Source organism: Protopterus annectens, chromosome 11.part0 (genome assembly GCF_019279795.1).
Source record: "Protopterus annectens isolate FY-2018-M chromosome 11.part0, PAN1.0, whole genome shotgun sequence".
Lineage (NCBI taxonomy): Eukaryota > Metazoa > Chordata > Ceratodontiformes > Protopteridae > Protopterus > Protopterus annectens.
This window is the reverse complement of record NC_056745.1, coordinates 1,533,381,224-1,533,453,312: the sequence shown is the minus strand read 5'-3', so window position 1 is coordinate 1,533,453,312 and position 72,089 is coordinate 1,533,381,224.

Sequence of the window (72,089 nt, the reverse complement as noted above, 5' to 3'; positions counted from 1 at the left end):
TAGTCCACTGAACACAGAAGGCGTTATAAGAGATCTGGGAACACAGTTGACAGCAACCTCTCTTTTGACCACCACACATCCACCGTGGTCAGAAAGTCCTTCACATGAGCACATCCCATTACTAAGGGTTTTGAGGAAGAAAGAGGTCATTGTCTCCCTCTACTTTTCCCTCATTAGGCCAATCATCAAGTACGATGCCCCATTTGGCATGTACCTCACTAGAAACCTGCAACAACTGGAGAGGCCATAAAAGTACCTCACAAAGAAGATCCTAGGCTTTAAGCACTTGTTCTATGTGGACAGACTCAAAAAACTCCAACTATTCTCTGCCTCATATTGCCTACTTAGAGGTGATTTCTGACTGACTTACAAAGCCATGTGTGACCCAGCTCTTTTAGAAATGTTACATCTAAAGAAATCCCAATCCCTCCACACCACATGCTCCAGAGACCTCAACCTCATTACCACAATCAGCAAAACATGCTGGAAGGACAGGTTCATAACTCAAAGACTGCCCATGCTATGGAATAGACTTCCTATACATGTCAAACAGAGCACCTCACTGGCCCTCTACAAGAGAAATCTTGATGAGTGGATGGGAAATAGAAATTTCACCCTGGGGATAACTCCAGTGGTTCTACTCGACAGAGACACTGGAATAAGGTCTGGTGACATGATGCCAGGGTAATCCTATGGGCTAGGCTTGTAAAGGCTCCAGGGCCATTAGCCTGCTACATACCTATGAACTTATATGTGATTTGTAAAAAGTATGTCCTAAAGCATGTACAAGCTGTGCTACCTAAAAGGGTTATATGTTCCTTACTAACAGTCAGAGATGCCTTGTGGATGTAATCATTTGTACCAATATGGATAAAAACAGATCCATACTTCTAACATTAAGACCTTCTAAGACATTTCTCCCATCCTCTGTTTTTGCTCCTGGCACACAACACTATTCAGTCTTCATTGTCTTCTCTGCAAATATGCATAACACTGAATCTAATACCTGAATCTTCAATTACAAGAATATCTTTTCTGACCAGATCTGAAGAATCTCCAACTTCTAATTCAGTAATATCTGCTGTATCAGTTGTTACAAAGGAAACATCATCATCACATTATTAATCCCACTGTTTTTATTGCTTGTTATATTTGCAAGCATCCAATTCCATCTTGTTGGCTTTGGACATCCACAAATTGAGCCATGTTGTCTACTTCAGCCTTTCTCCACTTTTCTTAGAATAATTTTCTTCAGTCCCTCCATGTTCAGTTTTGATTACTTCCTTTTCACCTGCCCCTTGTCCCTTTTTTCAACATTCTCTTTTGGAAAATGATGTTTTTTTATCTGGAAGACTGAAGGTTTACTGGTTGGAAAATGTTTAATTCCCTGTACTCCGTGTATTATATAATAAAGCTGTGCCCTTTTTAGTATGTATTCCCTTTACTTCATAGACATTAGTCACTTTCATTCACCTTCTTATCTGTTGTGAACTTCATCTTTTTCTTCTTCTATGTGCTCTGAATCCTCAAACTGATAAATGCTTGTATCCAGAGTTCCAAATTTGTCTGTAATGTTACCTTGTTCAGTAGGTGATGAGTGATCTTACTCATGATAGACACTGTGTGTCCTAATTGTGTTTTATTTGCTCTTTACAAAACATTATTTATCTTTTCAGCCCAGTCATTAGTATGTGTAACAACACTTCTCCAAGCTGTGCCAATTGAGCAGGTGCAATAGCTGTCAGTAAGTTTAGGTTTTACTACTAATAACGGTAAGCAAACCATCCAAGTTTGACCCGAGGAACACAGATCACTGGTGCTATCAGACACTACCTTTAAATATACATTGCATTTAGCACACTGTACAAGATACTTGTACTTTACCAAATCATTGATGGCATACTCATTTAAGGAATCCATTTCCATCTGGAAATGAATATGGAATTCCAAAAGAAAAGTACAATCAAAACCAGATATCCCAAAATTCAAAGAGATATTAAATCAACTTCTATGAGAAAAATCACTCACAATATGCAACTAAATATTAAATTAAGTAAATAATGTAATAGCCCACAGTTATAAAACCCAGGTTAAGTGAGAAATTGAAAATTACTGACACATTTATAGGATGTTGATAAGGAGAGGTGATGAAAAGTTGGGAAAAAGAGGAAAGAACAATGAGACTGGTGAATAGATAAGGGCTTGCTGTGTAGTATGGCTACACAGATTCATTATTGCAAAATACAGTGTATGTTTGATAGCCACCCAGCTGCCTAAAAACAAAAATATATTGTGAAGTCATTAAATTCTTTTGTCATTATTTCCTGAAAATGTTCCTTGTTATAATTTCCACACGTCTGAATCTGTGAAATTGTGTTTATATTCAATACTTTAAAAAATAATAAACTAACTGTGTGTGTGTGTGTGTGAGTGTGTGTGTGTGTGTGTGTGTGTGTGTGTGTGTGTGTGTGTGTGTGCGTGTGTGTGCGTGTGTGTGTGAGTGTAAATGTGTGTATGTATGCGTGTGCAAGAGCTTGCATTGCTGCCTATATCTAACTGTTAAAAAACCCATACATGACTGAAATTACAATAGTAAATGCTTGGGATCAGCAATATTCCAATAGCACTATTGTCTGATACAATGACTAGGTAATGAGTCAACAAGGTGGTCTTTCTCTTTGTAGCCATAGCTCTCTGTGAATCACATCTTCTCACCATTTAGCTATTTGATGAACCAGCATTAGGAAATGAGTATGACTGGTGAGGACTGTGATGCCTCTGCAATGGCCCAGTAATCAAGGAGCCTCAATCCTCACCACTAGCACCAGTGAAGGACGTGCACATTGGGAGGATGACAAGTACACACACAGTAAAGTACAATTTCCCTTATGAGCAGACAGAGATCACAGTCAATCTAGGGCTGGTTTCTCCCTCTTTCTCTAGCTCCCCAGTAAAACTCCCCACTGGCACAGATACAGGATTAAGACCTCAGCTAAGCTGTCAAGCCAAAACCTCCACCATCCTCTCTGTTCAACCAGTGCTTTGTATCCCTGCCCAAGTAGCTGATACACACAGACACACTTTGAGATTTGATCTATACACAAACATATACCTGGGAAAGGCTGGCACAGGTTTACCAGCTATGCCCCCTTCTGCCCAGATCATAAGTTAGTTAGCACTGTCACCAGTACCCCTTATCAGCTACTTTAAGGCCCTTCCCAAAGGGTGGACAATCATACTGTGTAATGTTACTATTATCCAAATGGTAAGTGTGACCAGGACTTGAAGGCTATTTAGGAGTGGCCTGTACAATGTCACCAAATAAATATGCAAGTACTCTAAGAGCTTAAATATCTCTAAACAAACCAGCCACAATTAAAATATATTTAATAATAAATAATAAAAGAACAAGACAATATCCAATAACTCAGCACAGTGACTACAGAGTTCAGAATTGCAGGAAATATTTTAAAATAACATTGCAGGACAGTCTCAAATCAATACAGAAAACATCTAAACTAAACTTTACTATATTTCTATCTATATCCAAAAGATACTCTGTCCTAAATAACGTACTTACAGAGCAAGGCAAATGCAGATGCGAAATGCTGAATGGATGTTTCTAGATCCAAGACAAGATACAAAATGCACAGACACTCTCTGATATAGTTCTTAAATTAATAATATACATTACTGCTGGGTTAGCTGGGATGACATCACGCTTTGTCACCTGCCTTCAGTTCCCAGGCTTACAGAAACTTAGAATTTAGCACCTCTGTGTCAGAGGTGCATTTTTCTCAGAAGCTTGCCTAGAACTGGAAGTCGTAAAACTGTTAAGCACTTTTACATTTGAAACCTAGTAATTATGTCTGTTTCCAGACAATAGGAAAACCTCCAACTATATAAATAGATAGATAGATAGATAGATAGATAGATAGATAGATAGATAGATAGATAGATAGATATATGAAGATTGATTCAGATAGAGAGACAGATATATAGACAGATGGGCAGATCTGTATATGTGACACATAGCATACACAACACCCACCGTGAGACTTAAATCCATGAGTCACATTTCCACAAGTTAAAAGCCCATAAAACTAACCTCCACACAATCCATTATTCTAGTTATAGATGATGTCATAATGAAACTCATCAATAAACCATTCATCACGCTATCGAAGGAGAGGGTCATGGCCAGTTGCCTACCATGTGCCATCATTTGCCACATTGACCATGCACTTGAGTCCTTGCACCACAAGTACACATGTGACCCTGTTGTAGTTCATGTGGGTATAAATAACTTTAGATACAACTTCCAGCACTATATGATGGGAGACATGATAGAGCAGATATGTACCTAGCCTTGAAAAGCATTCTACCATCACCAGGAATGATTCAGCAACACAATGAAAAGACTATTGATTTCAACAATTGGCTTAGTTTCTGGTGTAATTTAAAGGGGATACAATGTACACACATACACACACACACACACACACACACACACACACACACACACACACACACACACACACACACACACACACACACACACACACACATATATATATATATATGTATACATATATAAATATATATGTATACATATATAAATATATATGTATACATATATAAATATATATGTATACATATATAAATATATATATATATATATATATATATATATATATATATATATATATATATATATATATATATATATATGTTAGGAGGATATGGCAAATAGCCCCAACTGCTTTGCCAGTGATGGCCTGTACCTATACCCCCATGGCTTTTATATATTAGCAAAATCCTTGTCTACCCCATTGTGCCTTTTTAAGCAACATCAGTTTCCTAAAGATTCCAACTTAACAAAATAGAATCTGTGTAACATAAAGATATTACTGCTTAATGCTAGGAGGCTTAAAAAACTCCACTCCCTTCAAGCATTCCTTACCCTTGAAAAATTGATATATGCATTGGCATGGAGACCTGTTTCAAGACTGATGAGAATATTTCGTCAGTGCAGGGTTTCAATGCCTAACACTTATCCACTGCACTAGATGAAGGCACTAAATGTTTTTGTGTTTCCATATTCTTAAACAATCATCCCCAGGCTAATCAGATAAGATAATGACCTAGAAACCCTCCATATCCAACCTACTATCAACAAAACCCTTTATTATATCACAGTTAGCTATGATACCCCCATAACCCCTACATAAATGTACATTACATTAAGTTAAACACAACTCTTCAAGGTGACTTCAACTACCCACTAAATCAACTGGGAAACCTATATATCTTCAAATGTATGCCCAGAATGTTTTGTACTTTATCGTTACTTACTCTCTTGACCAATTATCCTAAACCTCAGCCATGGGTGATAAAATCCTGAACATAGTCATTATCAATATGGAGCAGCTTTGCTCTACACTATTTCTAGCTTCCTCCTTGGTTAAATTGGACAGCAAATTAGACACACTCACCATAAAACTGAAGCTGTAAGTATCCTCAAATACCTCAATATTCAGCAAGTATGCTAAGGTTAATCTGATAAAACTGACTGATTGCCTGGCTAATTTCAAAATGCTCTTTCAACTTGACTCCACGGCTTATGCAATTCAATTATTTACTGCCAAATTCTGGTCATATGCAAATAAGTGCATTGCTACAGCTGTCTTTCTTCAAAATAAATACAATGCAAATTTAAAATAAAAAATAAAACCCTATGGTAAAGGGTCCCTATTGGATTACTGAAGTTTCAAAACTTCGAGCATCATACGGCTAAGACCATAAGATCGAAGTTTTGAAACTTTGAACGTTTTGAATGGAGATCATCGTACAGCGTGGAACTGGGAATTTATCATTTTCCTCACTGTAGTGTGATCTTGGAATTGGTATGTTTAATTAGCAGGGAGATTGGGGGGTTCAGGGGTGCTTCCCCCTGCAAAAGCATAAAAAATTTGTTTTTATTTTTTTTTTTATTTTAGTTTTGAAGTTTCAAAACTTTGATCATATGTCTTGGCTGTATGATGTTTGAAGTTTTGAGACTTCAGTAATCTAAAGGAGACCCATGGTAAAACCCAAATATGAACAGTCTTTCTAATAAAAGAAAAAAAATCATTACATGCAAAAGTTTAAGTATCGTGATACCAAAATTGATCTTGCTAAACTTAACAGGGGACCTCCAAATCTGGATTAAATCAACTAAAGCCAAATAAGAACTAAAAATAGTGACACAGGCAAAGGATAACTACAAAGCCTGTTTCAACTATGTTAGAAATTATAGTAAAAATGTCCAGAACTGCTCATGCACATACTTGGAGCCAGAGACTATAGTTAAGTTACTAGTGGTCAAGTTTAGCTCAAACATTACCCCCCCCCCCATGTTCCAGGATTACATACCTTTATCTACACACACACACACACACACACACACACACACACACACACACACACACACACACACACACACACACACACATACACAAATCTCCCAAGACCAAGTTCTTAGGTCACCATCAAAAGCCAACAACATTACTTCTGTGGGATCAGATAACATACCAGGCTACCTACTAGCCATCCAGAGACAGGACTTGTTAGACCCCTTACAAAAGCTTTTAGTATCAGCCCCCAGACTTCATGCCAAATGAATGGAGGGCAGTTGCAATCATCCCCCTTGCACAATGGTGGGGTGTCAATAGGACCGGGTAATTATAGTTTATAGTTAAGGGAATCATCTGATAAAAATGTGAAAATAAGTATTATTTTATACTTCTAGTAATAACTTTGATCACATTTTATTAGTTTTCTGTGATATTTGTTGTACTTTAAATAAAAAAAAAACTTTACTGTTCTACTGCTGCTGAAGTGCTCTGATCTAAACCTGAGTATTTGATTGACGGTGGAAGGCTTATTGTGTTCTTTTCTGAATGGTAATTGGTTTAAAACCTGTTTCTTTCTGCCTGTGTATAAGCCTCAAGTTTGTACAGGTTTTGGCTTAATTGCTCAGAGCTACTTGTTGTTTGGTGACTACACCAGAGAGTTCCAGTGAATCTGCTTACAAGTTAAGGCAATCCTCTGTGAAAAAGCTGAAAATAAGTATTATTTGGCACTTCTGTTGATAACTGTGATTGCATTTGTATTGGTTTCCTGTAATATTTGCTGCACTTTAAATAAAAATGTACAGTTCTACTTCTGCTTTAAGTACTTATTACATTGTATTAGATAGTCAGGGCTGTTGTATCTAGATTGTGTGGTCTTCTTAAACATTGGCTCCAAACAGCTATATTACATTAAGAAGAGTTTTTTTTTTCTGCACTCGTATGGCAGAAATGTGCTCATCTAAACCTAACTGAGTTGGGGATCAGAGGTGGAAGGATTACTGTGTGCTCTCCTGATTGGTAATTAGCTTAAAACGTGTTCATTTTTGAATGTATATAAGCCTCTCATTTGTGCCAAGCTGCTCTCCACTCACCAGTGGTTAGCACTTCCCTATACAGACGCAAATGCCTTGAATATAAAGTTTTCCTAGAATAATGATGACTGAAATCATGCCCAGCCCCCTGCTGCTCTAGGAGCAACTAAGTTGTGTGCTGAGTAGCATTGCTCTGTTGGTTAACCTTAGGCTACACCAAGTATAGCTTCCACTCATAGTCTCTGTGCTGCCACACAGTTGAGTATAATTAACCCATTCCTTTCCCTGATAAAACCCACAGTAAGAACCTGAAATCATGACTGGCAGTTTTCTGCCATCTCTGTTGCCATCCTGATGGGCATTGGCATCCTGAGGCAGTGTAGCAATTGTCTCATGTATACTGACAACCACTTAAACCTGAAACAAATACTATATGTGAAAGGCGTAGTTATACTATGAAAATGGAGGCAAGACTCTCACATACAGCCAAATCGAATGCCAAACAGGTTATTAGCATACACACATAACTTCCAATACTAAATAAGCATTTAACTCATAAATCCACTTATGTGGATGGACTCACTAGCAAATTACCAAAAACTCAGAGGCCTCCCAAATGCGTTTATATCACATTATCGAAAGATGAAAATAGCTAATGCTATTTCATCATACCTAAAATATCTAAACCACATAATATCGAACATTCAGAACAGTAAATTTTTTCCTTAGGAAAAAATTTGCTATTCCGAAACACATACACACAACACAAGCACACCTAAAAAACATCAATACACACACATACACTTATAATCCTACAACTAACCCTACACTAAACTATACATACATTATCTATCCTCTTACTTTAACCGAAACCCTAACCCAAAGGTCCGTCACTATCGCACACTCACCAAACCCACGCCCTAACCCTAACTCACTTAACCCCGCCCCCTAAACCTAATTCACCTAACCCATGCCCTAATCCTAACAACCACACAATCGCACACTTACCTGAATCTGACTGGTAAATCACCATAGCGCTGAAAATAGTGAAGCCACAGAACCGGCCAACTGAATTCTTTCCCTAGGAAAGAATTCGGTGTTCTGCAGCTTTGCTATTTTTAGCATTCGATTAAAATGGGTCAATATTAGAACATTCAAAGTTGTAAAACTTCGATGTGTGTTAATACTAGAGAATTGTTAGAAAGTGATGTGAAGATAAGAGAAACTAGAGAGGAGATTGAGGGTAGTACTGCATGAGTGTTTAAAAGAAAAAAAGAGCCTAATGGAATGAAGTGGGAAGGTAGCAGAGTGAAAAGAGAGAAGCTTAGGTTAAGGTCTGGTTGATTGGAGTATTAGAGATGTGAGGAAAACATGACTGGGAAATGTCTATATTAATGTGTAAGCTTTTACCAGGAGTGGGAGATAGGTGGGGTTTTGGGTGGTGACCAGGTCCTATAAATGCAATGGATTGAGGGGGTGGCTAGGGAATTAGGAAAGGAAGGGAGCTTAGCGGGTAAAACAGAAACTGTGAGTTATCACACAGGTAACTGCTATACAGGTTTCTTCTGCCTTTAAGATGGGGTCTTTTTTCACACAACGGAGAAAAACTTAATTGACCGGCTATTCCACAAACAATAATCCGCAAACATCACTTTCAATGAAGAGTGAAACATTCATAAAAAAAATCATCAAAACATAATAGCTGGCCAACAAGGAAGTACTGTACTGTATAAGGTAAACTAAACAAAACCTTTTCAAAATTTGCCCTTTTCCCCACTGTAGTGCAATCTCAGACTTGGTATATATAGTTGGGGGATTGGAGTGCAGCCCCCCATATTGGGGGTGTTGGGGGCACAGCCCCCCACGTTTGTCGGTTGCTTCCTTGTTGTTAACCATCTATTACCTTTCAATGTTTTTTTTTACAATTATTTCAGATTTCAGTGAAAGAGACATTCTTGGATTACTGCTCGTGGAATACATGTTCAATTAAGTTTTTCTTTGATGTGTGAACATAGTTCCTTTAAGATGTATTTAAAATAAAAAGACATTGCTTATAAAAACAGTGTTTAGGAAAAAGTAGATTTGTATGTCTGAAACTGAAGAAATTATAAATCTATGTTATTATCTCAGTTTACTTGTGGGGGCATGGATGGCACTAGGGGATATGGAAAGAATTGCAAGTTTAGAAATTCTGGAAGTAAACATGCAGGACTCTGTGCCTTTACTTGACACTACAGAGCAGGCATTTATACTTGATGTTTTGCAATTATTTATTGTAAGACACTTATTCCAAGAATAAGTTTACCTACAGAAATATTTATTTGCACATATGATATTCACATTTGCTGCCTCTGTTGAAGTTCCTGGTCAGCCTGGATATGGAAGGTGTGTGGGGTTAAATTATTCCACTTCCTTTCAGCTGCGCAAGACTGGTATCACTTATAGTAAGATAGACCTAATGTGGGCAAGCCAATAATAAGAACCACACCTGTGCATTTTCTAAATTCACTTATGCATAGTTTCTGCAGGTTGTATGGAACTGTGTAGGACAGAATACTTCATGCTTTGCCTAATGCCACTGTGATAGCAAAATGTTTTTAAACTAAAAGAAGAATGTGTCTTGTCCATTTTGCAAGTTCGTTTTTTTATTATTATTTTTATCAGCTGTATTTAAAGTTTATTTTTTTAGCAACTGTATAAACGCAAAGAGCATGGATGTAGGTAATGGCAGGGACGAGGTGCACCAAAAAATAGAGAACAACCATTTAAGCGCTTTCATTTAGTACATTCACCAAACTTCATCATTCACTCTTAATTAAGGAATTAATTGTTTTATATCACATCCCCAACAATAAAATCCAGCAACCAATGAAAAAAACAACAATTACTAAAACTCAGTTAACCCTTTAGTTACCAATAACTGTGATACATATATTTGTATATACATTATTATAGAAAATTAGTACATATAAAAATATATAAAACACACACACACACACACACACACACACACACACACGCACGCACACACACACACACACACACACACATATATATATATATATATATATATATATATATATATATATTTATATATATATATATATATATTTACAATGACTAAAACTACGTATCAAAAACTTTTAATTTTAAAAGAATAGAAATTGAAATCATGTCATTAATACCAGGTGGGAAACTAACATTTAAAAATATTTGCCACCAATTTTCCTTTTGTTCTAGATATATTTTCCATTGCCCAGCCTGAGGATCCCTCTTGACTTGATGTATAACTGCAAACATAAATGTAGGCTCAGGATATATTTTTAAATGTCTATATAATGCATTAGTTTCTTTCTTCTGTGAAATCTTATAACAATGCTCATAAATTCTTTGAGCTAGTTTACGTTGGGTCTTTCTATATAAAATGCTGGACACTGCCAACAGACAGCAATATAAGCTACAGCTTGGGAATAGAAACTAAACCTACCCCTAATATGTACTTTTTTATTCCTAACCTCAAAACTGGTAGCAGTTAATATATGGCAACATTAATGGCACATCCCACATGGTGTCATCTTACCTATATTCACTACTGGGCCCTGCCCTTCTAAAATGTTTTTTTAAATTAAGGCCTCTTCTATGCACAATATTAGGGAGTACTCCCAGTCTGTCAGCTATGTCCTGATCCCCCATTATTATATTCCATTTTTTTGATATTTTAACGAAAAAGTGGAATATAATAATGGGGGATCAGGACATAGCTGACAGACTGGGAGTACACCCTAATATTGTGTATAGAAGAGGCCCTAATTTAAAAAAAACATTTTAGAAAGGCAGGGCCCAGTAGTAAATATAGGTCAGACGATGCCTTGTGGGATGTGCCATCAATGTTGCCATGTATTAACTGGTTTTAGTTTTGAGATTAGGAATAATAAAATATATATTAGGGGTAGGTTTAGTTGCTATTTCAAGCTATAGTTTATATTGCTACCTGTTTGCAGTGTCCAGCATTTTATATAGGAAAGTCCCAGGATAAACTAGCTCAAAGAATTTCGAGCATTATTATGAGATTTCACAGAAAAAACAAAACTAATGCATTATACAGACATTTAAAAGTATATCCTGAGCATACATTTAAGTTTGCAGTTATACATCAAGTCAAGATGGATCCCCGGGGTGGGCCATGGAAAGTATATCTAGAACAAAAGGAAACATGGTGGCAAATATTTTTAAATGCTGTTTTCCCACCTGGTCTTAATGACATGATTTCAATTTCTAGTATTTTAAAATTAAAAGTTTTTGATACGTAGTTTTAGTAATTTTATATATGCATTTATATATATGTATATATATATATATATATATATATGTTTTATATATTTTTATATGTACTTATTTTCTATAGTAATGTATATACAGAAATATGTATCAAAGCTATTGGTAACTAAAGGGATAGATGAGTTTTAGTAATAGTTGCTTTTTCATTGGCTGCTGGATTTTATTGTTGGGGGTGTGATATAAAAGAGTTAATTCCTTAATTAAGTGTGTCCAATGAAGTTTGGTGAATGTACTAAATGAAAGCGCTTACAATAAACGGTTCTTCTCTAGTTTTTGGTGCACCTTGTCCCTGCCATTACCTTCTGCTGTGCTATTTTTGTTTATACTGTGTTTTTCTTGGTTTGTGGCTTTTTTTAGAAACTGTCCTGTTCAAGTTGATTTATGAAATTTATTACATCTGATACGCTGCCATATGGTCATGTGTTATTTTATTTATTTATTTTGTTTGTGTCTGTTAATCTTATATCATTGTGAATAAACAGTAAATAGTCTTAACATTTGAGTTTAGGATGTTAATGATTTATTTTTTTTCTTTAGATTAACCATTGCATAAACAGGGATTTTCATATTGGGTTTCTGATTGGTTAGGGAACTAATGCCTGTATTAAATATGAATATGTGCATTGAAGATGTACATTATTTACAAATATGCAAATCAAGCACTAGCTAAATATTTTATTTCATGGTTATATGTGGGTATGTCATTAAGAATGCAAAGGTAGGTGGTATAAAATATGGGATGCATTTGACAATATCAAATGAAGAGCAAATATTTTCTGGTCAGATCCTTATAGCATAGCCTAGCATGTAATGCATACATAATAAGGCTGATCTGCAGAGAGTGTTTCTGAATTGTAGTTAAAGCTGAATGTAATAGAAAGCTTAAAAATGAGTGACTCCACACTGCTTCAAGTAAAGTTTTATTAAGTGTCTGTCACATGCAATCTGATGATGTATGTTATCCTGCATGTCATATATATCATTCAGGGCCATCATTGCTCTATGTGACCTTTTTCTACATGCATTGTCCAGTACTGGCTCCTCCTACTTATTGGTATATGCTTTGTCTTCAGAATGCTGCCCAGTTTATGATGGGTGGCATAAACCATGTCACAGATGGTTCTGCTTAATTCAGTCTTCATTCAGAACTTTGTTAATCTTCTTTCCCTGTACTAATGTATAAACTTAAATACCACAGATAGATACAGAGATAAACAGACAGAAAGACAGAGAGACAAGCAGTTAGATAGGTGGACAGATAGATAGATATGCAGACTGATATGTAGAAGTGCTTGCATACAAGCACACAACACACACACACACACACACACACACACACACACACACTCACACATGCACGCACACATACATGTACACACACACACACACACACACACACACACACACATGCACACACATACAAACACACACACACACACACACGCACACACACGCACACACACGCACACACTCTAACTTTATTTTATAACTAACACAACTAACACACACCGACACACACACACACACACACACACACACACACACACACACACACACACACACACACACACACACACGTTCTAACTTTATAACTAATTGTTATAGAAGTCAGTGTATTATAAACTATCTTTTGTAAGTCACGGTTCTCATAAGAATTGGCCCTCAAAGCCTCTTGGCTTCTATAGCTTTACATTCAAAACAAGAAAAATGTCTAATAAGTACGTTTCAGAACAGCTATTATCATGCAGAGCTTGCAGAGTAATGTAAGGTAAACTGATAAAGAACTGCAGCAAACCTTGATTACAACACAATGAAATTAGTGTGCGTGTAATGCTGCTGGGTCAGGAAATATTACAAACGGCGATGTTTTGCCTCACCACTGCCTCTCTGTCATATGTCTAATATACAACTTCATATTTGTGTTATCTGTTCAGAGTCTTGATAGCTTGAAGCAAAAAAAAAAACAGCATGTCTGCTCCTAATTTGATAGCTTGCATTAAAATGCATTAGGTGTGAAAAATGGAAAATGACAGTAATGAATTTATCCGTAAATAAAATGTTACATGGTATTTGTTGACTGTGCGGTGATTTAAATGTTGAAATAATTTAACAGATAGGAGTTAAAGCCACTGTTGGCAATTTTTGCTCTTGAGAAGTAAGATAAGCATTTTATGTTTTTGCATAGATGACAGTATATTGATGCTATCTCAGCTATCAGGATTAAAATATTATGCAGCCTGCAAGGAGAGAATACTTTTGGCTTCAATAAAAGTGTTTTTTGCCATAGCTTAATTTTATGATAGTTAAAGACAAAGTGGTACCAGTGACAGTAGTGCTGAACAGATACTTATAGCAGTAGTGGCATACACACCAACCCTTGAAAATCGTGCTTATTTATAACTTATTTAAACTGGATCATTTTATTACATAATTCCCAAATTAATGATGCTGTATGATTACCATATGTTAAAGAAGTGTTTCACTATGTGTGTACATGTGTGTGCATGCATGTGTGCGTGCATGCATGCATGCATGTGTGTGTATGTGTATGCAAATGTGAGCGCCTATGCGTATGTGTGTGCGTGTGTGTGTGTGTGTGTGTGTGTGTGTGTGTGTGTGTGTGTGTGTGTGTATTTGAGTGCATGTGTGTGCGTTATTGCGTGCATTTATATATTATATGTGTGGGTCTATATCACATAATCAAACTCTTAATTTATCGAATACCTAATCATTGAACCCTAATTGTTGAACTAGCTATTCAGCAAATGAATTAATCATCAAAGTGGAAGTCATCAAAAGATTTTACTAGGCCTTCCTGAAAAAATGTTGTGATTGCCATGCTGACTGGCCATTATTTACCCATTACCTCATTCTAGTGTGATATTGGAGACTGTATATTTAATTTGCAGGGGGTGTGGGAGGTGTAGGAGGGCACAGCCTCCCCTACAAAAACATAAAAAAGTCTACCTTTCACAGTGTTGGTCACGTAAAATATTTTGATGAATACTGCTTTAATGACTAGGTCATTCAATGACTAGGTAGTTAGACAATTAGGGATTGATGATTAGGTATCCTATAAATTAAAAGTTTGACAATGTGATATAGACCCATACATGTATACGTATATGTGATGCCCATGCACTAGCCCAGTAATCAAGGAGCCTCAATCCTCACCACTAGCACCAGTGAGGGGCATGCAGATTGGGGGATAACAAGTACACAACCAATAAAGTACAATTTCCCTTAACAGCACACAGCAATCATAGTCTGGGGCTGGTTTCTCCCTTTCTCTCCAGTTCCCCAATAAGACTCCCCACTGGCATAGCTATATGGTCCAGATCTGAGCCTAGTGGTCAAGCTAAAACATCCAGCACCCTCTCTGTCCAACCAGTGCTTTGTGTCCCTACCCAAGTAGCTGACACAAACACACTTTAAGATTTGATTTATATACAAATCCACAGACACTCCTGGGGAAGGCTGACATAGGTTCTCCAACTATGCCCCCTTTTTGACCAGACTATAAAGTAGTACTGACTGTCACCAACCACTATTATCAGCTAATATAAAGCCCTTCCCAAAGGGTGACCAATTTCACTGTGTAATATTACTGTTATCCAAATAGTAAGTGTGCCGAACAGCAAGACTATTGGAGTGACTTGGACAGCATCACCAAATACATGCAAGTACTCTTTAAGAGCAAAAATTATCTCTACACAAAACAGCCATAGTTGAAAGGTTTAAAAATATTTAATAATAAATAATAAAAACACAAGACAAATCTCCTCATTTCAACACAGTGCTAATCAAGAGTTCAGAAATCACAGGAACTTTAAAACAATATTGTAGGATAGTCTGATATAAATATAGAAAACAGCTAGGCTAATCTGGCTAAATTCCTATCTAACTCAAAGGGAAACTATGTCTTAAATAACTTTACTTACAATGCAAAGTGCTGGTGAGTTGTTACCAGATCCAGATCAACATACAAAATGCTCAAATCTTTCTCTCTGAGATAGTCTTAAATTGATAACACCCAGTACTGCTGAGTCATTTCACGTTACATCATTTTTATCAATTCGCCTTTAGTTCCCAGGCTAACTGAAACTCATAATCTACATTTCTTTTTTAGCTGCACCTGGCCAGAAAGCCACAGCAATAAAAGATACTTTTGCATGTAAAACCTTAGTAATTATCTCTTAAATTAAGACAATAGAAAGAATTTGCTAGCTCAGACATCCTGTATCTGAGCTTGAGATCAAACACAGTTGTAATTATTTACTTAACAGCTTTCTTCCAGCAGGGTGCACTATGGTTAATTTTTTGAAGTTCAGCATATAACAGTTTTTTTTACATTTAGTTTTCTTACATTTGTACAAACAAGCCTGTGGATTATATTAATATTTACAATGACATAAAATTACATAGATATATATATATATATATATATATATATATATATATATATATATATATATATATGTGTGTGTGTGTGTGTGTGTGTAACAATTTATAGCATACATGTCATAGGTACTTGCTAATCTATTGATCTGTGAGGATATTCTGAAGTGAAGCCTTGCATTCACATGGTATTTTTTACCTTGTATTTTATCTATGGCTTACTCTGTGGGGAGCAGAACAAGGATATGTTCAGACATTTACTTCTTGCCCTTGTCCATGAGGGACACGGGTGCTTAAATGGGGTAAATATGTGGTTACTCACTCATTCATCCATATTACATTTTAATGGAGTCAGAAAATTACTTTATTTTACGTGTAGTGGAGGATAATTCCATAAGTATTATTCTCTGTGATACATACCTACCCTCCAACATGGTATATTTATTCTGCAAAAGAGTTGAAATCCCCTGAGTGGGTATGCACATTAACATTGGCTCACAAGTGTTTATTAGGTCAGAAAAGATATGATCGGTTGAGCTTGTATATGCAAGGCAGAATTCATCTCTTAGCTATCTACATGATACTGAGAAGAGGGACAAGGCTTTGAGATTGTCTGCATAGATTTATGATTTAAAACATTGAACCTTTTTTAGGAGATGACTGGTGTGGATCTTTCCAGTTGTGATAAGTATAGGTTCATATACTGTGGTGGTGGTGCTGCAGTAGCATTGTCGCCTCACAGTAAGATGTTGTCCTGTTCCATTCTCAGCTAGTGCATCTTCTGTGTGGAGACATGTGTGAATGGGCGTACCTTCGTTGAAGGTTGTGCGTCAGGGCCGGCAACTCGGCATGTAAAAATCTACTGCCAATCATTAGTGAACCGGAGTTCTACTGTGGCGTACCCTAACCGGGAAAAGCCGAAAGACACAACAACATTCTATAGGTTCATAGGTTGGTACTAGGCTTTCTGCCTGAAGGCATTTATAAGCCTAGCCAGAATGTGTTGGCTTTCACTGCCCCCTTAGATTAGTTCCCTGTGCCTCTGTCCAACAGAACCACTGAATTGATCCCTGAGGTGAACTTTCTGTTTCCCATCCACTCATCAAAGTTTCTTTTGAAAAGTGTTAGTGAGGAGTTCTGCCTAATGTAGATTGGGATCTTGTTCTAAAGTATGGGAAATCTCTGGGACAAGAATCTATCCCTCCAGCACATCTTATTTATTGTTGTGGTGAGGTTTAGATCCCTAGAGTGTGTGGCTCGAGAGAATAAGGTTTTCTTTAGGTGGAGCATGTCCATCAAATCTGGGTTGGACATGGCCTTGTATGTCAGGCAGAGATCACCTCTGAGTAGGCGGTATGCAACCAAGTACAAATGGAGTTTCTTCAGTTGAGCTGCATAGGTCATCTGTTTGAGGCCAGTGATCCTCTTGGTGAGGTACTTCTGTGGTCTTTCCAGCTGTTGCAGGTGTCTTGTAAGGTACAACCCAAATGGGGCGTTGTACTCTATGATGAGTCTGAGGAGTGATGAGTAGAGGGGCACAATGACCTCTTTTGATCTGGATGCGAACCCTTTTGTGATTAGGTGGGCCATGTAGAAGGATTTTCTAGCCACTTTGGCAATGTGATTATCAAAGGTGAGATTACTATCTATTTGGGTCCCCAGATCCCTTATTATGTCTTCCATATTTAGGGGACTACCACCTATGTGGTAGTTTGTGGGTACTTTGTTTTTTTCAAAGGGGATGACTATGCACTTTTTGGCATTTAGCTTGAGGCTATGATTTTGACACCAGGTATCCGTCTCAGTGAGTCCCTTTTGGAGGATGTCTGTGTCAGCCAGAAAGTCAGTTATAGCCCCTAGTTTGCAGTCATCTGCAAATTTGGTCAGCCATAGTCCTCCCTGTGCTTGCCTGCACCTCTGATAGGTATATGCTGAACAGGAGGGGTCCTAGGACTGAGCCCTGGGGAACGCCACTTGTAATTGGTTTAGAGTCGGACCTAGCTCCCGCAATTCTCACCATGTGGGTTCTGCTTGTGAGCCAGTTGGCAACCCATCTTGTGACGCAGGGGTTTATGTTCAGGCTGGTGAGCTTGTCTATAATACCTGAATGGGGAATGGTGTTTAAGGCCTTAGCGAGGTCTAGGTAGGCTGTATGTACCACCGTTCCCTCATCTATAGCCTTGGTAACTGTCTGAAAGAAGTCCACCAGGTTTATTAGACATGATCTGCCCTTAGCAAAGCCAAACTGGGTAGAGTCCAGTGTTTGGAGGTTTCCAATGTCTCTGTTATTGAGTTCCATGATGATGCATTCCATAGCCTTGCAGACCAAGCTAGTCAGGCTTATAGGGTGATAGTTCCCGGGATCTGTTGTGGCTCCACCTTTGTGGAGCTGAATAACCATTGCTGTGCACCACTCTATCGGTATGTAGCCTGTGGAGAGGCTGAGTTTGAACAGTGTGCTTAGGTGAGGGGTTAGTTCATCTTTGAGCTCGTGTAGGACGCAGCCTGGGACACTGTTCAGTCCCATTGATGCTGTGTTTTTGGCTTTGGAGAGGGCTGTTTTAACCTGAGTGTCTGTGATTTCAGGGACTCTACATTCTTCTGGTATGGTTATGGGCCCTTTTGGGGGAGAGAGGTGGGGGAAGTTTGCGCTGAACCTGTCTGCCAGGATGTTGGCGACATCGGTCAGTTCAGTGTATTTTGTGCCATTCTGCACTAACTCCCAGCAGATCTGAGCATTGCCACTTAGATTCTTGACATAGCTAAAGAATGCCTTGTGATTATCTTTGGAGTCCTTGGCAATGTTTCTTTCAAAGCTCACCTTGTATGATTTTATGAGGGATCGTAGTTTCTTGTTGATACTGATCAGAGATGTCCTCTCTTCTTGGGATTTTACACTTTTCTGTACTAGTTTCCTCCTTCTATTGTATAGCTTGTTTATGGCAGGAGTCCACAAGACTGGTTTCCTTTTCTTGGAGGAGTGAGTCTTGGTTTTCCTTTGGATGGCATGATCCATGCATTCTTTTAGCTGCCTGTAGAATGCATTAGTAAAGGATTTTGCAGCTTGGCCAGTGTTATCCTTCAGCATGGGGGCTTTGAAACTTTCCACCTCAGTCTTAAGTAACGTAAAGTATGCTTTTGAAAAGTTTTCACTGTGGTTTTCTTGTCCTGGGGTGGGGGTGGAATATGGATATCCAAATTGATTTGTTTATGGTCAGATCTAACCAATGAGGGGTTGACCTCTGCTGTGGAACACCGGTCGCCCATGTTGGTGATGACCAGATCCAATATGTTGTCAACTCTGGTGGGAGTGTTGACCAGTTGAACCAGGGTGTTTGAGTTTATAAATTCTAGGAAAAGTTGGGCAAGACAGTTAGTACTTGAGTAGTTCTCCCAGTTAATGTTTGGGTAATTGAAATCACCCAATATTAGGGTGTTTGGTAGGACCTTTATGTTTCCCAGTGTTTCCAGAAATGTGGAATGTGGGTCCTGGGGCATGGTGGTTGATCTGTAGCAAGCTACAATTTGAATTACAGTTTTGCCCATTGTTAGTTGCATGTGGATGATCTCTGAAGCATCGTGCTGTGCCACTAACCTGGAGGTGTGGGTATCCTTGATGAATATGGATACACCCCTGCCTTTTGTATTTCGGTTTGAGTTCTGTGGCCGAAATGTATGGTATGAGTTGTAGCCTGGTAGTGCTGGGGTGATCTCTGGAGCCTTAAACCAGGTTTCTGTTACTGCACATATATTGATTTTCTCCATACTGAGGAGTGCCTCAAGTGCATGCATTTTGAGGTTTAGATTTCTGGCATTGAGTTGCATTACCCTAAGTTTTTTGTTACTTGTGCTATTTACGGTGGTGGTTTTGTCTTTTGAGCCTTGCCTAAAAAAGGCACTATGGGGGTAGCAAGAGCCTTGGCTATACTTAATGGTATGATGTGAGATTAGTACAATGGAATGATTGCATCCTTGGAGCTGGATCCCATACCTTTTCACATAAGATGTGTGATGAAAAAACTTCCTTACGACAGTGGCTATGTGGTGATCAAGGGATGGTTCATTGTCTACATAAATTTCCAGACCAATTACTACAGGAACAGCTTTCAGGGGAGTGTTGCCAATATGATATTTAAAAAGGAAATCATCCTTGCCCAAGGAGTAATTATATATGTTTCTTGGCATTTAGTTTTAGTTTATGGGTTTTACACCAGTTATTTGTTCGGGAAAGGCTATCTGGAAGATCTTGGTGTCCTCTAGGGAGTTAATGATGGCACTAGGTTTATAGTCATCTGCATACTTGGTGAGCTGTAAACCCTTAATGTTTGCTTTGACCTCTGACAAGTAAATGTCAAAGAGGAGTAGGGATGTAGAACCACCCACCCTAATTTCATGAGTTCACTTTGTGACCCCTTTAGTTATCCAGTGAGTTACCTGGTGATTAACATTGAGATTGGAAGATTTTACATGCAATATCTGAGTGTGGGATCATGATGAATGCCTTTACAAATTCCAGATATGTGATGTGTACTGATTTACTCTCATCCATTGGATTGGGTCTAGAGTTTGTAGGTTACTTATATCCTTATTTATTTTCTCTCTAATGATCCTTTCTCTAGCCTTTGCCTATAGGTAATTGTCACTGTTGAACTGACACACTGACCCCATGTAAAAATGGGAAAAAGAAGTTGTGGATGGATTAATCCTTTCTATGGCCTTACAGATTAGGCTGGTCAGACTTAGGAGTCTATAGGATCATAGATTCAAAGGACATTACTTGTTTAATGGCCTATGAGCCCTTACAAGCCTAGCCAAATTTAAACCAAGTTCCCAATTGTCAATTGTTTGGTTAATAAAGTTCAAAGAGGCAAATGCCTATGCTATGCTATCTAATACCGACGGCCTATGTCCATGAGGGGCAAGATTGCCACCCCAGGAGTAAATTAATGATTAACCATCCATTGATCTAGGTTGTGGTGAAGAGGATCAGGGAAGGGCTTTGCTTCTTGTGAATGGGACAGGATAGTCCCTGAGAGATGTATCTACCTCTCCAACATGATTTATTTATGTCATAGGCTTTGTTAAAATCCCTAGAACAAGTGACCCTCATGCAGTTTGATTAGCGAATGTGCAACATTTCCATCAGGGCTGGATCAGACACTGCCATGTTGGTCAGACACAATCACCCCTTCGTAGTCTGTAGGAGACAGAATATAGTAATAGGGCTTTCAATGTTTCTGTGCAGGATTTGTGTTTATATCATGTATCATAATGGTGAGAATCCTCTGAGTTCACCCCAGCTTTTGCAGATGTCTGGTGAGGTACATACAAAAGAGTGCATTGTACTGAATCATTGGTCTGATGAGGACCAAGTACAATGGAATTATAACATCCTTTGATCTGAATGCCATGCCCTTACTTATGACTTGTGCAATTTAGACGGATTTTCTCACCACTGTGGGCACACAGTGTTCGAAGTTTAGATTATTATCAAACGGAATACACATATCACTGGGTCTGGTCTTACTGGGGTGTTGTCTATATTGTAATCAGTCAGTACTATGTCCAGGATATTTGACCCCTAGTGGGTGTGCTGACCAGCTGCTCCAGAAAATTTTCATTGACAAAGTCCCACAAGCCTGCATGTTAGAGGTTGTGTGTGTTCCCCAGTCAATGGTAGGATAGTTACAATCACCCATGAGTATGGTATTGGGCTGCATGGCGAGTGACTTCAGCAGGTCCAGGTATACAATATGTTTTTTCCTGGTTCATGGTGGGGGACCTATAGCTAGCAATGATGTGGTAGAGGATTTTGCCTATGGTTAGTTGGACGTGGAGTAGCTTGAGAAAGTTGTACTGTTCGACCAGTCTTGAGGTGTACCTATCCTTTTGAAGATGGATACACCACCTCCGTTAGTTCTTTCTTGCTCAGTTAATGGTCTAAACATATGGAAGGAATTTTAGCCTTGCACAGCCAGGGTGCTTTCCATGGCTTTGAACAATGTCTCAGTGATTGCACAGATGTCAGCATTTTCCACGGTGAGGAGTGCTTCAAGGGAGTGCAGTTTCTTGTTTAGATTCCTAGCACTGAGCAGCAGTAGCTTGAGCTTATCAAAAGAAGATTTTGTTACATTTAGAGGTTGATTACTTTGACATTGTCTAAAAAAGTCACAACAGGGATGGCTAAAGCCTTTGCCAGTATCCAAAACCCTAGAGGAGACAGGTGCAGACCATCTTTGGCAAAACAGCCTGGCCTGTTGATCATGTCCTCCCAGGGTGACAAATACTGGATCTCCTTGGACTGGCACTAAAAGTTAAGCCAATCGTTAAAGTCAATCATTTTTTATTTGTATTATGGCATCATACTTGATGAAGGTAGAATGCTACTCAAGGCTAGGCTCATACCTACCTATGACACATAATCTATCTACATATATATATATATATATATATATATATATATATATATATATATGTATATATATAGCCCAGGGAGGTACATCTCAGGTCATTCACAACCATATGGACTATGACAGAGTCATACTGGTACTTGTGGTTGAGTGACCTGAGTGCTTGTGTGATCTGATGGATTCTGACACCTGAAAGGAAGCTAACCATTGCCTTCTCCTTTTCCAGCCCAGTGAGCAGGACATCTGTGTGTCTCACTATGGAGCCTCCTTGGCTAGTATGTTAGGTTTTGTGGTGTTTTGCCTTGTGGACTTACTTGTTGAGACACTGGTAGGTGTATTATTATGTGTTGTGGTTGTTGTTTGGTTTGTTGTGCATATATGTGGTTTCTGAAGGAGACGTTTGGGAGGGTCTGTATCAGAACATCGAAGTTTTAAAACTTTGAATGTTCTAATATCAACCCGTTTTAATCAAATGCTAAAAATAGTGAAGCTGCAGAACACCAAATTCTTTCCTAGGGAAAGAATTCAGGTAGCCGGTTCTGTGACTTTGCTATTTTCAGCACTGTGGTGGAGATTTACGGGTCGGGTTCAGGTAAGTGTGCGATTGTGTGGTTGTTAGGATTAGGGCACAGGTTAGGTGAATTAGGTTTAGGGCCGGGTTAAGTGAGTTAGGGTTAGGGCGCAGGTTAGGTGAGTGTGCGATAGTGACGGACCTTAGGGTTAGGGTTTGTGGATAAATAGTAGTGTATGTATAGTTTAGTGTAGGGTTAGTTGTAGGATTATAAGTGTATGTGGGTGTATTGATGTTGTTTAGGTGTGCTTGTGTTGTGTGTTTGTGTTTCGGAATAGCAAATTTTTTCCCAAGGAAAAAATTTGCTGTTCTGAATGTTTGATATTATGTGGTTTAGATATTTTAGGTTCAACGAAACAGCGTTCGCTATTGTCATCTTTCGATAACATGATATAAACGCTTAACACACACACGCACACACACACACACACACACACACACACACACACACACACACACACACACACACACACACACACACACACACACACGCACACATCTTGCTCTGCATATTGACTTCTCCTCCTCTCTTATTCCTTCAATTTCATTCTTAATTACTCGACATCTACAATGTTACTATTCTACACAATTGTATTATTATCCCTCACAACTGCTGCCTTCCGTGCATCTTACCAATAGATAATCCTCCGGACCCACACCAGTCATCTCCTAAATACTGCACATCTCCGGCTATTAAAAGCCTGTATTCTCTTTTTCTCTGCTACTGTCCACTTCTTTAATATAATGCATTACATAGCAAAATAATCAACAAGCATTCCCCTAGACCAAGGACAAAATTCAGACACCTTTATACATATTTTGCTGTCACTTTTCACTTGAAAACATTTGGTGACATCCATCTTAACCCAGGTCCTGCAGCCATTCAACAAAATAACAAGTCCCCCACATCATAAAATAGACATCCCTCAAAGCCATACCATCTCCACCTATGCACAGCTAACCATAGAAACAGAAAAAATAATCTTAATGGTGTACATGCCAGGGTAAACTGCCACTCCCCAGATATACTTGTAGCCACAGAAACTTGGCTAAAATAAGAAACAAAAGATGAAAAATGCTTACCGCAGGGATATAACACCTTAAGACTTTACAGAACCCATAAAAAGGTGGCAGGGTGACATCATCTGCAAGAATACTTTAAACCTCTTTAGGTCTCAAATAAATCCACCTCCATTCTTCAGTGTTAAAATAATTATGGCATCCTTGCAAATTAATGTTCACAAATGTCTTTGCATTATAAGAGGTTATTTTCTCCCAGGGAAGTATCAGTGTTACTGCTGAACTTCTGTCTCAGCAGGGCATCAACCAACATTTCACTTGAGGCAATCATTTTAGGTGACAATGTAGATTGGCAGACTATTGACAGTAACAGTCCTTTTAATGTCATTAATCTATACGGTGCTGATAACCTTATTTAACCTCCCACAAGGTACAAAACAAAGTTTGGTAGTGCTTGTACCATAGATTGGATTATCACTAATGTCCCCCTCCAAAATCTTCTCAACAGGTACCTTATTTGATACCTTAAGAGATTAACTACTCATCTTCACAATAAGGCATCCTAAACCTAACCAAAAATAGCATCGGTACAACCTTACTCGTAACCTCTCCTCCTTTTAGTAAGGACCAATTCATCACTGCTCTTAAACTGGACAGCTGGTGGTTTCTTCAAACCCTCCCACTTGTTTAAGCTGTATCTCTGATCAGCGTAATTTTCCATAACATACTAAATTAACTATCCCCAATAAGAACCAAAAGAATTAAATTAATCTAGCAGCATGGCTTTCAAAAACGACTAAATCTCTCATGAAAGAAAGAGGCATAGCATGGAAAAAATGGAAGCAAGTTAAAACCAGAGCTACCCATCAATACTATAAACATCTCATAAATTCCACTAAAAATCAAAACAAAAGTGCTAAAAAACTACTGTATTAATATACAGGCAGCAAGTTATAAAAAAAACAAAACTTTTTTGGACTACTATCAACCAGCTGTTAAAATGCTGTACACCAACACACCCTACAGCTATTTCATCTAGCCAGCAAATTCCATACCCACTTCATTCAATCAGTCATCTCTCTTATTAAACCCTTTGCACAGGCTGACTCAAGTTCTTCTCCTTCCTTGTTAGCCCCCAAAAACACTTGTACTCAAACCAGTCTCAATTTCTACAACCATAAAACTGTTACAAACCTTAAAACATACAATCCTTGCTCTTGATAACATACCATATGAGTACTTAAAAACTGCTGCAGATACCCTCGCTTTTCCTATCTCATTCTTAATAAATCACTCCATCACCAAAAGCTATGCCTTAACCATTTGGAAATGCAGTAAAACATCTCAGTCTTCCTCTCCATAAAGGTGGATGCTCAAATGAGCTCTCAGACTCAGGCCTATAGCCATACCATCTCCACTGTAGAAAATTCTGGAGAAGTGCATCCAGTGTCACTTTCTCAGCTTTCTCACTAACCACTGCCTCCTTTGCCCTACACAACACAGTTTCTGTCATTTTTATAGTACATGTATGGCTCTTCTAAGTTTTATAACATCTGTTATCCAATATTAAAACTCTGGGAACTTAGCCTCAGCAATTTTTTTAGATGTATCCAAAGCTTTTCACATGGTATCCAAACAGAGATGGCTTCAAAACCTAGCATGCTTAGGAGAACATGAAACTTTACTATCTCCTCTTTCCTTCCCATTACAGTGGGAGTCCCTTAGGCATCCATTTTAGGTCCCCTGCTGTTCAATATATTCATTAATGATCTCCACCTACCTTCTAAAAAAGCTACTATCATGCAGAACACATGCAATTCAACATAATTTCTTCTACTAAAAGCGTAGATAAATTTAAAAAAAATCTCACCCAAGAGTCTTTCTTCACCATTGAGGCCTGGCTGTCTGATACACAGCTTCCCCTTAACCCTAACAAAAACAAAAATGATCCTATTTACCACCAAGCAGTCAACTGACTGCAAAAACAATTTTAAAAATCACTTCTTCTAACAACACCAACATATAACTAATAATTCAAACTAAGCATCTAGGTGTCACTATTGGTGAAGTCTGAAATGTGATCATCATATAAAACAAGCAATAAAAGCAACCACCAGTATCTACATGCTCTCTATAGAGTCAAACAATACTTCACAGATAATGCCGGAAAACAGTACTGCTTAATCCTTCCTCATCCCTTCTCTACTTTAAGCTGTTTCCATCTTGATTGACCTACAATCCATTCAACTCTCACTCTTGCAACAGCACTGTAGTAAGGTGTCAACATTTGTTGCTAATCATCATTATAGGACTCATCATTGTCTGGCCTTTAAAAACTTCAGTGGGTAAAGCATTACCTTATACTTTCTCAACCAGTCACCTCCCATAAACTCATGTATTATCCAGACAAATGCCTTAGTTTGAAAAAATATTCTCTAACTTTATAACCCAAGTAGACAGTTGAGATCCACTGACAAAATATTATTAACTGTTACAAAATATAACAGCTCATTTGCTGATTCCTTGTAGCTTTTTTCCTGGCCAAACTTTGGAACTGCCTTCCACTCACTCTAGAAATACAGCAAACATCAATTATATTACCTCCTGCCTTTGCCTGCCTATGCAAAGACAGACCCCCCCAAAAAGAGGTGGTGGGGTAGCTGTAATCTACCTTAACACCTTCAATATGACCTCTTACAACTCACTGATACCCAGCTTCGCTACAGCAGAAATCTTAATAACCTTCTTAAAAATGAATGAGAACAACAATATGTATATCATTGCCCTATATATTCCCCCTGGTAATAATATCCACATACTAGAGGACATCCTAGCCTGGAGTTCCAATAACATAACTACAGAAACAATAAACCTGGGTGATGTTAATATAAACTGGCTTGACTTCTCACAGCATTACCTCCTCCCTACCAACATCAACCTATACAAATACAGCCAGCTAATTGCTGACATTACCAGACCCAACAAAGACAACTGACATGGAACAATCTTTGACTGGATCATGGTCTCTGACCCCAATAAAATTGCCATGGCAGGATCCCTCCCAAATAGCATCAGTGACCACTTACCAGCATTTGTAATATGCAAAACTAAACTGAAATACACAAACATCAATACAAATATACTAGGGACTTATCACTTTTCTCTCCTGCAGTTTTTAACAATGCCATTCAAAACATTAATTGGCAACCCCTAAAAACACTCTCTCTAGACAATGCAGTAAAACATTTCAGTTCCTCATTCCTTAATATTCTGAACAGCCTATCACCCCTCCTGCTAAAACACGTAAAATCCTTGCATGCCCCATGGCTCACTAGATCCACCAAACAGAACATGCTCACCAGGGACAAAGTCTGGAAGCTTTGGCAAAAGCACAAAAAAACCCTCTGACCTCTTAAACTACAGACACCTTCGTAACTTAGTAAAATGCCAAATCATTAAGGATAAAAAGAATACTATCATATTTTACAAAATCAACACAAACATAACCATAAACAATTTTGGAGCTCAATCAACAGACTTTTACACCCAGGTTCAAAAGCTAACCCCTTTCCAGGCCCAGGAAAAAATCCCGTAGAAATTGCCACACTTTTCAACACTTATTTTATTGATGTTATAACTAAATTCACTACCAACTTCCCTCAAAATCTCCCTAACCAACCCAACCCTCCTGCCACTAATACCTCCCCAGCCCTTTCCCCAACTTCTCTCTAGTCCCTATTCCCACAACCATAGTAAAGAAAATGCTTCTGAAATTAAAACCCTGCATGAATGCCCCAGACAGCCTGCCTCCAGAAGTCTTACAAACGGCAACAAATTCAGTTGCATAACCCATCAGCATACTTCTTAATAGTTCTTTCCAAGAGTCTTATGTGCTTTCTATTTGGAAAAAGGCATTTATTTTCCCACTCCACAAAGACAGAAACAAAATAGATGTCTCCAGCTTTTGGCCCATTGCATCCTTTCAATCCTCAAGAAATGTATCTACAGCAAGTTCGTTAGCTACCTACTTGACAACAACATACTATCTACAAGCCAGCATGGTATTAGACCAGGGAACAGTACCACAACAGCTGTTATGTCTTTCTGTAGCTATCAGTTGGGCCCGTGACATCAGAAAACTTGCCTCCTCTCTATTTTTTGATCTGTCCAATGCCTTTGATACTATTTCTTATCCACTCCTTCTTAGAAAACTTTCCAGCATGGGTATCTCTCCCTCTACTCTACACTGGTTTTTCAACTACCTCTCAGACAGGCAACAAGCTACAAAATGGCTAAATGCCTTCTACCCTTTCCTTAACACCTCCACAGGTGTTCCCCAAGGGTCCAGCTTAGGCCCACTACTTTTCAGCATTTTCATCAATGACTTCCACTCTAGTCTCATTCAAGGAACAGTCATCCAGTATGCAGATGACTTTGCTTTCATTTGCACTGCCAACTCCTCACACAAACTTCAAAGCTTACCCAAGCAGCCCTCAGCTCCACCGAAAAATGAATGGCATAAATCCTAAAAAAAAAAAAAAAAACTGTTATTTATCCCAAAGAAATCCTGCACCATAAGCAAAGACACTTTCACTATCCTCTCCCATGACAACACCTCTATAGAGGTTGTCATACATACTAAACTTCTAGGTGTTACCATAGGTGAACACCCAACTTTCAACATGCACATTCACAACAACATAAAAAAAGCACATCAGACATTCGGCATGCTATATCGACATAAAACATTCCTCAATTACTCTTCCAAACTAGCCCTTGCCTCCTCTTTCCTGCTCCCCTCTCTCTCTATGGCACCCCTCTTTTCACCAATATTCAGAACAGTCTTAAATCCAAACTACACTCATGCTACAACAAAATAGCAAACTTTGTTACCAATGGAAAGCCCTTATCTCACCACTGCACCTGTCTTAGACTACTGAACTGGCTATAACTACCTCACCACCTTACATATATTCAACTAACTACCGTCCATATACTAATACACAACCCATGCTGTTGCCCAGCCCTTTCTAACCTATTCACTCCATACCACCCTAATAGACCTCTCCACCCGGAAAACCAAATGCTCCTACAGGTAGAAAACCTAACTTCACTGCTGGCCAATGGCTTCACTCCTTTTCTACTGCTAACCTATGGAACTCTCTCCCACTCTCTCTTAGATCTAGTAGCAATACATCTATCTTTAAAAAATCCTTGAAACACCATCTCTCCTCCCACTGGTCATACCCCTGTGCTAACTCCTCACAACCCATAACCTGACTTCTGTCTCTTCTCTTCCTCCCCTCCCACATGTCCCTCCTTCTCCCCTCTCTGCCTCCATCACTATTATCTCCTGAACAGATAAACCTCTTCTATATCCTTTACAAATGTACTGTGCTGTGATATTTTTGACACAACTACAGTGCCAACCTCAGTGCCATCTGCTATATAGGACTGTCAGTCTAATCTGGAACAACTGCTGTATGTATTCCTATCAAATTGTATACATTACTTTGTTACTTAAACTTCAGCAGTTTAATCTGACATATTTTGCTATCTTGTGTTGTTATCACATTGAATGTATTGTATGCTCTTGTGCTTTAGGAGTTGATCTGATATTTTTGTTGTCTTGTCTTTTATCACATTGTAAGCATTGTATTGTCATTGTGCTTTATCTAATTGTATCTATTTGTATCTCTGTGGAGCTATTCTCCCCAGGCCTCCACTAAAAATGGGCACTTTTTGGCCCAGTGGACCTTCCTGGTCAACAAATGCAATAAATAAATAAATAAAATTTTAAGACATAAACAAGAGAATACCTAAATGATATATTGCTTTGTACATGCACAGCTCCTGATAATAATTGTCCTGTCCTTTACTTTCTCCTTTTCTTTCCAAGCCCTATACCCTTAGTTATTGGTCCAAAATCTTCTCCTTGTCCTCTGCCTCTCCTTTATCTCTCCCTCTTCTTCCTTCTACCTATACTAAAACATTCGCTCTCTGACTTGTTAATACTAATCTTCCACTTTTCTCCTTTCCTCTCCTTCTGCCAAGTTCATTTCCAAATATGTTTCATACCTCTTTAAATAATGCTAATATTATTTAGTGATATTCTGTCTAAATGTTGTATATTTGATGATTACTTGTATACCTAAGTTTGCTATGTTCTTTATGAATTGTTTTTACTGATTTTCTCCTCAAAAATATTCATGGTTCATTACATGATGTTGCTATTAATTAATGATACTCTGTTTAAATTGTATATATTTGTTGATTAATTGTATACCTCTATTTACTATGATCTTTATGTATGTATTGTCATACAATTTTCTGGAGCTTTTCTCCTGGGGCCTCTTTAGAAGAGGGGTAGCTTTCTGCCTAATCAGAATATCCTGCTAAAGAAATGCAGTCAATCAATTAATAAATAAATAACATACCTAATAGCTTAGGTGAACAATGTAATTATCACAAGCTCAGTGAAATCAATGGAAAACAGTAATCTAAAAAAGTAAAATAGCTAAATAAACTTTGTGGTGGTCTAGCTCATGCGCTACATGAAATTTCTCCTGCTGCATTATTTGGCTTCCCTGCACCTTATTAAGCTGCACCCAAATGAGATGCCATTAGGGTAAGTTCAGGTCAGCAAAGTTGAATGTTCTGATCACCGTGTTCTATATTAAATAGCAACTGGTGTGGTTTCTAATTGTGTACCTGAAGTAATTCCATTCTTTATGGAGATTTCTCCATTTCTTATGTTTGTGCCACATTTTTGCTAGCTGTGGACTTACTTTCTTCAAACATTGGACATGCAGGAGTATTTTATCTTAGAAGTGTGGTGGACGTTCTGTTAGCATGGGAGAAAAAATGTTTTATAGTTTTACTTTCGTAAGAATGAGGTTATAATTGACTGTTTCATTCCTCTTGTAACCGTGTCCAGATATAACACAATGAATCAAAAGGTAAAATTAAAATTAGTGAACTAGAGCTCATGAATTTTGGCATCGCCACTAATCACTTCGCTTATTCTCTAAAACTTTAGGGCATAATATCTGATTCCTCACAATATGGCAATCACCAGCCAATTTAAAAACACAGAAAAACAAAGTTAAACATGCTAATTATATATACCAACTCCAAAACTGCAGTACAGCGGGGAAAGAAGAAATTTCACTCTTCCTACTGCAACAAGATTTCGCAGAGAAAAAAGGTTGGCATATGTGATCAGTTGATTTGGAACTATCTGCACCAGCTTTTTTCTATTCCACAATTGTAACTCTCAACCAATTGTCAGCAATATCTATCTATCTATATCTATATCTGTTTATTTATAGCTATATCTATATTTATATCTATCTATCTATCTATCTATCTATCTATCTATCTATCTATCTATCTATCTATCTATCTATATGTGTGTGTGTGTGTCTGTGTATAGCATCTCTCTCGCTCTCTCTGTCTCTCTCTCTATATATATATATATATATATATATATATATATATATATATATGCATATATATATATATATATGTACATATATATATATATATATATATATATATATATATATATATAAAGTGTCTTATCTTTTACTGACTGGACAAAATATCAAATCAAATATCAAATAGAGTAGAAATTGGTCCCTCCACCCCCCCCCCACTCTCCCTGCAAATTATATACCAACTTTGACTTCACACAATAGCAGGAAAATTACCAATTTCCAAAGCCTACTCATGATGTCTCACAGAAAGGCAGCCAAAAGGCCATGAATGAAGCCTATAAGTTCATTCTCTCTCATAATCATTCCCTATTACAGATTACAAGTCAATCTAAGATATTATAGAGTATGATATTTGATTAATCACAACTGGTCACAAGCCAATTGCAAAACATAGAAAAACAAAGTTAAACATGTTTTGCAGGGGGCCCGCATACCTCCTGCTAATTACATATACCAACTCTGATATTGCAATACAGTGGGGAAAGGATAAGTTTAAAACAACCAAATAAAAAAATAAAAATAATATACCAAATAATGACAACGGCCATGCTACCAAAGATTTATTGAAAGACTGACTTAGTGCCTCTGCTGAAACAGCCTTCAAAGAGTAAAAAACACATCATAAAACACCATTTAAATACACAAGCCTAAACAACCAATCAAATAATTACTTAATTAACAGCTCATTCAATTAAATATTTCCAATTACATTCCTTATTCAGCCCAAGGGGCTCCAAAGTATCAAATGTTAATATAAAAAGAGTTTCACATTTTAACAACTTTTCTTTCAAAGTAGTACATTCCCCCAGTTTCACTTGTACTTTTTCTAGTACACTTCTTTTAAAGATTCAGGATAAGAATTATGTACTGCCCTAAAGTTACCACCCAAGGTAACTCTAATATGTTCTTGTAAGCGAACCTTGAAGGTTCTACATGTTTCCCCTATATAAAACCTAACACAGCCACATTTGAGAGCATAAACAACACCAGCAATATTACAACTAAACTTATCCCTAACATCAAACTTTAAACAATTAATATTAGAGAAAGAATTAATTAAGTATTGACAAACAGAGCACTTATTACAAGGATAAGTACCATTACTCAAACTACAATTCTTACTCATATTAATTTCTGGCAAAGAAAAATAATTATGTACTAACATATCATGTAAATTTCTTGCTCTCTTGTATGGAATGTCAACATAGTTATGTAATACTGTTTTTAAAACTCTGTATCTCAGCAGCATGGGCCAAAAACTTTGAACATGTTTTGTAATCTCATCAGTAATAATATTAAAAGTGGTCACAAACATTTTTTTTTTGCTTTTGACTATCTTGATTATAGGATGTAATATTAGCTACTATGTTATCTTTCTTAGTATAAGTATATCTCTGATTTAAAGGACCATATTAGTATCTCACTTCCATTATTCTGTGTTTTGCATTCAAAACCACCTCTTTAGTATAACCCCTCTTTAGAAACATGTTTTCAGTTTCCATTATTTCCTTACAAAATATATCATCATCACTACACAACCTACGAATCCTAAGAAATTCATTATAAGGTAGCACCACCATTAATGTGAAGGATAAAAACTGGTTCCATATAGGAACTGATTCCTCTGATTAAATTTTCTGTGGAGACTAGTCACAAAACCCTTGAGGTTAATATCCAGAAAATTCATTTCAGGGCCTAATTGTATGCCATCAAACTGAAAGCCCATTTGGTTAAGCTGTAAATCATCTACAAATTTTACTGCATCATCCTGATTTCCATTATATGAAAAAATCAGGTCATCAATAAACCTGAAATATAATACAACTTGTGATCTACAAAACTGATGGGTGCAGATATATTCATTTTCATATTTGGCCATAACCAAATTGGCACACATGAGGGCAAAGTCTACCCCCATAGCTGTGCCCTGTAATTGGTGAAAAATCTCACCATTCAACATGAAATAATTATTCTGGAAACAGAACGAAATTAGTTCCCTCACAAAATGTGACATCAGAGTATCTCCCAGAAAGTAAAGTATGGCTTGAAGACCTATATGATGCTTAATATTAGTATACAAGCTCTTAGCATCCATTCTCAGCCAAAACATTTTTTCATCCCAAACCTTGTTATTAATTTTTTCCAGAAAGTCTTGACTGTCTTTAATAAAGGAAGCTGTATTCAAGACATATTCTTTTAAGTACTGATGTAAAAAAACACTAATGTTCTTTAAAAAGTATTTTTTTTGCTGACACTATAGGCCTACCACTTAGTTGTTCAAGACCCTTATGCGTTTTCGATAGGCAATAGAATACCGCTAGGATGCTATTATCCACCTTAAATTTTTTATCCACATCCTCACTAGTGAAATAACCCAGTCATTGACCCTTGTGTAACAAAGTCTGATACTCCTTAATCGCCTGTAAATAATTAGATATATCATATTTTTCATACACTTCCCTATTATTCAAGTGAGCATAGCACATATCAAGGTACTGGGTAAAATACATTATTACTATCTGTTTACCTTTGTCTGATGGCTTAACCACCATCTTTTTATCATTACAAAATTCTATCAATGCCAACCACTGTTGCTTAGATAAATTAAAACACACATCAGATTTATTATTCATATGTTTCCAATACAATTGCTCAATCTCAAAATTCAATGTAGAGGTATAACTTTGTATACTAGTATTTGAAAAAGGGGGAATGAAATCACTTTTAACCACAATTTCACTTGTATCAAATCTACAATAAGCATTCACTTCATCATCAAGCCAGTCATCTTGTGACGAAAGACAGGAATGAAAAGAATCATCACAACTATCATTCCATTCCATATCAACAAGCATGTGCCCTGTTGAAAATAATGTGCTAAATGCAATTTTCTGCTTAAAAGAAAAATTTCACTTTTGAGGTTATACAGTCTAGGCAATGCAGTTGGAATAAATTTAAGTCCCAAATTTAAAACAGACAAAACAGTATCTGATATTTCACAACTAGAAACATTAGCAATGAATGAACTAATATTAGCATCACACCTCTTAGTTCCAGTGTTTCCTCTTGTTAAACAGTCCCTAATGTTTTCTGTCATAGTAGGAAAGGATGAATTTCTTGATCCTCACTACAAAACGTTGTCACATGGGTAAAACGTTGGCATATGGGATCAGCTGACTTTTGTTCAGCTGAATCAGCTTTTTTTTCTCTTTGATAATCAGAGCTCTTGACCAGTTGTCAGCAACCCATATACAGATAGATATCTATATAGCTATAGATCTATACATCTATATTTGTATCTATATACATATTAAAAAATATATATATATATATATATACATATATATATATATATATATAGAGTGAGAGAGAGGGATAGAGAAAGAGAGCAAGAGATACATATAAAGCTATTTATATTATGTGTGTGTGTGTGTGTGTGTGTGTGTGTGTGCGTGCGTGCGTGCGTGTGTGTGTGTGTGTGTGTGTGTGTGTGTGTGTGTGTGTGTGTGTAGAAATATATCTCTGTATATACCCATCTATATCTATTTATCTTCCTATATCTATGATCACCATGTATGTTTTGAACATTGCTTTGTTTACAAATTGTAAGGGTGGTCTAGATTGTGAAACAATCAGATATTTGAAGATCCGATATCTCAAAGTTCCATTTCTTTGAAAATGGTGAGTGGGGATTGGGAGGGGTTTAGACCCTATATGTGTGTGCTTAGGTGTTAAGGTTAGGTTAAGGGTTAGGTAAGAGTATAGGTGTGTGTTTCCATGCGTGTGTGCTTTAGGGTTAGAGTCAGGGTTAGATAAAGGGATGGATCTTGCATTTGTAGTGTGCATTGGTGGGTATTTTTGTATATGACTGTGTCTTGTTTAGTGCCAGTGATATAGCAAGGGCTTTTTAAGGTATTGTGTGAGGTTAGGGTTGTGGTGGGTGCAGCATTAGGGTTATCATGCATTACTGAAGTAATGCAGGGGGGTGAGTAGTAGAAAGTAAGATGGGAGATGAAGACTTTGGATTAGGATCAGAATACAGCATAACTGACCTGATGTTTCAGTGAGACAAATAGTTGAGAAGAAGCTAGAAATGAAGAAAGTGTCTCACTGTGCATTCCTATACATGGAGAAAGTAGATGACAATTTCCCAACAAAGCTGATTTGGGAAATCCTACAATGTTTTGAAGTCCCAGAAACATTGGTAGACAGTGCAGGCTATGTACAAGGACCAAATGACTTAGGCACAATGTTCGGACTCATGGTAGGTTTTCCAGTGGGAGTGGGTTTACATAAGGGTTCAGCTTTGAGACCATTGTTGTTCATACTGGTGATGGACTACATTAACAAACAAGATGGAGGGGACAGATTAATAAAGTTGCTATATGCAGATGATGTGGCATTGCAGGTATACTCTGAGCAAGAACTTCAACAAAGAATATTGGAACTGAATGCAAAACTGAAGGTACATGGGATGAAACTGAATACAGAAAAGACAGTTGTAATGGCAGCAAATGGGGGGAATCAGAAGAAGTTGAAAACTGAGATAGAAGGGAAAATAATGGAGCAAGTTAACAGCTTCAAGTATCGGGGTGTTGGTTGAGAAGAAGAGAAGCTGGAATGAGGACGTCAAAGTTAGAATCAGAATGATTACAATCATCTGGCAAAGAGTATCAGAGGTACTGTAGGACAGAGTACTGTCAAAGAAGCTGAAAGCAAAGGTGTGACTAGTACTACTGTATGGTACAGAAACCTGGGCAGTCAAGGCTGAGTAACTGAGGAAGCTAGAAATGATGGCGATGAAGTGCCTGAAGCAAGTGGTAAGATGCACACTATGGGACAGCAAAAGAAATAAGAAGGCAATGTATCTTCAATTGCAGAGGAAGTAAAAGAGAATAGATCACGGTGGTTTGAGCACATGTGCAGAAAACCAGAAGACCATCTGTTGAAGAAGATAGGAAGAAGGCAAGATGAAATGAAGGTGTCTAGAAAAGGGATGGCTGGATTGTGTGAGAGAAGGTCAGACATGACTGTCAAAGAAGGCAGGAAAATGGCATTGAATTAAGAGTGATAATGGCAGTTGACATGGTGCCTTGACCCCATGTAGAAAATAGGAAAAAAGAATGGATGATGATGATATATTCTATAATTTGCCCGATTAATGCTGAATACAAGGTGACAGCAACCTCTTTTTATCTCAGTGATATTCCTCTAGTGATCAACTGCGCCACTTAGAAGGATTTCTTGACAACTGTTAGTACATGGTGGTCAAAGGAGAGGGAATTATCAACCCAGGTTCTTGGGTTTCTAACAAGTTAAACCTTCCCATTAAGTAACAGTTAAAATAAAATAAATAAATTTAGAAGAATTATGCTAGCATGGGGATGGGACTGAATGCCTTGGCTAGATCAAGGTAAGTTGTGCACATATTGAGACTGCTGCCAACAACTTATGTTAGCTTCTCAAATAAGTTAACCAGGTTCATTTGACAGGATCTCCTTCTAAAAAGCAAATTGCTGTGTGTCTAGACTGATGAGAGTTTTAATGTCATTTTTAATCAAGGTTGTTATAACATGTGTTGTATGGCCTTATAGATCAGACTTGTAAGGCTGGTGGGCCTACAGTTTCTGGCGGTAGTAGCAGGGACACCTTTAAGGAGTGACAGTATCAGTGTTGTGTGTCATACTATTGGGATTGAGATGTAGCTCATGTTAAAAAAGCTTATATATAGGTTTTGCCTGGGTGTGTTTGGTACTGTTTATCAAACAACTTGGTATGTTATCTGGGCCCATTGAGGAAGTGTTCTTAGTCTTTTGACAGAACTTTCCATACAGGCCCTTTAGTGACGATGGGGAGACTTGAAAGCTACAGGGATCATAAAGCTTCAAATTGTCATCAAAGGAATGAAATTTGCACTAAATTTGTTTGCTAGAATTTCAGCAATGTCCACCATGTCTGTCTCTGACTACGCTTTGTCATTTAGCTTGTGTTCTAAGATTTTTTTATGGTTGAGTGTTAAATAAAGAAGAATTTGTAATCCTTGGCTTCAGATGGTAACCTAAGTTCATGGGCTGCCTTAAAAGATCATCAGGGTTTTCCATATCAAGTCATTCACTCCACATCCACAACTGCCATGCCATAGTTGTATTTACTGGTGTAAAGGTCCTAAAACTCCTAGAGATGTCTGACATCCTGATACTTGAAAGCCAGCTCACTGTCACCTGTCTTTGTCTAGCCTAGTGAGTGGGGAATCTGAGTGTGCCACTATGAAGTCACCAACCATTAAAACATTTTTGTTTGTGGAATGGACTGGTGTAATGTAAATGAGATCCTTTATCTCATGGTGTCTCTTTGTTAAATGTGAGATATGTGCTGTGAGGTTTGATATTGATTTCTGCTTAGACTTAAGCCTTACTGGTCAAAGGGTTTAAGGTAAGGATTTCATTACAGTCAGCATATGTGTCAGGATTATGTGTTAGGATTGGGTGTATAGTGTGTGGCATGTTAATGCAATGCTCACGCTCTGTGCTTTTCTGAAAGAGTGAGGTTTTCATAGCTCTTAAATACTTGCACCATTCAGAGTTATTTGAGTTTAGTAGGAGTTCATTAGCTGTAAACATGAAGCAGCTGCTACACTGCTCTAGGATATTTAATGGTATGCTGCTGGCAATAGAAGGGAAACAAGTAGGTTGATATCCCATATTGTCCAGTGTGTAGTAAACAATGATTGATTCACAAAGAGATTTTTTTTCCTCACACATTATTTTGCTGGAGTGTTCTTTTGTATGGATTTAGTTTTGGTGCATTATTGTTCACTTTGTGTCCACTAAAATTTAGAGATATTATTGCTAGGAGAAGTATACAATAACACTCATATGTCAATCAGATCCATAGATATCTATCTGTGTACCCCGTGCCGATCCTCATTTTTAAATAGATGAAAAGCAATAACATCATCTACTTGAGGACAAAAAAGTTCTTTCTTGTGTTTATATACTTGCTGCATTTGTAGCAAAGGTCAAGGGGCATGCTACATCTTATTCCAATCAAGAAGCATTAAAGCTGCTCAGCCTTCACCACAAATATTCATTGCTCACTACAGACTGATCAGTGTCTACCCTAACACCTTACACAGGGGAAGGCTGTCCCCTTTGTCCCACCTTAACTAAGCCTCTGATGCCGTAGCTACACAGGTCTTCTTTTCCTTTTGTCTTAAGCAAATATTCCATTTTTTTACCTCTGAAGATAGTGTAGCTTCTCTTCATGATTGGATGTCACATTTGACTTAAATTATACCCTACAAGGATTGAAGCAATGCTAGTACTTGCAATCGTAAAGTCCTCACAAGCTCCATAATTTTTGCAAGCAATCATTTAGGGAGTTTTAATTCAGCTGTATTTCATGTCAGACGTATTTTTGATAGCATATTGGTATTTAGGGAATCAGATATCAGCAACAGTTAAGCCATAATACTTCCTGAGATTCATGAAGCCAAAAATTCCATGCAGGAACAGTGTAGCCATTCCAGCACAGAATACGGCTGCCGAGCGATCCAGCAAACAACTTATCTGATGTGCATGAATGTGCCTACACTGTTCCTGCATGGATTTGGCTGCAGAATGCTAATTACCTCATTTGCTGGTGAAAACAATGCAAATGAGGTGAATTAGCAATTCACCAAGCAGCCAGGTATCCGTGCAGTTACTAACCGAATACATTTCTGCAAATAACAAAACGGAGGCATGACAGCTGTCAAAAATGCATGTATTGCAGTGGTTAAGCATGCCAATGGCCAAATAGATGGCCATTGGCATAGAAAATTGTTAGTTTTTTATAAAAATCAAACTTTTTTTCGGCCTATCTCAGCCGTTTAAGCAAAGGGCAGCGGTGCGCAAATGGGATCAGGCGGAAAATAAAAAAAAAGGTGAAAAGTCAATTTTAAGGGAAATCTGCATTTTGTCATTATATTCTATGGCATGCAGAATGTAAACAATACCAGGGAACAGTGGTTGTCAAGGAGAAAGGCTCTGTGTAAGTGCAGTAACTATGGACTAAGCCAGTGGGGTATGCAAATGAGGGGAAATTTACAGAATCACAAAAATCTTCTAACTGTGTAGGTGCTCTAGCATGATGGTATAACTAGGAGGAGCAACAGACATGAAAAGGGGGTGCTGATATAAGCTTAGCTAAGCATGGGTGTGTGTCTGAGGCTGTATTATCTTATTCCATGAACTGAGGAGCATGTTCATGCCCTGGGGAGGACCATTTCTTTCTTTTTACATAAGCTAAATGGGTCTGTGCAGGGCACACTGGGTGCAAAAAAAAAGTGGAAATAGCATGACTATTTACATTTGGGCACCAGGTTTGCGTGGCACGCCTCGGAGCTTAAAAGAGGAGGAAATGGGAAGAGGAAAAGGGAAAATAAAAGGAAAGTAGCAGAACTAAAGCAATCAAGTGCAAATAACATAGCTGGCAGGTGGAATGTACCATAGTCAGCCAATAATACAGACAACATCAGCAGCACAACAGCATAAAGTATGGAAACACCTTGCAGTCTGTTTTTCCCCACAAACTCTGTACCACTGGTATATACATGCAGAGGAATTTTAAGAAGAGAAATGTTAGGGGCTGCCATTGCTTTGATCCATCAGTATGTGCTAGAGGCTGATGGCAGAGAGAAGGATAATGCAGACAACTGCCACAGACCAAGGAGGAGTGGATGAGTGTTCAGATCCAGGGTAACTTATCAGGGGCTACATGATCTTGAGATAGTAGATCACAACAGGGTGGACAGAGACATACTTCAGCAAATCACAGAGCTCTGCTGGCCTCAGCTCAAAGCTAGAACCAACAGAAGGGAACCCATCATAGTGGATATGAAGGTATGTGTAGCCTTAAGAATTCTAGCTACAAGTACTTTCCAAAGACCTACTGGAGGCATTATGTGGGTCTCACAGACATCTGCATCCAGGGCACTCCACCACTTCCAGAATGCCATGCTACCACATGCTGGTGAGCATCATTTACTTCCCCAACACCCATGAGTAGAGGAACGGCAATATGCATCTCTTCCAAAGTGTAGCAGAATACCCGGAAGTACTGAGTGCCAAAGACTGCACACACATCCACATCAAAGCACCATCTGGTGAACAGGGTACAGTCTACATAAACCCAAGGGATTCCCCTCCATCAACTGCCAGGTCATGTGCAATGCCCAAGGCGTTATCATGAATGTGTGTGCTGGCAGCCCTGGAAGCTATCACGACTCCCATATCTGGCATTCTTCACAGCTGTACCAGGCATTTGCCAGTGGGGCCATCCTCTATGGCCATCTGGTGGAGGATGCTGTCTATGCACTGGAGTCGTGGATGATGACACTCATCAGAAATGTACACACACCCACACAAGAACGCCATAATGAGACACATGCACAAACCAAGATCATTATAGAGCATGTGTTTGGGATACTCAAGTCACGGTTCCTCTGCCTTGACATATCTGGTGGAGCCTTGCAGTACTGTTCAGACACATGTGCACACATGTTCATAGTATGTGCCATGCTACACAATATGATCCTGTGGAAACAGCTGCAGTAGGAACAGCACAGGGAAGGGCCACACAGACCACCACCATTGCCAAGGACCCGACAGGCACAGAGGGACTCACAGGAAGTGGCTCCTGAGCCTGCTATCATAGGCAGATGGAAGCATGCCCAGTATGCTCAGGCCTTGGCAAAGAGGCAATGCATAGCATACACACTGACACTGTAGGGAACCCAGGGACTGACATCTCTCTCTGACTCGCATACACAGTAAAATGGATGATGCACCCATCTCATTACCTGTAACTTTCCATGTATAGGCAGTGCACTGTTTGAACCCAACATAGGCAGCCCTCAAGCACTGTCCTCACAACTGCCACAAGCACAAGGTAAGTCAGTCTTCTTAACAATAAATGAATGGAATTGTATGTTCGGCTAGCATATCTATGGTACTGCTGCATGCATGCAAGGGAATGGGGTGGCCTACTGGGATAGCAGTACACAACTGAAAGCTATGTGGGACACCCGTAAATATCTGGCAAAAACTGGCCTCCACACACTATGCAGTAGTACCCAAGGTAGCAAATCCCACTGCAGTATATGTGTGGGGACAACTAACTGGAGGTTCATAGGTCACAGGCATGGATGTCAAGGTGGGGGTCCTATAACCACTCTTCACACCCACACAGCAAGTCAGCTGTGGAAAACCACAGAGAAATGTCTGATAAAGGCACACAAATGGCAGCAGTGTTAAATTAACCCCCCACAGACTCACACAATGATAGTACAACAGGAGCCGCAGTTGCAGTAAAGCTCTGAAGGGTAAAAAGTCTAAAACTCAAATGCATGCCAGCACAATTTGACCTGGGATTTATACTGGTATGCCTCTAGTCTCTAAGTTAGGGCACAATAGTATGGCAAATGGAACCAAAATGTAAAGCAACTATCAGAACAGTCTGTGCAAATGTGTACAACTGACAGGAGTGCCCCCCATATACTCACACAAATGCAGTAACATGTATGTTTGCAGGGAAATAGCAACATAGCACACATTGGCAGGGCTGTACCAATACACATGAACATATGTTGCCCGTCCACAATATGCAGGAGTCAATGTGCAATGTGCTATGTGTATGTGTGGTTAATACTGTCTGGATCTGGCCAGCACCATCTCCTGGCAGTCACCTCATACAGCCCTAGGTACAGTGTTGCCTTTGACAGGGTCATGTGCAGATAACTGCAGTGCCAACTGTTATTCATGTCAGTGACACCCACAGCTCTGCCACTAACATACCTGGAAGCCACAGTGCCATGTGGAATATACTGCACATATTAGTGACATCTTGAAGGATGTGTAGCAGAGGTACCAAGGCTTTTGTGAATATTAGTGCTTTGTGGTACTGTTGCCAGTGGTCATTCTCAATAATCCTTTTATCTTATGTTTGCTTTTACATATAACGGACATACCTGCACACTTGAATGCACTCTGTACCCGCACCCATAACTCTCAACCTCTGACAGCAAGATGTCTGGACAAGGGCAGAAAGAAAAGTGGAACAAAAGCAGAATGATAGGCATGAGTTGTAAATATCACACTTACAGACTGAGAAAGCTGGTAGGGTGAGGGGTTTGCAGTAGTGGGAATTGTCTGAAGGTTATGTATTCTGAAACAGTAATGGCTGTATTATTTTGTTACATCACACTTCAATTATATGAAACTAACTTGCCATAAAAACACAAGTTTATGTAGAAAGGATGAAACTTCTAGCCAAACACCTGGACAACCTGCCAAAAAATGTACAGGTCAGATGTATGTAGACACAAGGTATGACATCTCAGGTTAGAAAGATAGCATGCAAGCAGGAGATCCCCAGCCAGTATATCACCAGGTTGCTGGACTGCTTACACAGCCATGTGTCGTTACTACACTGGCTGTAGCCATACTTCACAAATGGCCTTGTTGGCCAAGAATTTACATAGCTGACTTCATAGTATTGGTCTATGCATCATACTAGTGTGTGTGTGTGTGTGTGTGTGTGTGTGTGTGTGTGTGTGTGTGTGTGTGTGTGTGTGTGTGTGTGTGTATGTGAGTGTGTGTGTGTTTGTAAGAAGTATTTTGATAAGTCTCACACTCACTGCCCTACTTTATCACTCCTGCTAATGGCGTTTCCCTTATCAGCACCTTTGGCCAATTTTTATCCCAGAAAGCTCCATAGCATGTGTGATAACTGCATGACACTATAGTACAAATCACTAGCTAGACAGGGGTTCTTCTTTCAAATCTGGCAATTGTTTGTGTTGTGTGTGAGTAAGAGTGTATGTTTGTAGGAAGAAGTACTTTGATAAGTTCCCCACCCACTGGCCTACTTTATCAGTCTTGCTGATGTCATTCCCCTTATCAGCACCTTTGAGCAGTCATCAGCCCAGTAAGCTTTGTAGTTCATGCGATAGCTGTGTAACACTATAGTACAAATACTTAGATTGGCAGGGGTTCTACTCTCAGATCTGGCAAATGTATGTGTGGGTGTATAAATGTGTGTGTAAGTGCGAATGTTTGTAGGTAGAAGTATTTTGATAAGTTTCTCACCCAGTGGCCTACTTTATCAGTCATGCTGATGTCACTCCCCTTATAGGTTCATTGGTGTGTACAAGGCTAATAGCCCTGGAGCCATTACAAGCCTAGCCCTTAGAAGTATCCTGACATTGTGACACCAGACGTTGCTTTCCAGTGCCTCCATCAAGTACAGCTATTAGTTTAATCCCTATTATGAACTTTATATTACCCATCCACTCATCAAGAGCTCTCTGGAACAGTGTCATCTAGGTACTTTGCTTGACGTGTATGGGGAATCTATTCCAGGGCATGTGCGGTCTCTGTGTTAGGAACCTGTCCCTCCACCATGTTGTGTTGATTGTGGTAAGAAGGTCGAGGTCCCCGCAGTGTGTGGTGCAGAGGGATTGGGATGTCTTTAGATTTAGCATTTCTAACAGAGCTGGCTCAGACATGGCTTCACAAGTCAAGCAGAGATCGCTTCAAAGAAGGTGATCTGAGACAGGGAATAGCTGGAGTCTTTTGAGTCTGTCTGTGTAGGAAATGTGTTTAATGCCTAGAATCCTCATTGTGAGGTACTTTTGTGGCATCTCCAGCTGTTGCAGGTGTCTAATGAGGTACATGTTGACTAGGCCATTATAACTGGTGATTGGTCTAATGAGGGAATAGTCCACAGATATGATAACTTCTTCCTTTCTGGATGCAAAACCCTTGGTAATGAGATGTGCCACATAGAAGGATTTCCTGACCACAGTGGCAATGTGGTGGTTAAAGGAGAGGTTGCTGTCAACCTGTGTCTCCAGATCTCTTATAATGCCTACAGTGTTCAGTGGGCTCCCATCAATGTGGTACTTAGTGGGAACTGAGGTTTTACTAAAGGGGATGAAGATGCATTTTGTGGTGTTAAGCTTCGGGTCATAGTTTCCACACCAGTCAGTGGCCTCAGTGAGGGCTTTCTGTAGGATGTCTGCATCACTTGTGGAGTTAATGATGGCTCCCAGCTTGCAGATGTCTGTGAATTTGGTCAGCCAGAGTCCCTTTGTGTTGGCCTAGACTCCTGAGAAGTAGATTCTGAAAAAGAGAGTACCCAGGAGTGATCCCTGTAGGACTCCACTCATGACTGGTTGGCAGTCTGACTTGGAGCTCACTACTTGCACACTGTGTGTTCTATCTATTATCCAATTTGCAACCCCCCTATTGATATAGGGGTTGAAGCCTAGTTTGGTGGGTTCATCAATAATTCCTGGCTGAGGAATGATATCAAGAGCCTTAGCCAGATTGATGTAGGCTGCATGCAGTGCCTTACTGTCATACACAGCCCTGGTGACCAACTCAAAGAAGTCAACCAGGTTGAGCAGGAATGATCTCCCTTTCACAAAGTCAAACTGAGTGGGGTCCAGAGGTAGGAATTACCTATATGTTTGTCAATCAGGTTCCTGATGATGCAGGCCATAGCTGTACATATTAGACTCATCAGGCTAATAAGTTGATAATTCCCATGGTCTGTAGTTGCTACACATTTATGGAGAGGGGATGACTCTCCATGCACCATTTGGGAGAGACAAAGCCTGAGGTGAGACTGTGACTGTACATGGCACAGAGATGTGGCACCAGGTGTCTTTGTAATTCATGTAGCACACAGTCAGGGATAGTTTTGTTTCCCATGGAAGCTGTATTCATGACGTGGACAATGCAGGTGTAACCTGGGTGGCAGTAATCCTGGGTGCCTGGCATTGTTATTGTTCATCTATGGGGGATGAGAGGGGTAAAGCTGGCACTGAATGTGTTGGCACAGATGTTGGCAATATCTGTTGGGTCAGTATAGGAGGTAGCATTGTACAGTAACTCAGAGCACTTCTGGGTATTGCTGTGGAGATTCAAGATATAACTATCAAAGCTTTGTGATTGCTGTCAGTGTCTGCTGAAATTCTGCCGTCATAGCTGGCTTTAGATGATTTCATGAGGTTTCTCAAGTTGTTGTTGAAGCTAATAAGGGAGTTTTACCACTCTTGGGACTCCACCTTTTCCTGCAAAAGTTTCTTCCTTCTGTTGTACAGATTATCAATGGCAGGGGACCACCAGATTGGCATACACTGTTTGGAGGAGAGTGTCATGGCTCTGTTGGTTATGGTTAGTTCCATGCATTGATGTATATGTTTGTACAGTGCATTTGCGTATGATTTGGCAGTCATGCAAGTATTTTCCATTGGCATGGGTGCCATGAAGTTAGCCACCTCTGTTTTTAGGAGTCCAAAGTCAGCTTTGGAGATATTTTTCAAGGTGGTTACCTTTGTGCGGGGGAGGGGGGTGAGATGTGGATTTCCATTGTGATTACTTTATGGTTGAATCTGACCAGGTAGGGATTGACTACTGCTGTCAAGCAATGATCCCATATGTTAGTAATCAACACAGGTCAAGGATGTTGTTTCCTCTACTTGGTGTCAGAATGAGCTGGTCCAGGGCATTGAAACTGGTAAATTCCAGGAAGTGTTGGGCCGGAGTATTGGTGCTTTCTTTCCCTTTTGATGGATGGGTAGTTGAAGTCTCCTACTATGAGAGTGTTGTGTTGGACATTGATAGATTCCAGGGTGTTGAGGAATGTGGATTGAGTGTCTAGGGAAATGGATGGGGACCTATAGCAGGCTATGTCCTGGATTGCACTATTACCCAATGTCAGTTATACATGAAGTATCTCAGATGCATTATGCTGGGATACTAGTTTGGAGGTGTGCATATATTTTATTAATGTAGAGATACCACCGCCTTTGGATCTGGGGTCCATGTTTTGGGGCAGAAAGGTGTTGAATGAGTTATAGCCTGGTAGTGTAGGGGTGCTGTCTGCTGCTCTAAACCAGGTCTCTGTTACAGCACAAATGTCAGTGTTCTCCATTTTTAGGAAGGGTTTGAGTGACTGCATCTTGATATTTAGATGTCTAATGTTGAGCAGCATGACCTTCAGACTGCATTTATTTATAGCTGTTACGGTGGTAATTTGGTTTGGAACACCACCTAAAAAGGCACTATAGGGGTCGCAAGACACTTAGCCAGTACCTGGAAACCCAGGGGTGACAAGCCATCACAGTCTGTCAATCATTTCATCCCAAGCAGACAGATACTGGATCCTTTGAGAATGACAGCAGACACTTAAGCCAATTGTTGAAGTCAATCATTTGTTGTTTGCACTACAGTATCATTCTGGGTGACAGTAGTATACAGCTCAGGGCTATTGTCATACCTGTTTGGGCCACATAATCTGAGAGCTCCACCATGTCTCTTTTCATGTAGTCCAGGGAGGTGCATCTCAGGTCATTCATACACACATGGATGATGATAGAGTGATACTTGTAGTTGTTGCAGAGTGATCTGACTATGTGTGTTATGTGTTGGATTCTGGCATCTGATAGACAGCTGACTGTTATCTTCTGCATGCTCAACCTAGTGAGTGGGACATCTGTGTGCCTCACTATTGAGTCACCTATGATTACTGTATTGGCAAGGTGGTTAGCCTTAGGGCCTTGGTTAAGGGGCACACTGGGTAGATGAGATATATGCCCTGTGGTTTCTGCTGTGTTGTGGTGGTCAAGCGGGTGTCTTTGTGGCCTTTGCTGTTTGGGTAAATGTCTATTGAGTGCTTCTGTGAAGGTGGGTGTGTGGTTTCTCTTTGTATGGCAGAGCTGTGATAGTGGGTGCTCTGAAGGGGTATGTGTTCCATGTGGTGTGATGCAGGTGTTGACCCTTCTCCTCTTGACCAGCTTGTCCATTCTTCACTGGAGAGTGCATATCTTTCAATTTGGTGATATAGAGGTATCTCTCAGAAGTCTGACTGTTGGGAGTTCAGAGGAGAGAGTTGTCTGTGTACATGAGGCAATTGCAACAGTGCCTCAGAATGCACAAGTGCACCAGGTTAATGGGCAAAAGCATAGAGAACTTCACTTTAATCATGCCAGGAGGGGTGGTCATAACTACTAAGTACTGGAGCTAATTCCATGAGGAACAACTACTGCTAATGGCTCTCAGGTGTGCTAGAATAATTTATACAAAAACCTGTTGAAGTGCAAAGCTTTTAGGCTATTTGAAGTTCAGAAGAGAAAGAACTAGCAAGATCTAACAGAAAAACTGAAGGCAGAATTTCTGGCACCTGTAATAGTTTACCTCAGCTGTGTAGTTATCAGCACCTTTGGCCAGCTGTCAGCCCAGTAAGCTCTGTAGTGTGTGCAGGAGTTCTAATCTCAACAGTGGCAAGTAAGTGTGTGTGTGTGTGTGTGTGTGTGTGTGTGTGTGTGTGTGTGTGTGGGTGTGTGTGAATCACATACTGTGTGGGTTATACCATTTTGAGTTGAGTACCACCCTGTAAACTTTCCATCACCTTACCTTACTAGGCCTGCTGATGTCATTCACCTTAGAAGTACATTGGGACTAAATTAAATTATGCAAGCTCTGTGGCACATCTGATAACTATGTAACACCATAGTAGAAATAACTAGATAGGTTGGGGTTCTAATCTCAATACTAGCCAGTGTTTATGTGAGAATCGTATATTGTGTGGGGTATACAATTTTGAGTTGTGTACCACCCTGCAAACTTCCCATCACACTACTTTACTAGGCCTGCTGACATTATTAATCTTAGAAGCACCTTGGGACTAGATGAAATCATGTAAGCTCTGTGGAACATCTGATAACTGTGTAACACTATAGTAGTAATAGCTAAATAGGTAGAGATTCTAAGCTCTGTACTGGCAACTGTGTGTGTGTTTGGGTGAAGATCAAATCTTGTTTGGTTGATACCATTTTGATGTGTGTACCATCCACACCTGATTACTACCTCCCATTGGCATGACTTTATATAGCATGGTAATGGCATCTGCCTCACATGCAGCATGTAAAACCATTATGCAAACCATACCAGTCCTCTGTACAGATGTCTATGGAATAGCCAGATGTTTGCAACCTATATGTGGTTTGTGTCCCTTAGCAATATCCATGTATGTGATATTGTTGCCAAATTGGCCACAGTGAGTGTAGTTGCACACATGCTAGCATCAGGTATCATACCTGACTAAAACATCATTCTGATACAAGGTCTGCTACACTATCACTTGTCCAGGCTTGTAGGACCAATACATGACTCCACATGCTATTTCTGGTGGGTTATCTCACCATCCATGAAGGCATTCAAAACATTACGTGTTGTAAGATGTAGTGTGTTATACCCTATGCATATAATCTATGCGGGGCATGTCATGTGTATGTAGTACTACAGTACATCCAAGCGGAAATGCAGGTTTACAATTTGTCTATTGCCAACTGTGTTTGTGTTACTGTGTGCACATCCCCTGTGTCAGTCCTTACTGTGTGTATGCAAAGAATATACTATTTTGTCTCCCTGTTCCACTCGGTGAACTCAGGAATGCATACCACAAACCTGTCATACCCAGTATCATGCATACCCTCATCAACTGCATGAGGGTTGAGGCTATGGGAAAAATGGCAGGACCAACAGGTGTTGACAGGTGAATCTGTTGCCGTTAATGTAATGGCTATGCTTATGAGCGACCTGCTGACAGTACTGCTGTAACCTGTTCTGTATGTATACACCAGTGGTACTACACAACACTGAGCTAACATGTTTGAAGGCTACTTGTCTGTGACAAGGGGTATGTATGCAAGGTCACACTGTCTGAGAACAGTGCCCCTCACACACTGTTGCATGCATACACACCTAGTACATGTACATATAATGCTGTACATTGACTCTGATATGGTCAGTGAATTCCCACTCTGCCACACTCCCTCTTGGGAATGTCTGGAGGGCCACAGCCTGCAGAAACACAGACACCTGGAACACAAACAGAATACAACATTTCAGACTACATTCAGTCAGTGGTACTAACAGCAATAATGCATTCTGGCTAATAAGGTACATACACCTGTATGTATACACATAACAAATGCAAGCAGATATCACCTTACACAGTACTGCATAGCTACACTGTACTATATTCACCCTGTGCATCAGTCCCATATTAGCATGTCCCTGCATCGATGTTATGGATATCAGGGATGTGGCAGAGGTATCATCATATGCTCAGGGTGTGGTGTGGGTTTACCAGAGGCCTTGGCTGGGCCATATGGTTGATGGGCTGTGCAGAGGTGCTGTGTGTGTCTGGAGGTGATCTGGCTGTGATTTACATGTGTGTGTGTGTGTGTGTGTGTGTGTGTGTGTGTGTGTGTGTGTGCATGTATGCACACAGTCAGGCCATGTGGCTGCCCTACAGGATATATTGGACAACTGTAGACTGTACATGGCCATGGACACTGGAACTGGTCCTGCCAGGGCTATCACTGGCACCACCAGGCCCAAGGCCAGATGCAGTACTGCTTCCTGATGGTGACCACATGCCCATGGCCTGCTCTAGTGTGATGTGGACAGTAACCCCCCTTCAGTTGTGCTGGTGTCACTGCCACTACTGGAGTGTGAAAGTTCATGGCCCTGTAGACTCTCAGCTGTTGTTGGTGCTGACCTACATCGACATGGTGGATGCCCATCTCCCAACACATGCTTTAGCACAGACATGCCAAGGTCAAGGATTTCCAAGGTTTCACCCACCCATGTCTTCATGACCTCAGTATTTTCATGTGTGGCCTCAACAAGCTCATGTATGTAGCCACGTAAATCAGAAAGAGTTGCATCAACCACCATGAGTATCTGTCTGTTGTGGCATTCACTATGTGTCTGTGCATCCATGACAGCCCAAAAAATGTGTCTGGTGACACCTGCTGTGGCATTTGCAACATTGGCTTGATGAGCAGCAGTCCTACTGTGAGCACACCTGTCCATCTACCTGTGTGGGACCTTGCCTGCATTCCGGTTATGGCCATTGTCTAAACACACACCTGCCATAGACACCACACTAGCCTGTTCCATGCCACCACCTGCCAACTGTCCATCACCTGTGGTCACTGGTGACAGGGTATGTGTGGGCACTGTCACTGTGTATGGGGATGGTGTGGACAAGAGTGGGATGCCAACCAATGGCACAGATTCAGCCCCTGTCTACCCCACCTGTACCTCACAATTCCTGTCATTATTGTCAGAGTCTGCAGAGATAATATCAGTTTCCAAGTGGGAGCGACCCCGAACCCCATTGCCTCCAATGAGGGGAAGACAACATATGTACATTAATACCTGCACTTTATGGTTGGCTGGTAAACACACACACACACACACACACACACACACACACACACACACACACACACACACACACACACACACACACGCGCACACACACACACACACACACACACACACACACACACACACACACACACACACACACACACACACATATGCACACACACACACACACACACACAAGCACTTTGAGGTTGGCTGCTACACACACACACACACACACACACACACACACACACACACACACACATAGTTACAGGTGAGGTGGCAGAAGAAATTTGTTACACAGACTTCACTTACCCAAATGATGACATGCATGACACATGGCCCTCCACATCATGCATTGAAACCAGTTTTACTACATGTAACTAACACTATAGAGCTGTGCGATATGTGAGTAAAGTTAGTAGATGATGGCCCTTCCCCAGCACTGACTGCACCCATGTACACATCATTGCTGTTCACCTGTATAGTACAGTGGGAAGTACTGTAGAACATACCTCACAATTGTCCAGATCTTCTCAGGATGTGTAGATGTCTGGCTAGTATGTTTGCTGTGTTTCTCATAACCCTGTGTTTGTCTGATACATAATTGGGATGATCTGACGAGTGACGTCACTGATTAATGACATACATTTGAGTTTCAGACCTCCATACCAGAAGTAAATGTATGGTCACACAATTCCTATTACACTACCAACCTTCTAAGCTTACAGTGGATATGATAAGTGAACACAACCCTGTTAATATGCCATGTTCTTGTAATATATAAGATGAGACCACAATATTGCATTCAAATATATTACCCACCTTTCATATGACATATGACTTGTGCAATCCAATCAATAAACATACAAATGTGTTACGTGTAAAATATAATGACTGAAATATGTACGATATGGTGGTTGCATAAGTGTGCACACCGTTAAAATGATACTTTTCTGAATCACCTTGTAAGTGACTTACAGCATTCACTCTTGGAGTGGGAGGGTGGCATAATGGTTAAGGTGTTTACCTGGCAAACACAAAGTGCAGGGTTTGACTCTCACACGGGGTAATTGGCTAGGCTTAAAATGGCCCACAAGGGGCAATTAGCCTAGTACTAACCTATAAACCTTCTTCGGAAGCTGTCTATCAGTATGGCACTTCTTGACTTGGCATTATTTGGCCACACGTCCTTGCAATGATCCCCCAACTCTGTCAGATTGCAAGGGCAGCACATGTACACAGCCTGTATCACATTACACTGGGGTTTTGCTATTGGGTTTAGGTCTAGGCTCTGGGCTAGGCTCTGGCTGGGCCAATCAATAACCATGAGTGTGTTCAGGTGGAGCCATTCTTAGGTAGCTTTGGATGTATGCTTTGGGTCTTTGTTATGTTGAAGACTGACACCTGTCCTCATCCTTAACATTCTTGCAGATGCCTGATGGATGTGTGTCAGATGTGAGTGTTATTTTGAACTGTTCAGAATTCCCACCACTGTGAGTACAGGACCAGTTCCAGCTTTAGAACAGCATCTCCACAGCAGGTCAATGCCAGCAACGTGATTCACCATGGGGATGGTGGTCTTCAGGTGAAAAGAGGTGTTGCTTGTGCACCACACATCCCTTTTGGTATCGTGGCAGTGAGGATGATCCATAGTCTCATTACACCATAACACATTTTTACACATGTCTTTGGGAGACTCAATGTGCTGTATTGCAAGTTGTATCCATCCCTGGATGTTTGTTTTCGTGGGGGAAATGCTTCCATCTTCTGACCCTACCCCATTGGCCAGACTTATGCAGAATATAGGAGATTGTTCTCAAATGTAGTACACAACACCAGTAATTGCAAGAGATTCCTGCAACACCTTCAGTGTTGCTGGATGTCTTCTGGCAGCCTCCCTGGCCAGGTTTGGACATGTCTTTTCATCAGTTTTGGAGAGACATCAGGTTCTTTTCAACAATACTGTTGTCCCATATTCAATCCAGCTTTTGATGACTGCCTCCATTGTGTTCCATGGTGTATGCAATGCGGTGGTAATGTTGTTGTACCATATTCCTGAGCGATACATTTCAAATCTGAGATCCATTTGCTGCTTTGTAAGCTGTCTGTAAGCCATGCAGGCAACTGAGTAAATGTCATGAATATCCTACTTGGACAGCAGACTGTTATTTGGTGTTACTCAGAGTGCCTTTACATGATGGCAGGTGTTTACTCAAGCAGATTGAATGCTGTCAGTAAATCACAAGCTGCTGCAATACAATATTATCTGAAGGGTGTGCACACATATGCATCCAGCATATTGTAAGGTTTATATACTCTGTATTTTGTGCCCAACAGATTGGTTCATTTTACAAGTAAATTGTTTATGTTATGGGTCACATTAAAGTTTGGAAAAGGTGTGGACTGACATATTCTGGTCACAGTTTGTATATATCACAAACACCTGACATCTTAATAGTGTATAAGAGTCATGTTTCCCACATGTCCCTACATTAGGCTGTTTGCCCCCCCCCCATTTTTCTGGTCTCTGTCCAGATGTCTTGCACTGACAGGTTGTGAGGTATGCTACAGGAATGTTACATTCTTTTCAGATAGGCCACTATGCTGACCATTGTGATGCAATGCAGTTAACCCCGCCACAAGTGAACATGCACATAAAGCAATGCAGCTATGAGTGATAGTTGTGTGCATGGTAAATTGCATACCCTTCACATGCCTGGGGTATTGCCAAACCACTATGGAACAATTCCATATTCACCAGCTTCAGGCTGCTTTACCATATGCAGACCAGTGGGACCTAGGTAGTTGTGGGAGAGAGATATTGTCATCAGACTAACATGTGGCATTGGTAGAGGATGGATGCAACGTCTGAACATTTACAGGACAACCTGAAATACTACACAATTTGCTGTCCTTCACCATAGATGTGCATAACTGTGCATTAGGAAATCCCATCCACAACTGCAATCTGACCTGACACATGCACATAGATACTCTACAGATACACATATGTCTGCTACACTAGTCTACTAATCTCCACTGAAGCCTTACTTGCACCCTCCTTGTCCATTGTCTGGGTGCCATCCACATCCAGCATGTGGGGGTCTGTACTCTGATGTTGTACTGGGATGGGTGCCCTAAGGTTGGCAAGGAACTCCTTGGTGGGTGTCAGTGGAAGCTGCATGGCTTGGCCCCACCTATGGCTGTGTGGTCCTTGGCCAGGGCAGCAACCCTTTGCCAGGCATGGTGTATGAGATCGGTTGCACGATGCCGGACTTGCTCGTATGTACATGCTTGCAGGTTGACATCATTAACCCTGTGGACAAGGACATCCTACAGGGCAGTCCTCTCCCACAGATGTTGCTAGCTTCGGACAATCAGTATTGAATGGTGCTGTAGTATGGCTTTGATGATGATGTTAGTTGCAGCCTCTGAAAATGTTGTCCTTCTCTGATGTGACATTGCACCTGGAAGAGATAAACAGGGAAACATAACAGAGGATCCCATACATTTGGCAACAGTATGTACAGAACCTGCACATGTACCTTGAATACCAGTAGCCTCCAGTCGCACCCACACCATACCCCTGTAATCTATCAGCACAGTATCAGCTTGCATTACACTTCTGGTCCTGATGTGTCATATTCCCCCCAATGAGGGCCGTTTAATTACATAGTCCTCTATTCCTCAATGAGGTGTATGTAGATGGATGACATTTGTCATCTTCCATGTGGATGGGGTGTGGAAGGTGCCAAAGCATGGTGTGACTACAGTGTGTAATGAAACTGGGAGCACATGCCTGAGTTCATGTAGGATGTAGACAGGGTTGTTATGTCCCATGGATACTTAGGTTTTTTGCCTTTCATTAGGCAATATGTACCTGCTGCATGGTGATGTGGGGAGGTATGTGGGTGCTGTGCATATCCAACTATAGTGATGTTGAGTCAGAGGGGGGATGCTTGTCCTAACCCTATCTGCAGCACATTGTCTCTAGCTATGTTGTGTGTTATGTGTACATATGTAGTCTGATTGACCACCATTACAGTTTGGGTTGGTTGTTGCCTCTGAGATTGCAGACATATGGGAAGATGGCCTTGTGATTGGCCTTGATGGATGCCTCCAATTTGTGCTCATAGTTCACCTTACAGTAATCCACCTATAACCTTATATGCTTGTTCAGACAATGGCTGACTTGATGCCAGGTTGGTGCCTGCTCCTACTTTGCCCTGTACAGCCCATATAGGGACCAAGTCTGTTGTTTGTGTATTGCTGTTGTCCAGCAAAGGGGGTTAATCTACTTTGGTGGAGGCAGGTTTGATATGTAAGGTCCATACAGCTATGTAGGTGTTAACAGAGAATAACCACAAAACTAGAACCACACCAACATATTTTAATTTAGCTCTTTCGTTTTGACAATGCAAAATACTTCATCAGAATAAAACATAATTTGAGTAGCCAACTTATATACCATGCAAAAACACCTGATTGGACAACTACAAACTTCCATTCCATATTTAAAGATATAGCATAATAAAACCCTACATGAAATTATCTGTACTTAAAGTTAAAAGTACATAACATATAAACAAATATACATTTTTTGCTTTTTATATATGGTTTTGTGCAAAATACCATGCTAAAGAATGAGGAATGTACTCAACAAGAATTTTTTTTAATTGTATTGTATGTTACCACATAAGAAACTGCAGTGCTTTAATATTCAGAACTGGCTTTTAATTTTAACACACTGAATGGAATCTTCAGTTAATGAAATTAATGTAGCTTATCACAAGGTGGATCTTTGTCTAGAAGACTTAAGGTTAAATGACCAAATTACCACCAGAAAACTACAATAACTCAAAGTGTTGTTGTTGTGTCTTTCGGCTTTTTCCGGTTAGGGGGTCACCACAGTGGAACTCTGGTCCGCTAATGATTGGCAGTAGATTTTTACATGCCGAGTTGCCGGCCCTGACGCACAACCTTCAACGAAGGTACACCCATTCACGCATGTCTCCACACAGAAGACGCTCTAGCTGAGAATCGAACAGGACAACGTCTTACTGTGAGGTGACAACGCTACCGCAGCACCACCACCACAGTACAATAACTCAAAGTGTATTATACAAAAACCCCTACTGTATTTGGAATACCAAAAATACACAAGAGACTAAGAGATCCTCCACTTCATCCAATAGTAGATTTCAGGGCTTCTAAAACTTTTTATATAGCTGAATATGCAGATAAACACTCAAAACAGGTACTTTCACAGCATCCTACATATATCAAGGACTCTTGGGATTTTTTGGGGCATATTGATCAGAATTTATATAATGAGGACCTAATTTTTGTCACTGTTTACATGGTCGTTCTTTTTTCCGTGATCCCCTGTAACTTGGGTATAGAAGATTTTTTTTAGTATTTGAGTAAATGCATTAACTTTACACATGACAAATTTTCAACTTTGGCTATCTTGATGGAAATAGTGTTGGAGAACTACTTTATAACATCTGAAAAACTACTATTTAGTAGACAACTGGAGTGGTCATGGGGGCAGCGTGTGCCCCTCTTTGGCCAACATAGTATTGGCCTACTGGGAGTTTAATTATGTTCTAAACAGTTATTTCTCAGATTCATGGACATATTTTGCACATTTTTTGGATGATATCATTATATTTTGGACAGGCCAGAGATTCACATTAAATGATGTTTTTCAATACTTACATTCAACTACTACGTTTTTGAAATTTACATTGAATGCATTGGAAGAGGAAATTTGTTATTTGGACATTAAGTTATATAAAAACAGATTAAGAGGTGAATTTTCCTCTAATATTTACAGTAATTCCACATATTCGAACACCTAATCACTACTCTATCCATCAGAAAAAAATACTTGGTAAAAGGACAATGTGTCCAGTTGGCAAGGATGATTTCAGAAACAGATTAATTTCTGAAACAATGTGGGGATTTGAAGGAAATGTCCATAAAAAGAGGGTACCCAGAGACCTTTTTAAGTAATATTTTCAATGAAGTGGTACAAAAAAGGCTTAGGGGAGTTTTCACCCTACTGATGGGTATAGGGTTGATTAAACCATTCCAAAGCATGAATAAGGAATTTATGATCCATTTCAGTAGAGCACTAGCTTTAACTTTTAACAGTGATTTTTATGATATAAGAGATGTAATAGAGAAAAACTGGGTAATTTTCTCGGTGGAACCCCAACATATTAAAGTTGTGGGGGAGAGACCACAGATGGTGTACCACAAGGATGTACGTATAAAAAATATGATGGAAAGGGAAGGGACACTAATTCATAGGGTAAGATTAATTAAGTGCAGGTCCTGTACTCAATGTCAACACATTTTAGAATGTAACTCAGTTAATATCTCTAATTATGGGTCCATAAAACTTAAAAAGAAATATAGTTGTAAATCGCAGGGCATGGTATATTTAGCATCTTGACAACAATGTTGTGCATATTATGCAGGAAAAACTCTCAAACAGCACCATACTAGGATTTACCAACATGTTTATAATATTAGAAAAATGGACAGGAATAACGGTCTGGTAAAACATGTGATTATTTCTCCAGAGCATACTTTCAAATTTGTGGTGATTGACCACATAGATTTGGAACAGAGAGTGGGGACATATAATGAATTCTTGGAGTTCAGGGAGCTGCAATGGCAGCTTAAATTAAATGCAGTTACCCCTCCTGGAATGAATGACCAATGTTCCATTCAGAGTGTGTTAAAATTAAAAACAGTTCTGAATATTAAATCATTGCGGTTTCTTATGCGGTAACATACAATACATTTTAAAAAAATGTTTTCTTGTTGAGTACATTCCTCAAATTTTAGCATTGTATTTTGCACAAAACCATATATAAAAAGCAAAAATGTTATATTTGTTTATATGTTATGCAATTTTAACTTCAGGTATAGATATTTCATGTAAAATTTTATTGTACTATATCTTTAAATATGGAATTATAGTTTGTAGTTGTCCAGTCAGGCATTTTTGAATGGTATATAACATGGCTGTTCTAACTGTGTTTTATTCTGATGATGTCTTTTGCACTGTCAAGGCGAAAGTGCTAAATTAAAATACGTTGGTGTGGATCCAGTTTTGTGGTTATTTGTTGTTATTTACTGGTTGGTGTGTTTCATTTGTATTCTCAGTTTGTGGCTTATAGACAATTGTGAGACTGGGGACCAGCATTGAAATACTACAGTTTGTGAACTATAAAAGTCAGTTAATGATTTAACAGATTTGGTTACTCAGCTTTTAGCAAAAGTTCCTTCTTGGGCTGCCAACAGTGGCAGGGAAGAACAGCCACTTCAAACTCATTGTTTTATCCAGCTTCAAACAGTTCCAGTGGGGATGACAATCACACCAGCACAAAGACCATCTTCAGGGGAGGAGAACCAATTAGGTTTGCAGATCCCGTCAAGTGACAGGAGGTGCGGTCCAATGGGAGAAATAGCTTTGTATAATGGCACTTCCTCTTTACAGGAATAGCTTACAACACACAATGATTAGCATTTCGAGACTGCTCTAGTTCCTGAAAGCAGCATGTCAATGGATAAGCAATTAAAACTTTTTGAAGAAGCTGTTTTGAAATATAGGAGACTACAACTAGAGAATAAATATTTGGCAGACTGCATTCATTTTGAATGTATTCCAAAGGGGCTGAGGATTTGGAAATTTCTTTCTGGGTTAGAGGAAGAACCTGTTTTATACAAGGAGCTTCTAAACTTATTTTATAATCACAGCTGTGAACTTTTAAAGGTACTGATAAATGACAATGATAGAAAGTTACTAGAACTTGATTAGATTATTGACAGAATTGATAGAACTTTGCATATGGATTTATTTGAGTCTAAAAAGGAAGTGTGCTTTAATACTTTTGTGAAGGTTGACCATGCTATGACAGAAATACATGATAAAAATGTTAAAAAAAATTGATGAGGGATGAAAGAGAGTATTTGAACAGTGTTGCATATCCCCCACCCCCTACATATAAAACAAACTCTACTGTCAATGAAGTTGGAAATGAAGCAAGGAAGTTGAACCTGTATCTTATAATGAGTCACCTTCTTACTCTGAGATGGCAGACCCTTTAGTACACCCCCCTCTGAGGAGGTCCAAGAGACTAAGGAACCAGGGGGAGAGTTTTCAGAATAGTTACAGACAGGAAATTTATTACAGGGGTCAATACGTGAATCAGAGGGGCAGGGGGAGGGGGAGCGAGAAGCACTGAACACACTTTCTGTAGAATTACAGGATTCTGGTGTGTTAAATACATTTTCAGAAGCAGAGGTATTGAAAATTATTTTTAATACTGAAGGGGACTTTAAAGTATATAATTATAGCGATGTAATTATCACAGAGTCTTGTGCAAATTTATTTGAAAAGGGGTTCACTTTTGTTCACTGTAGAAAAAACAGAATTGAGGAAGTTTTAATAAACTTAAAGTTATTCACCAGGAAATTTAATCTGGCTTTTTATTTTAAAGATACTGCAACAAGTCGTACACCTAATACAGATTGTACGAGACCTAGCACATTCATACCCCCCTCTTTACCAGTCATTTCCATCTTTGAAAAGCTGTGTGAAAGTGAAATTTGTGAGCTATTACATAAAAAAAAAAAAAAAAACAAGCAGATTCCTTCAACTTAACCAGGGCAGAGTTTGATTTACTCAAAAAACTATGTAAAAATGGTAACATCTATATCATGAAACCAGACAAGGGTGGGAGGGTTGTGATTATGAACAAAAATGACTACGTCAATAAAATGTTTTCCATGTTATTTACTGACACATATGAGGAATCTTCAGTTAATGAAATCAATATAGCTTATCACAAGGTGGATCTGTGTCTAGAAGACTTAAGGTTAAATGACCAAATTACCACCACAGAACTGCAATATCTAAAAGTGCCTTGCCCAAAAATCCCTACGGTATTTGGAATACCAAAAATGTACAAGGGACTAAGAGATCCTCCAATTCATCCAGTAGTAGATGTCAGTGCTTCTAAAACTTTTTCTATAGGCCAATACATAGATAAACACACAAAACAGGTACTTTCACAACGTCCTACATATGTCAAGGATCTTGGGATTTTCTGGGGCATATTGATCAGAATTTATATAATGAAGACCTCATTTTTGTCACTATTATAGGTTCATAGATTAGTACGAAGCTAACTGCCCTTGCGAGACATTTTAAGCCTAGCCAATTATCCCTTGTGAGACTCATCTCCTGCACCTTGTGTTTGTAAGGCAAACACCTTAACCATTAGGCCACCCTCCCTCCCTTGATGTGGTCAGTCTTTTTTCCTGTGATCTCCATAGCTGGTATAAAATGTTTTTTTGAGTATCTGAGTAAATGGATTCACGTCATAATCTCAAAATACTGAAATATCGAATTTCAGTATCTCAAGACCATGAAACCAAATTCACAGAACACTGAAACAACACATCCCGAACCCAAAACCGTGAAATTCAAAACACTGAACAAACCACACACACACTACACCATGTACACACCACAACACCCATATCACAACATAAACAAACAAAACTATAAACACACACAACCCATACACACATAAGCAGGGGGCAAGCCCCCTGCACCCCCATGTGGGGGGCTGTGGCCACACCCCCTTACTTATATATACTAACTCCAAGATTGCACAAACAGGAAACAAAAGCAAACTCACACACGCACATTCTCCAGTCCCTCACACACACATCAAACATATCAGCATGCTCACATACACTCTAACTCCCACTCAAAACCTTTACAAAACATTCACTTACCTGACAAAAACACCTAGATCCATTCACAGCACCGCGCACCATCAACACACAATAACGGACATTACGTAGTGTAAGGCCATAACCGCAAATTTGAGATAGTCAAATTCGTGATTATGAACTTTCGCTATTGTAAACATTCGGCTTTATAGTCATGAGATACTGAAATTCGACATTTCAGTATTTCAAGATTATAAAGTGCTCCCGAGTAAATACATTGAGTTTACGCATGACAACATTTCTACTTTGCCTATCTTGATGGAGATAGTGCTGGAGAACAACTTTATAACATTTGAAAAAAAACTATTTAAGCAGAAAACTGGAGTGGCCATGGGGTCAACATGTGCCCCCTCTTTTGCCAACATAGTACTGGCCTATTAGGAGTTGAATTATGTTCTAAGCAGTAATTTTTCAGATTCATAGACATATTTTGCACAGTTTTTGGATGATATCATTATATTTTGGACAGGTATGAGAGACAGATTAAATGATGTTTTTCAATACTTACATTCGACTACTACAATTTTGAAATTTACTGTGAATGTATCGGAAGAGGAACTTAGTTATTTGGACATTAAGTTATCTAAAAACAGATTAAGAGGTGAATTTTCCTCTAATATTTACAGGAAGACCACATATTTGAACACCTTGTTGTATTACTCTAGTCCCCACCCTATCCATCAGAAAAAATCCTTGGTAAAAGGACAATGTGTCCAGTTAGCAAGGATGGTTTTGGAAACAGATGAATTTCTGACACAATGTGGGTTTTTGAAGGAAATGTTCATAATTTATGTTAAAAGTACCTGACAATTTCTACGCATAATCACATATTCTTGTGTGACAATATCCATTAAGCTTATTGCCTTTGCTGGGATTCAAACCATGTCTATTTGTGCTAAAAAGGTACACTACATTTGTGTTTCATCACAATGAGCTCTTGAGGAATTGTTAATGCTTGCTTCACTTTTTGATCCCTACTGCACTCTGGTTTGCACAATCTGACTTTGTAGTTCTGATATTCATGCAGGGCAAATAGTTTTTGTACTGTATATTCATACTTTGACATATTACAATCTGGAAAGCAATGGTTAACACACAGCACTGCTGCAGGGGATAAACAATTACATTTTACAGCTTAATATTCAGGGTTCAGATCTTGGTGCATAGCTCATTTCCTACAGTTGTTCAGCTGTTTTACAGCTCCACAATCTTTGTAAGATGAGACTAGCTTCATTCTTGCTGTCAGAGCCATGGTTGCTGTGCAGAACCTGTACACATTTATATTCCTACCACAACATAACAAAGTAAACACAACAGTCTGGGGTTTTTACTTTTATTGAAAGTTATGGAGACCTTTATTCAGTGGTAGCTGGTGACTTCAAATCAAAGGGGACTGCACGAGACAGCTGAATCGGTGGGGTCAATGAGAAGGGGTGTGGTTAATTAAAAAAGGGTTGGAGCTCTGTTCAAAACCACAAAAATTGCAATTTTAATTAAATATGCTGCCCTGCGTGCCAAACCATCATTATGAGAGTCCAGTCAAGACAAAATGAAGTGGAGAAGAAAAAACATTTCAATGCATTGGCTACATGACAGCTTACGTAATATCAAGATGGAAACAAAGAGGTTGTGAGACATGAAAAAATAAATTACTTTTTAAATACATTACTGGAATGCCAGTCAAAATAAAGTATAAAAAAACAAACAGCTCTCAACTCAAACCACGTCTCCTTGCACTGCAGTTCTAATTATAATTTATATTGTTTTATTAAAGTACCAAGTAACATGCTGAAATTAGCAATCTCTGTGATACCCCCACTTGTAAAAATGTTTCTTATCCAAAAAGACCTGCTGCCTCACAACAACTATCTACTTGTTTCATGGGGAAAACATGATCAAAGTAAACAAATAACAGCAAACAAAAAACAAGCTCAAGATAAATTGCTTAAAAGATTAGTCCACAGATCATGGACCATACATGATAGATTGGCTTGCTGTTTAGTTTACAGGTAAAGCCTGCAAAGATGACTGCAAGTCTCCAACAAATGTAATGAGCTTCTGAAAATACTGTAATCATGTCCTTTTTTACAAATACTTAACCAAAACTGTTAGTGTTATCCCTTACAGCCAGCAAAAAATAAGTAATAAAAAGTAATAGGGAAAACACCAGGCACAGGATTCCCAAGCACTTCAAAAGCATAGCAGTCCACTCAATGTATATTGAAAAAATGAACAGTCTTTTATTCACATCCAAAACTCCATAAGATTTAGCGCTTTTGTCTACTACACCATAGACTTCATCAGATGAGTGGACTGCTGTGGCTTTTGAAGTGCTTGGGAATCCTGTGCCTGGTGTTTTCCCTATTACTTTTTATTACTTATTTTTTGCTTATTACAAATACTATCATATGCATTTCAATACCTAAGGCTCATATGTTATCTAGTTATGTAAATATTCTCTGCATGCCAACAACAAAAAGGCTTTTAATGTTGGTAATTCTTTAACAATATGCTTATTAAAGCTTACTTGCATCTTATAGTCTCAGACAAGCTTATCTGATGGTCATTAAAGCATTGCTACTTAAACACAGAGCAACATGTACTGCAACAACATGCATTTTCTGAATAATAAGCATAAACCAACAGTATAACAATATGACAGAAAACCAGAACATACTGCAAAATCAAGGACAGATGAAAAACCACTGTAGTACTTGGGTCTACCTTGGATGCGGGAATACTCTGCATACTTACACTGTATAACTGCTCCTTGCCTTGTTTGGACACATAAAGAGTCACTACATGGGGTTGTGGGGTGCAACAAGTATGTCACAATTTGAAATGTCTCTGGCTGATGGTGATGGCCCTGACACATTTGTCAAACCTCTCAACCTCAGAGCACAAAATCTGGAAAAAGTCATAAATAGAAGTGGGACAAAGCCCCAAAAATAAGGACAATTTTAAAATATTGCTCTTATAAACTTAGAAAAATAATAGAATAGTAGGTCTTGCATTAGTATGAATTTTCTGAAGGGTATGAAATCTGAAACTCAAATGTCTGTCATTATTTTCTAACTTAAATCTTTAATGAGTTGCCACTATTGTGCCAGAAAACCATAATTTTATGAAAAATGGACCAACAATGTGATGCAAAAATATAAAATAACCACACAATACAGCTGGGAACCTGTCAAAGAAGGGACACTTTTTAATATTAGTACTGTTAAGTTCAGCAGCTGACAAAATAAGAGAATCTACATGCATTTCTGAAATAAAAGTAATTTATAACTGTGATCATTACAATTATTTATTAATTGTAAATCTCCACATTTTCTTCCAAAATTGCCATTTTGCGGAGGGATTATTAGGGGGAGAGCAACATTTTGAGCCAAAATTGGGGACAGTTGAGAGGTTTGGATATACCTAATTCTATAAAGTGATTTATTTGCATGTATCTCTCAACCTCTTCATATGCTCATAAGTTGGTACTTAATACAGGAAATCTGGGGGAACATAAAAACAGTACTAAAAATTGCTCTTCTATAAACTTAGACAGTTGATAGAATAACGGGTCTTACTTTAGCATACATTTTTCTGAAGGGTATGAAGTCTGAAACACAATGTATGTCATTATTTAGTGACTTCATTCCTAAATGATTTGTGAGAAAACCACAAATTTTATGAGGAACAAACCAAAAATAAGAAGCAAAAATTTATTATTTCTGTGAAAATCTGGATATTTGAGAGGTATAGTTCAGCCGGGGCTGTCTTTGAGTTTGCCGCCCTTCCCCCCCCCACAAAATCATGGTCAAATGGGGCCTCCTCCCTGCAGCCATTCCAATATCCCATTACTTGGCTATGTAACCCCATTTACCATAAACACTGTAATGTGCATACTGCTTTACTTCTATGATGATTTGGATTTCATTTAAAGTTTTATTTTACATTTTACAGCACAAACACTAATAGACCTCTGCTAAACAAAACAATGCAGTCTCACAATGAAAATAGACTTAGCATTAAAACTTCTCTGCCCTTGAAACTCACACTCATTGGAACAGCATCAAAATTCACATTCAAAGAAAATACATAATAGGCCCCTTGCACAGGAAACATACATGTGTTCTTTGATAAACTTTCCTGATTGTATTAAATTATATTCCTTGTATAATACAGTACAGTTGTTGGACGCCATTTTAAATGTATTGTTTTGAACATTTTTCCAATAAGCAATGAAACAAAATGCATGCATAAATAATGACAAAACTGCACAATTCAGAACACTTCCATTATAAAAGTCTACTCAAACATATACAGTCCACCATTATCAGTGAATATGCACAATCTCTGCAGAAGTAAAAGTCATCTAAATAATTTTACATTAAAGGGATCTGTAACTAATGAAGAGGTTGCTGCTAGCAAGCAACTTTATATTTCATTGTTTCATTTACAAATACAGTGCCTGTTGCCCTTGAGGAATAAATTGACTATGTTACATTACAAAAATTATAAGCTAGTAATATTGCAAAAGGGAATGGGTGGCAAACTGATAACAGGTTCATAGTTATTAGGTATCTTCACCAAAGAGGACATTATCAGGACTGCTACATTCATCTCCTTTATAGGTACAACACAGTACAGTAATGCATCTACATACTATAGGAGTAGAACCCACAGCCAAGTACACCACCTGTTGTGCTATTAACAATGCAAGCAGAGTGAGCATAAGCAGCAATAACTTCTCTTCCCCTGAAGCTCTTTGATCCTTATAAAATCCACTCAACACTCAATTATATCTCTCAACTTTACAGCACATGAGCACAAGAAATCTGGAAAAAGACAAAATGTATTGGGGAGCCCATATACCAGGGACACATTTTAAACATTACTTGTATAAAGTTCCGCTGTGGCAACCCCTAACTGGGAAAAGCCAAAAGACACAAACAAACAAACAAACTTGTATAATCTTAGAAAGTTGCTAGAATAAAATGCTGTGCTACCGCCATGCATTTCACTGCCAAGTCTTGAACCCAGAACACTATGCACTACAGTCAGGGCAACATATCACTATGCCAAACAAGCTGTTTTTTGAAAAAAAAAAACAGGAAGACTGAAACTTAAATGGCTATAATTTAGTGAATTCAGTTCTTACCTTAGTTCTCAGTATCATAGCACAAAACACCTGGACAAAGCCAATAATGAGGAATAAAGTCCAAAAAGTAGGGACAAATTTCAAATACTGATCTTATCTTCTTCTTCTTTCGGCTGCTCTCATTAGGGGTCGCCACAGTGGATCATCTGCTTCCATTTCTTCCTGTCCTCTGCATACTGCACTGTCACACCAACCACCTGCATGTCCTCTCTCACCACATCCATAAACCTTATCTTGGGGCTTCCTCTTTTCTGGTTACCTGGCAGCTTCATCCTTAGCATCTTTTTCCCAATATACTCTGCATCCCTCCTCAGCACATGCCCAACCAACATAATCTTGCCTCTCTGGCTTTGTCTCTAAACCTTCCAACCTGAGCTGACCCTCTAATATACTTATTCCTAATCCTGTCCACCCTCGTCACACCCAGTAAAAATCTTAACATCTTTAACTCTGCCACATCCAGCTCTGCTCCTGCCTTTTTGTCAGTGCCACTGTCTCCAACCCATATAACATAGCTGGTCTCACTACCCTCTTGTAGACCTTCTCATTCACTCTTACTGGTACTTGCCTGTCACAAATCACTCCTGACACTCTTCTCCACCCACTCCATCCTGCCTGTACTCTCTTCTTTACCTCTCTTCCACACTAACCATTACTCTGAACTGTTGATCCCAAGTATTTAAACTCTTCCACCTTTGCCACCTCTACTCCCTGCATCCTCACCATTCCTCTATCCTGCCTCTCATTCACACATATATATTCTGTTTTAGTCCTGCTGACCTTCATTCCTCTTCTCTCTAGAGCATATCTCCACCTCTCCAGGGTCTCCTCCATCTGTTTCCTACTCTCACTACAGATTACAATGTCATCGTCAAACATCATAGTACACGGGGACTCCTGTCTGATCTCATCTGTCAACCTGTCCATCACCATTGCAAATAAGAAAACACTCAGAGCTGATCCCTGATGTAATCCCACCTCCACATTAAACGCATCAGTCATTCCCACCACAGACCTCACCGCTGTCACACTACCCTCGTACATATCCTGTACCACTCTTACATACTTCTCTGACACTCCCAACTTCCTCATACAATACCACAACTCCTCTCTAGGCACCCTGTCATATGCGTTCTCTAAGTCCACATAGACACAATGCAACTCCTTCTGACCTTCTCTGTACTTCTCCATCAACAGTCTCAGTGCAAACATTGCATCTGTAGTGCTCTTTCCTGGCATGAAACCACACTGCTGTTCACTAATCATCACCTCCCTTCTTAACCTAGCTTCCACTACTCTTTCTCATAAGTTCATGCTGTGACTGATCAATTTAATCCCTCTGTAGTTGCTACAGTTCTGCACATTGCCCTTATTCTTAAAAATCAGTACCAAAACACTTTTTCTCCATTCCTCAGGCATCCTCTCACTTTCCAAGATTTCATTAAACAATCTAGTTAAAAACTCCACTGCCATTTCACCTAAACACCTCCATGCTTCCACAGGTATTTCATCTGGACCAACAGCCTTTCCATTCTTCATCCTCTTCATAGCTATCCTTACTTCCTCCTTGCTAATCCACTGCACTTCATGATTCACTATCCACACATCATTCAACCTTCTCTCCCTCTCATTCTCTTCATTCATCATCCCCTCAAAGTACTCTTTCCATCTGCTCAACACACTCTCCCCACTTGTGAGTATGTTTCCCTCATTATCCTTTATCACCCTTACCTGCTGCACATCTTTACTAGCTCGATCGCTGTGTCTAGCCAATTGGTACAGGTCCTTTTCTCCCTTCTCCCTCTTTAGTGTCCAACCTTTCATACAACTCTTCATACGCCTTATCTTATAAACTTAGACAATTGCTAGAATAAATGGTTTTGTGTTACCATGAACATTCTGAAGAATATGAAGTCTGAAATTCAAATGTCTGTCATTATTTAGTGAATTTAAAATCCAGATTTTATGAGGAACAGAACAGAAAAAAATATGAGGCATAAATCTGAGCACTTTTCGCAAGTGGTGGTGGGTAGGGAATTCAGGCTCTTGTTACCTGCACCCAAGGTGCAGGGTTTGGGCCTGAATTATTCTCTCTGACCACCAGTTATAGTTAACTGGAGCATTAAACACACACACACACACACACACACACACACACACACACACACACACACACACACACACACACACGTCCAAGCAATCCAACCCTGTTTCAAAGTCCACACACACGCAGCAGTACCATGGTGTCTGTTTGAAAATCCAACTGTAATAGTCTTAGCAATCCAACCTTGTTTCAAAGTTCCAGCTCTGTCTGAAATGAATGAAATCCATCTGCAAAGTAAAGCTCAAGGCAATCCAACTTTGCCCTGTAAGTAAGTCAAAGCTGTTCATTTGTCTGGGGAATGCTCAAAGTCCCAGCTCTGTCTGAAATAAAATCCAACTACAAAAGCTCAATGCAATCCAACTTTGTATCTGTAACTGTAAGTTGCATGTCTCAGCTCTCTTCCCATGAATACAAAGTTGTCCATTGGTCTGGGGAATGCTGCACACATGTGCTAATAAATCCAGCCTGCAGTTCTGATGCACAGACTGCAGAAGTTGCACTCCAATCCCCTTCCAGTCTATGCAGTTGTAACTGCATTGACTTCTGGGGAATCTGTAGACTGATATCTTCTTTCCTAATCCAGACTGGTTAAACAGCAGTTTGGATTCGAATTCCAAGTGCGCGGAGTTCCAGACCTCAGTAATTATTTTTTATTTTATTTCTTCTTTTTTTTTGCAGCTGTGGTGCTGCAATCCTGCAGTCCAATAACATGAGCTGCCATTGCCTTTATTGTTAAATATCCTGTACATCACTACTAATATAACGGTCATTTATTAATTACGCACAGTACACACTTTACCTACTGGTAGTTGAGATTCCACTCCTTTATATTTATTTGCCCTGAATACTGCAAGCTAGTTTTGTACTCACCAGCTTCCTGGTGCAGCCATAACAGCCTGTTTGCATGGGCATCCACAATCACAGCCCTCTCATCTGCAGCTGTACAGGAGATAAAGAAACATTTATGCATACCTATCAATCACATACTCAGGCTGGACATTGGGGAACAATAAGTGATACTGATACTTATACATTTCTGGCACATTCTGTGCCCATGCGTCTTGGGTCCACTGGTCCAAAAGCTCCCCCTTCTTATGCTTGAAGTCAGCATAATGGTGCTGGACTTGCTCATAAGTTCGAAGGATGCCAGTAACACTGGTGAGATCACATGCGAGATGGTTCCTGGCTTCTATTTTGTATTGTGAGTCCTGGTACTGGTCCTGCAGCAGTCTGCCTTCATGGTCTTTCACAAGGAGTCCAACCAAGACCCTGGACTCATGAATGCCCCAACGCTGCACCTGAAAGTGCATACCCTCACCAGTGCCAGCCATAGTACCTGCAGTGATCAGCTACAACTGGTTATAGCTGTATTTCCACCTGTGAGGTTTAAATGGGACTGAATTCTTGCACTTTGCCATGACTGGATGATCTTGAATATGTTCAGTGCAAACCTGCTTAGCGAAGATTGGCAGTGCTTAAATGGATAGATGTTGAGCACTGTTTACCAATGCACAAATCTACTTAGCTGGGCTACTTATTCCTTAGCATTTAAATTTAAGCAATGCTTACACCAGGTTAGCATAGCTGAGCACTACTTAGCATTGTTCATGTTTCATTTTATAAAGTATCAGGGTTGTGAGATTGATTCCTCATTACTGACATATTATAATTTTAGGTTTACCTTCCCTGACATCCCCCTATGTGCTTTCATTAAATGATATCCTTGTGTGATTATACTGTATGGGGCACTTGTGTTTATACAGGGGTTTCACTTCCTTTCTAGACTAACATCTCACTTGTGGACCTGCTATACTACCCTGGTTGACAAAAAACAGTTGCTACATAATTTAAGTTTACAAATATAATGTTAACACTACTTTTCCATTGAAAAATAAGCTGCCTGTCTTGGTACTTCACCTCTATATTTGCATTTATCTTCTAGAGGATGTTTAAGCTATGCTAAGCAGACAGCCATAATGTGCACACCCACCTAGCTATGCTTAAACATTCCTTAGTCTTGAAAAAAAGTGTATATTATGTTTATATTATTATGTTTTATAAGTGAGTCTTGCAGTGTTCTGACAACTCATGGAGGACTACAGTTGTGACATAATGGAATTAATTTGGCTTTCAGGCTTCTAGCCTTCAGGGGCATCTGCTAATACATATATTGTTATCTATCAACTTTCCTAGTGTGTGAGGGCAAATTTCCAGGCATGTCCCTAATTTGGTATTTATTCCTCCCATCATTTGTGCTTTTGTTAACATGCACTGTTGTAAGGGAATATTGGCATACATTGGCTTTAAGACTTCTACCCTTCCATAATTCATGCTAATGCATGACCTGTTCTCTATCAATTTTCTGTCTTTGTGAGGGCTATAGTGTACTTTTTCATATTTGTGGATTTATCCCCCATTATGTGTGCATTTGCACACATTTCCTGCTTTAGCATGTTGCAGAAGTATTGTATGGTACTTTAGCAATGCAGGTGGTGTGTCACAGAACCTGTCACACACCCCCTGCATTGCTGTCTTGTTGCCGATGTTTATTTCAATGTCCACAAACACTAAAATGATCATTATTTTATTTCAGTCTCCCCAGACACTGAAATACTGGCATAATATTACAGTAAATCTCTAACATTATGCCAGTTCAGCTTAGAAAGTGCTGTTTGGCACTTTGAGTGCAGGGGGTGTTTTTAGTGTCCGTGCACTACTTGGACACACCCCTTGCACTCGTTCACAGTTTGTATCCATGTAGCAAGTACAGCAGCGCATCTTAATGAATATTTAAGGCATGTTGCTGTGCTAAATGGACATGAACCACCCCGTGCAAGACTACCCTTATTCTTGCATGGATGTTCATGAATCCTGGTGACTGTCTTTTTCAGAATATGTCACAAGTCAAATACTGTGCACTCAAGATAATTGTGCCACTGTTAATTCATGCACTGGTCTCTTCCTACCTTGATGATATCAAGGCTGCATTCCCGGGGTCCTTATCCTATGACAATGATAATCTACAGTGCATCTATGGATCATTTTTATTAGTAGTAGAAATAATAATGGTAGTATTAGATATAGCAGTAACAGTAGCAATAGCAGTGGTAGCATTAGTAGTAGTAGCAACAGCAGCAGCAGTAGAAGTATCAGTAGCAGTAACAGTCATACTACTAACAGTAGCAGTAGCAGCAGAAAGTTGTAGTAGCAGTAGCAGCTGTAAAAGTGTCAGTAACAGTAGTAATGTCAGTAGTATTAGTAGCCGTGGTAGTAAATGAAGTAGCAGTAGCAGCAGTAGAAGTAGCAGTAGCAGCAGTAGAAGTAGCAGTAACAGTAGTAGTAATAATAGCAGCAGTAGGAATATTAGAAGTAGCAATAATGGTAATAGTAATAGTAGCAGCAGCAGAAGTACCAGTAACAGGAGTAATAACAGTATTAGTAACAGTAGTAACAACAGTAGTAGTAGTTTTAGTAGCAGTAGCAGCAGTAACAGTAGTAGTAGTAACAGTACAAATAGCAGTAGTATTTTAATAGCAGCAGCAGTAGAACTAGCAGTAGCAGTTGTAGTAGCAGTAGTAATACTAGCAATAGGAGTCTTAGAAGCAGCAATTATAGTAAAAGTAGCGGCAGTAGCAGTACCATCAGCAGCAGTAGTAATAGCTTTAGTAGTCACAGTTACTGGAGTAGTTGTAGCAACAGTAGTAGCAGCAGAAGCAATTGTATTAATAGTAGTATTAGTAATAGCAGTATTAGTAATAGCAGTAGTAGTAAAAGGATGTCTGTTTATTTATCATTTGTTTGGTGGTTCACAAATCTTTTTCAGCTGTAATCCTTGTGATGAGGTCAAAGATAAATACTATTTTACACATACAAATACTGACAATTTAGGAGGAGAAGAGTGTTCAGACCCAGGGTAACCTACCATGGATTAAATGACCTGGAGATAGTAGAGCACTACGGGGTAGACAGAGACATACTTCAGCAAATCATCAAGCTGTGCCAGCCTCAACTCAGACCCAGAGACAAAAGAGTGGAACCCATCCCAGTGGATACCAAGGTATGTATAGCCTTA